Source organism: Castanea sativa, chromosome 4, assembly GCF_040712315.1.
Source record: "Castanea sativa cultivar Marrone di Chiusa Pesio chromosome 4, ASM4071231v1".
Classification (NCBI taxonomy): Eukaryota; Viridiplantae; Streptophyta; class Magnoliopsida; order Fagales; family Fagaceae; genus Castanea; species Castanea sativa.
In genome coordinates, this window is record NC_134016.1 from 30,361,874 (window position 1) to 30,433,962 (window position 72,089).

Consider the following 72,089-nt stretch of genomic DNA (forward strand, 5'->3'; position numbering starts at 1 on the left):
AGGAGATGTGAGAGTTATAGGATGTACCTCGAAGGTGATAGTCCCCATCAAGCAATTATGATTGTGTGTGAGTTAAATTGATTTTTCTCATATCTCAAATCGTTATTACATGAGACACTTATGCAATCTTGCAATGTTTTCACACACAACATGCGAAATTCTTTGCTACTTTTGATACATGTGTAGGTACAATGTGATTTGGCCATCACAAGGAATACATGTGTTAATGTATGCTCACTAAACTATCTTGACTTGTTTTGAAATATAAAATTCGTTAAACTTGTTGTGTGTGTGTGTGTGTGTGTGTGTTTTGGATCATGAATTCTTTGCATTTATCTTGTTGAGAGATGAGCTTAACATGTTGTTTAGATCTTTGGTTGAGTAGCTTGCTTGATTGCATTCATTTCTGTGTGTTTTTCCTCTCTTTGGAAAGCTGTTTTTATCAAGCTCGATAGCTTCTCGACAGATCTTGACAGATAGCTATTTATTGAGACCCTTGGACTTCTTTTCTTAACAGATCTTAATGCTTTTTCGATCCATCAAAGCTTTCTGGAATTTGTCTCGAAAGTTTTTATCTGGCCGATAACTTCTCGATAGCTGTTCGATCCATCATGGTATTTTTGCCGTCGACAGATTCTCGACAGCACCTCGACAGATTTATCTGTCGAGAATTAGTGCTCGACAGCTCAATCCATCGAGATGTATTTTCTTTGAATAGCTTCAATGTGTAAATCAGATTCCTTTCTCTCATTCTCTCTCGACAGATTTGTGTCTTTTCACCTCCCAAACACCTTCTTCTCTCTCAAAACCTCCAACCCACTCGGATTTCGGCCTAAACCTTGTGTTTTCCCTCTGGTATGCTTCTCTAATCCTTCATTCTTCAAGCATTTCACGCATTTAGACCTAGGTTTTGGGTTTCTTGAAATTTTTGGGGCTTTTGAAAATTGATGAGTATATTGTGAAATTTTTGGGTTGGGTGTTATGTTTTTGATGTAATATGATCATGTATTGCGTCCCATTTGCATTTTCACAATGTTTTGTGCATTTAGATGTGTGTTTATATGTTAAAAACTTATGTGCTGTTAGGTTTGGATTGGGTTGAAGCCATGATGCAATTATTTTTGCACGTCACATGCTCATGCACATTTCATGCATACGTACCTTTTCTTTTCTATCTTTTGGTACTCTTTGTGATGGTGCTTTTCTATTTCTCTCTATCTCTCTCTCTCTCGAATAGTCGATGCATGGCACCCAAGCGCAAAACCACTTTGTCTTGGAACCCTTTTCATTCCGGGGCATCTTGTTCTGACCCTACTCCTTTTCACATTCCGTTCCATGATTAAAAGGCCCGTCAGGACTTCTTAGAGAATTTCTCCAAACATGATGCTCATTCAGAACGCCGCGTGATTCTATCAGATTTTTCTGATACTACTCTACCCACTATCATTCACAGTCAGGGATGAGAATCTCTCTGTGAGATACCCATGAGATGTCTCACCGTGATCATACAAGAGTTCTACTCCAATATGCACGGTTTCAATACCTCTATACCTCGATTTGTTACACATGTTTGAGGTACACGTATCATAGTCACTCCAGAGCTTATCTCTGAGATACTATAGGTTCCGAGGGTATCGCATCTTGATTATCCCTCATGTGCACGTCTGAGGACTGTGTCCAAAGACGAACTTCTGTCTCTCTTTTATGAGACACCTTCTTCATAGGGTGATTTCCAAAACACCTCATGCTTAGGCTTTGCAATAGGTTCGAGGTTCCTGAATATGGTGATGACATTTTTCTCCATCCCTTGTCTCACTATAACTCTGTTGCCAAGCCTCGTGCTCCATTTTTGCTTTCCCTCATTGAGGACCTTACTATAGACTTTCCCTCTTATTTCATTCTCTCCCTTATATATGTCTATAAGGATATGGTGACTCGTGATAAGCTTATCTTTCCTTCTGCTATCACGAGGATCATTCACCATTCCTCTGTCTCTTATCCTGAGTATACTCATTTCACTATCATGGGTGCCATCAGCGCGGCGTTTGTTCGATGGAGCGAGGCCTAACTTCGACTAAAGCAGCCACGACCCGAGATGCCAACTCCTCTTGCCCATTCTGCTCCATCCTTCTTTTTCTTTTGCAGGTGGTGTGACGCTAGAGGCCGTCATGGCGCAGCTTGAGTGCATGGATGCTAGCCTTGATACACTCACTACTAAGTTGTATCAGGTGAACACCCATGTTAGTCATATCGCACGACGACAGGCTCGCATGGGTGGCTTCACCGCGTCTCCATCTCCCTCTCCATCTCCACAGGCTTCAGAGGACAAGGACGATGATGATGGTTCCGGTGACGATGATGACGATGAGGACGAGGATGCTAGCTCTTCCGGTGATGAGGAGATGACCGCTTCACAGTGACTTGCCCTTTGTCATTCGTGACAAAAAGGAGGAGTAGTTTTGGGTTAAGAGTAGTCATGTACTTAGGGGGAGAGTTAACATAGGACTTTGTGATAGGGGAAATGTTTATACTTTTGAGAGATGTAGTGAGGATTTATGTACTTTTCTTTTCCTTCTTTTTAGATACATTATCCTTTTTGTATACCGGTCTTGTGATCATTTAGTAATAGTAAACATTGTACTTATTTATCTCATATATATGATGATGTTGTTATAATTTTCACCTATCAATCCATATGTTGTTTCTTTTCTCTCTTTATACACATGTTTCTTATGTATGCAATCTTTTATTTCTGTTTCACACTAAGATGCCTTGATGAGTTTTGTTTAAAGTGTTTCAGAAAGATAGGTTATCAAAATCTATCATGCCATGAACTCTTTTCTTGCAAAGTTTTCTAAGAGTTTATGTTAGGATTAGATTTTATTGTATTCAACAAGTGATTATGATTTTAGTGATTTATGACTTCTCTCATACTTCATTTATTTGTTGTGGTTTTGTCATGGATTGCCAAAGGGGGAAATTGTTAGGACATATATGGAACTTGTTAGAACATATGTCATGTAAAATTGGCTACTCCTTTGACAAAACGCACTTTACTTGTATTTGGGTAGATCTAGGATATGTTTAATACTTTAAGGAACAAGAGTTCAAGTCTTGTATTGAAGCCATGCAAGTCTGTCCAAGAAACTAAGTGAAGAAGTGCTGTTTATTAAGGCTCGACAAATAGCCCGAGAAAAGCTGTATCTATTGAGAATTATGAAATTCAGATTTCCAGATCTGTTTTTCACGTATATCCAAGTTATTTGTGTAGGTTTTCTTTTCTCACAACCCTAGACATATATAAGGATTATTTTAAGGGCCATCTAAGGTGATGCAACTTGATGCAAAGTGATTATTCACTCAAATTGTGACCGGAGACAATTTACCCTAGTTCATCTTTCTCTTGTAGAAGCTGTTGCGTCTTTGCGCCAAGGGTTTTGTAACCAAGGAGCTTCTTGACCTTCATCGTCTAGATGAACTAAAGAACTTTGCAGCCAACATCTTTCTCAAGTTGGTGTGTTAGTCACATACTGGGATCCATGCATTTTAGTCACTTTCTAGGATCCGTGCATCAATTGGTTAGTCACGTACTTAGAGCCGTGCATTGAAAGGAGAGATTGTCACTACATTACAAGTCCAATTGTGTATTAGGGTAAGGGTTCAACTGTAAGTTGGTATTAGGTAATGAGATTCTTTTTCTTGTAACTGCTTGTTTTGATAATGGTGGATTCTCGGGAATGGTGAGCTTAAATTCACCCGATGGGGTTTTGCCTCTGTGGTTTTTCCCATTCGTAAACAAATCACCCATGTCAAATTTAATTTCCGCTGCATTTAGTTATTTGGTAAATCGTTTGTGCTACCACGCTTATTATATGTAATTGAACCTAATTAATTCACTTGAATAATTAACAATACATTCTTGGCCTTTCAGTCTGGAAGGGTCTATCAAGGGAAAAAAACACGCAATATCAAAGACACTACTAACGATCAAGGCCTCACAGTTCTAAAAGCATAAGGTGTTTCAAGATTGTAATTGGCCATTTTATTTGACTATTTTAGTTTTTTTTTTTTTAATTTGACATTGGAACAACTATGGAACAAAGAACATAAATATATTAAATTGCAATAATTTAGTGTCAATATGCATTGTTGGCTTTTGAGTGGAGTTGTGGTGTGTCTTTATGTTAGAACTCATTTTTCTCTCTCTTGTGTGTGTGTGTTTGTTTCTCCAAAAAAAAGAATCAGTAATTGTCACACATTGCTCAAGAGAGTGTGTTGTGTGTAGTATAACTTGTCTCATCTGCCCTTAAAAGTTACCATGACTTTTAAGTGAAATTGTGGTGCACATTTGTGTTAGAACCCCTTACCATCTCCCTTGTGTGTGTGTGTGTGTGTGTGTGTGTGTGTGTGTTTGTTTCTATAAAAAAAAAAAAAAAAGGTAACCGTCCCACATTCCGTAAGAAAGTGTGTTGTGTGTAGCATAACTTGCCTCACCCTCCATTAAAAGTTACCATGGCTTTTTAGTAGAGTTGCATACATGAGATTAAACTTGGTTAACTTTGATTGGTACTTGAATGATTAATTAAAAATTGACATAAAGCTTAATTCTCATTATTTTTAATGGTAGATAATTGTGGACAAGTGAACATGGGATAATCCTAAGAGATAATGTAGAATTGTTTTTTATTTAGTAAAATATTTATTTGTCTCCATAGTTTTAAAAATTAATTCTAATTAGGGTGAACCTAATCAATAAAAATTAAGATTGTACAAAGGTCATTATGACTAGAATTACACTCCACCATGTTAGACTTGGTGCAGTGTAACATTGCTAACCACTAAGATTAAGGTGGCATTTGATACAGGAAATCTATGTTATTTCCAGCATTTAGATTTCTGAGAATGTGATGCCTATCAATCTAGATGTTCAAAAATGCAACTATTTCTTTATTTGGTTTGATTTGGAATCTAATAAAAATTTTGAGAATATGAGATGCTTATATTTGGATTATTTTCTGAAATCTTATCATAATTATTTATTTTTCCTAAAATACCATTTGATTCGTAAATGAAACATTCTTTTAAATTTTTTTTTTTATATCTTCCTTCAAATAAATTACGAGAAACCAAAAAAAACTATAAGTCATGGAAAATTCATTAGAACTTTAGTAAAACATTTTTAAAATCACATATATAATAAAATATATATTTTTAAATTGTCAATTTTTAATAATATTTTTTTATATTTTATTTCTATTGGTTAAAAGGTAGAGAGAATGGATAAAATTGTCAGTTTATACAAAATGTAACTTTATATAAACATACGAATATAGATACCAACATTTTTAAAAGAGAGTCCACATTCCTAATAAAGGCATTGAGTGAGAATCTAGATACCTTAATATCTGTTTTTTATATGTGATTTGCAACCAAATGTGGGAATTTTTTTATAAAAAAAAAGTATAAAAAATTATAAAAAAAAAAAATCAGTGCTATTGTGAAATTGTTTTACATTGAAGACATCTCTTGAAGACATAATTTGAGCATTAATATTTAAGAGATATAATTTCAAAGTAAAAATGTTTTGAAACTACAATTTTTAGGAAGGCATTTACCAAATATTTTAACAATTTACCAACTCTGTTTTAAATAAAAATATTGTGCAGAATTTGTCAGCACAAAATAAATTTGAATCCAAAACAAGGAAAATTTAGATTTTATTCAAGGTAACTTGAGTTGATTTGGTGCTACAATTTTTCCAACTCTTCATTTGGAACAACGAAACCAAGTGCAAAGTAAATTTGAATAAGTAAATTTTTTTTAAAGATTATATCGTAATTCTCCTACAAATTTAAATAAGTAGGCGATAAGTTGGCATGGCAAACAAGATCTTGGCTCTTTGCATTGATAGCCCAAACTTCTCACTCATGTCCAAGTCATTAGGCAACATGCCATTAGGGAGTGCCCAATGAAAGCAATGCAATAATTGAGCTAGAACATATTTAACGGTTGTAAGGCCTAGATGCATTCTAGGGCACCCTCTGTGACGAGACCCAAATGGGATAAGCTGGAAGTCACATCCTTTGAGGTCTATATTACTATTTATGAACCTTTCTGTGCAAAATTATTCCACATTATCAGACTACACATAAGGATCTTGTCCATTAGCCCAAAAATTTATTATTATTCGTGATTTCTTGGAGACGTAATATCTGATAGGCCAAAAACGTATTGACCCCTTGTGATGAATTAAGTTGATTAATTAGCTAAGTTTATTAATTAATCAAATTAACATGCAAACGCGTGGTAGCACAAACAAATCACCAATAAACTAAAGTGTAGCAGAAAATAAATTGGCACCACTCTCGAGAATCCACTATTATCACAACAAGCGGTTACAAGTAAAGGAATCTCAGTATCTTATACCAACCTACAGTTGAACCCTTACCCAAATACCCAATTGGACTTGTTCTGTAGTGAAAATCTCTCATTTTCAATGCACGGCTCCTAGTACGTGACTAACTAATTGCACGGATCCCAGTACGCGACTTCAATCACCAACTTGTGAAAGATGTTGTCTACAAAGTTCTTCAGTTCATCCTCACAATGAAGAATAAGAAGATGCTTAGTTACAAAACCCTATGGTGAAAAGACACAGCAACTTTTTCACAAAAAGATGAACTAGGGCAAATTTTGTCTCTGGTCACAAATTGCTTGAACAGACTTTGCTCAATGCTTGTGCAACTTGTGCTTACTTTGACAGCCCTTAAAATAATCCTTTTATATGTCTAGGGTTATGATAAAAGAATGCCCAAAGACATATCCACGGATTGGAATAAAAAAAATCTGAAAATTTGTTTTCCTTAAACCTCGATAGATAGAGGTGTCAAGGTGCTGTCGAGCCACGAGGCTGGAACAGCTTCTTAAAGCTCGATAGATGCAGCTGTCGAGCTTTAATGATAAGCACTTCTCAACTTGTTTCTTGGACAGACTTGCATGGCTTTAACACTTGATCTTGAAGTATTAAAAACATCCTAGATCTACCCAATTACAAGTAAAGTGTGTTTTGTCAAATGATTAGCCAATTATATAAAAGAATGACATATGTTCTTATCAAGTGAACCACATATGTCCTAATAATCTCCCCCTTTGGCAATCCATGACAAAACCACAACAAACAAACGAACATATGAGAGAAGTCATAAATCACTCAACTCATACTCACTTGTTGAATACAATAAAATCTATCCTAACATAAATTCTTGAAAAACTTTGCAAGAAGAGAGTTCATGACAAGTAGACTTTGATAACCTATATTTCTGAAACACTTAAACAAAACTCATCAAGGCATCTTAGTGTGAAACAAAAATAAAAGATTGCACACAATTATAAGAATCATGCGTATAAAGAGAGAAAAGAAACAACACTTGTAGAGATAGGTGAATAAAACATACATCATCATATATATACCATTTGATAAACATCATGTATGTAAAAATGGTCACAAGACCTAGATACAAGAACAATGTATCTCCAACAAGAAAGAAAAGAAAAGATACATGTAATCCTTACTACATCCCTCAAAAACAAACTAACTCTCACCCTAACAAAAAATCTCGTATGTCCTAACTCTCCCCCTAAGAATGACTACTCTCATATCCAAAACTACTCCCCCTTTTTGTCAAGGGTAAGAGTGTCAAGTAGACATCTTGTCAGAACTAGAAGAGCTAGCATCTCCATCCACATCATCATCATCGTCGCTGGAACCATCATCAAGTGTCTCAGATGCCTCGGGAGAGGGAGACTCCACAAAACCACCAAGGCGAGCCTGCCGTCTAGTAATACGGCCAACACGGGTGTTCACCTGATACAACTTCGTAGAAAGTGTATCTAGGCCAGCATCCATGTGCTGAAGCTGCACCATGATTGCATCCAAAGTCACACCTCCCGCTGAAGAAGAAGGAGCGGAGGTAAAAGGAGCCTAAGGAGTGGGAGGAGCTGTCGAACCGGACCGCCTCGAATGAAAATGCGACTCGCTCTGTTTAACGGTAGCACAGTCAATGACACACATAAAGGAGAAGTGGTCAAAAGAGGGAAAAGGAATAGAAAAATGGCGTAAGATCCGCATGATAGTAGAAGGAAAGATGAGCTTATCACGGGTAGCCGTATCCCTATAAACATCTATGATAGAAATGATGAAGTGTGAGGAAAAATCTATAGAAAGATCCTTAAGAAGGGACAACAGAAAACGAGAATGAGACTCTGTAATGGAGTTGTAGTGAGAGAGAGAATACAAAACAAAAGTCATCACCGTGTTCAAGAATCTAGGACCTGTAGCAAAAGGTCGACATGATGTGAACTGACACTCACCCCAATCAGCTGGGCGTTCACAATAAGCAGAGATCATCTTGTCTTTGGACACAATCCGTAGACGCTCACAACCGGGGTAGTCAGGATGCGCAACCCTCGGAACACGGAGCACATCAGAAACCAACTCCGGAGTGACTACTATGTGCGTACCTCTAACACGAGTATGAAAGAGAGGTACTGAAGTATCAGTTCCATGGATGTTGGAGTAGAATTCCTGAATTAGCATGAAAGGACATATGACCGGGACGTCACACAGTGACTCCCATTCCCGTCTGTGAATGACATTAGGAAGGTCAATGTCAACAAAATCCGACAAAACAACTTGGCGTTCTGAATGAACACCTCGTTTAGAGAAGTTCTCTGAAAAGTCCTTTTAGGCTTTCTCATCACAGAATCGAACAGAGGAGGGAGTAGGATCAGAAGACGAAGAGGCCCTAGAACGCAGAGGGTTCTGGGAATGGAGCAGACTTACGTTTTGGTGCCATGGTCGCACTAACATAAACTAGAGAGAGGGGGAAGAAAGAAACACTCATAAAAGTTCCAACACAGTTCAAATAGCAAGTATATTGAAAGGAAAGAACATATGCATGAAAAATGCATGAACATGTGACATGCCATATAAAAGACATCATAGGCTCAGCCTAATCCAATCCTTCCAGCACACAATCAATTTGCACATATCTAAATGCATGATAATACAGTTATTATGCTTATGAGATGCAATGTATGAGATTTGAAACTCATCTAGGCAAAAACCCATCCCAAATTTTCACAAAAACTCAACACTTTTTGAAAAACCCCAAATTTTTTCCAAAACTCAAAAACCTAGGTTTCAAAACATGAAATGCATGTAGAATGAAAGATAAGAAGCTTACCAAGGGAAGAAAAACTTGAAAAAGCTTGAAGAAACCTTGAGGAGAGTATCTGAGTGAGAGAAAGTGAAAAAGGGAGGTGAAGAGACAAAGCTATCGAGGAGAAATTGAGAGAAATGAAGTCCGGATTGCATAGAACCTATTTATAACCTCAGTAAATCTCGACAGATATAGGTGTCGAGCTAGGTGTCGAGAACACAGGTGTCGAAAGATACAGCTGTCGAGGAGGTGTTGAGGAACAAAATATCAAACACACGAAAGAAGCTCGATTGATCCACAAGGTGTTGAAAAGCTATTGAGAGGTCAGGAGGTTTCTCGATTGATCCAAAAGCTATTGAGAAGCTATCAAAAGGTCAGAAGGTTTCTCGATCGATCCACCAGCTATCGAGAGGTGTCAAGATTGCGATAAGATTCATTTGAAGAGCTCGACAGATAAGCCAGGTATCGAGAGGTGTCGAGAAGGTGTTGAGATGGTTTAAAATAGTTTTTCAAGAAGAGAAAAACACAGATATGAATGCAATCAAACATGCAACATAGCCAAAGATCCAACCAACATTTTAACCTCTCAAAATTATCTCTCAAACAACAAAGAGTTAAGCATATAGCTCCCAAAAAACACACACATACACACACACTAAACAAGTCTAACCAATTTTATATTTCAAAAACAAGTTAAGACAGTTTAGTGAGTATACATCAACACATGTAAACCTTGTGATGGCCAAATCACATTGTATCTGCACATGTATCAAGAGTAGCAAAGAATATTGCATGTTGTGTGTGAAAAACATCGCAAGATTACATAAGTGTCTCAATGTTATAACGATTTGAGATATGAGAAAATCACTTTAACTCACACACAATCATAACTGTTTGATGGGGACTATCACCTTTGAGGTACATCCTATAACTCTCACATCTCCTAGAAAACACGTTTGCAATCATATGTAAAGAATTTTGTTCTTTTTGCTTTTATTTTCTTTGCATATTTTCCTTTTAATAAGCAAACCATGCATAGGTATACAAAGGAGAGAAAAGAAATACCCAATTATGTTAAGCTTTTTTGACATTGCACTTTTGCTATGCTAAAGCATACATATGTCATTGACATTGCACTTTTGCTATGCCGAAGCATACATATGTCATATCATGATTGGCAAGTAACAGTGGTGAGATGGTTATTTATGCCTTTCTCTTAGGATTTTCTAGTCCTTCCCGTCAAAAAGAGTGATACAAGTGTTAAGTACAAGAGATTACTTAACCTTACTCATCACAAACAAAGAGCCACAAAGCTCACTTGCTTAGTTGTGCATAAATATGCTCATCTAAGCTACAATAGATACAAAGTTTAGAAAACGTTGTTTCAATGGCCATTCTAAGGTTCACAGGAACCAATGTATACATACACACACTGTTTTTATATTTTTCTGAATTTTTCAAAAAAAAATTTTAATTTTTGAAATAAAAAAAATAACTAAAACTGAAAAAATGATAACCAAAAACATGCAAGACAAAACAAAGCAATGCATAAAACTAGACTGACTCAAAACTTTAAAGCAAAACACACAAGTAATGCAAAACCAAAAAAAAAAAAACGGAGAGAGAGAAAAAGTGATTAAATCACTTGGAACCCTTTTCCTTCCACACCTTGGAAGAACCTTTCCTTTTTGCTAACCCTTGAACCGGCAGTGAGGGGGAAGAATTGATACCGTTCAATTTTGAAAGGAACATGAGGGCTTTGAGAAGATCTCCGAAAGGAGAAAACGAAGGCAGAAACTGATTCTGGTTTCTCGACGCCAACATGCTGTTGCTATTTTGAGTGGCTAACCACTTATAGCAATTTGGTCAAGTATGACCAGCTGCTTCACAGTGATGACAGAGATGCTGCGTCTTTTGTTTAGGCCTTTGAGAGTTAGCCTTCTTAGCCTTAGGGTTTTTAACTTCCTTCTTATCCTGCTTAGGAGATGCTCCTAAGATAGATTTTCCCTTGTCTATGTTCTCACTAGCTAATTCAGTTTTAACATTAGTGTTCTTAATTTCAACATTATTGCTAGGAGGAACAAAAACAGTAGCACTAGAAGAAGAAATATTAGAGGAAGAGAAATCATACCCTAAACCTATTCGATCTGAAGCAGATTTTTGAAAACTGAGCATCTCATCGAGCTTAGCATTTGAAGTCCTTTTCAACTGAGCTCTGACTTAGAATAGTTCTGCCTCAAGCTTCTTAGTCTTCTCAGTTAAGAATTAATTTTCAAACCTCAGTGCTCCAATAGTTTGATTTGCTTCATCAAACTTTGTGGAAAGCTCTTCACGTTCAAGCTCCACATCACTAAGCTTCTTGGTGGTCAACCTATAAAACTTCTCATGCTTTTCTGAGACCATGTATAACTTATCATAGGCTGTGTGAATGTCATCTTGATCATCCATCTTCTCAAACTTGGTTTCCACCAATTCCTTTTCTTCATCCACATCTTCAACAATCCCCTCATTAATTGTGGCAGTGAAGGCATTCAAGATTCTGTCATCCTTATTGTCGGAATCATTTTCAGGCTCGCTGTCGCTTAGCGTAACAGCAAGTGCCTTGCTTTTCCCAATCGTCTTGAGATATGTTGGGCACTCCTGTTTCATGTGTCCGAAACCTTGGCACCTAAAGCACTTAGGTCCAGTAGGAACAGTGTACTGACCGCCATCCCTAGCATCCTTCTTCCCTTTATCTTGACCCTTGAACTGAGAAGAACTAGATTGCCTACGGTCCTTGTTGAAGCCTTTCCTATTGGCATTTTTCATAAACTTCTTGAATTTCCTGGTGATGTAGGACTTCATCTTAGAATCTTCATCGTCTGAAGACTCTTCCGTCTCACTGCTCTTGGCCTTCAGTGCCATATTCTTGCTCTTGCTCATCTTTCCGATTCTAGACAAAACCAACTTATAGGTCTGTAGATTTTCAATTAGCTCTGTCAAAGGAATTTTATCAATATCCTTTGATTACTCAATCACATTGATCTTGGCATGGAATCTTTCGGGTGGAGATTTGAGCACTTTTCTCACAATCTTGGGTTCTAGGATAGTTTCTCCAAGATTAAAGGCAAAGTTCACTATGTCCTTGAGTTTAGCATAGAACTCATCAAACGACTCATCCTCCTCCATCTTTATCTCTTCAAAGCTCGTAGTGAGCCTCTGCAGTTTCGAATCCTTGACAGCCTTTGTTCACTCATAGGTTGTTTAGAGGATGGTCCATGCTTCCTTTGCAGTTTCAGTGGAGGATATCTTCTTGAATTCCTCATTTGTGACTGCACTGAACTACGCATTCAATGCCCTGCTGTTGAAGTTTGCCGCCTGGATCTTAGCCTTATCCCAATCGGTCTGCGCTTCCTTTGGCTTGGTCCAGCCAATTTCTATAGCTTGCCACACCTTCTCATCTAGAGATTGCAAAAAAGCTCTCATGCGTACTTTCCAGTATGCATAGTTAGTCCCATCAAATAAAGGAGGGATAATAAGAGATTGTCCTTTATCCATGACAAACAGGGGTCAATGGATCACACACAAAGATTAAACCCTAATCAGAGTGTGCCCACTCTGATACCCACTCTGATACCACTTGATAGGCTAAAAACGTATTTACCCCTTGTGATGAATTAAGTTGATTAATTAGCCAAGTTTATTAATTAATCAAATTAACATGCAAACACGTGGTAGCACAAACAAATCACCAATAAACTAAAGTGCAGCGGCAAATAAATTGACACGGTGATTTGTTTACGAATGGGGAAAACCTCCAAGGCAAAAACCCTACTGGTGATTTTAAGGTCACCACTCTCGAGAATCTACTATTATCACAACAAGCGGTTACAAGTAAAAGAATCCTAGTACCTTATACCAATCTACAGTTGAACCCTTACCCCAATACCAATTGGACTTGTTCTGTAGTGACAATCTCTCCTTTTTAATGCACAGCTCCCAGTACGTGACTAACCAATTGAACTAGGGCAAACTTTGTCTCCAGTCACAAATTGCTTGAACAGATTTTGCTCAATGCTTGTGCAACTTGTGCTTACTTTGATGACCATTAAAATAATCTTTTTATATATCTAGGGTTATGAGAAAAGAAGGCCTAAAGACATATCCATGGATTGGAATCAAAACAGATCTGAAAATTTGTTTTCCTTAAACCTCGATAGATAGAGGTGTCGAGGTGTTGTCGAGCAGCTGTCGAGCCATGGGACTAGAACAGCTTCTTAAAGCTCGATAGATGCAGTTGTCAAGCTAGCTGTTGAGCTTTAATGATAAGCACTTCTCGGCTTGTTTCTTGGACTGACTTGCATGGATTTAACACTTGATCTTCAAACCTTGTTTCTTGAAGTATTAAAAACATCATAGATCTACTCAATTACAAGTAAAGTGCGTTTTGTCAAAGAATTAGCCAATTACATAAAAGAATGACATATATTCTTATCAAGTGAATCACATATGTCCTAACCATATCCATTGATCTCAATGTCCTCCATAGATTCATTTGGGATAGGTAATGGTCCAATAGGATGCAGTCTTAAGCTTTCCTTCACCACCATATCCAATTATGGTAATTTTAACAAATCTGTCTCCTCCACCATTCTATTCATTCCAACTACACGTTCTTGTTAGGACATATGTGAATAAATGTTAGGAATATATGTCAACATTTTATGTATCGGCTAATCCTTTGACAAAACGCACTTTACTTGTATTTGGATAGATCTAGGATGTGTTTAATGCTTTAAGAAATAAGGTTTCAAGTTCAAGTATTAAAACCATGCAAATCTGTCCAAGAATCAAGTGAGAAAGTGCTGAATTTTAAAACTCGACAGCTAGTATCTATCGAGGTTTAAAAGCTGCTGAAGCCCGTGGCTTAACAGCTAGCTCGATAGATGGCTATCTATCAAGGTTTATGAAACTCAGTTTTTCAGGACTGTTTTCTATCCAATCCGTGAGTATGTCTTTGGGTTTTCTTTTCTCACACCCTAAACATATAAAATGATTATTTTAAGGGTCGTATTAGGTTGCGCAGCCAAGAGCACAATTGCACAAGAGCATAATTCCTCAAGTGTGACCAGAAAACCCAGTTTGCCTTAGTTCTTGAAGAATTTGTTGTGTTTGTACACCGTAGGGTTTTGTAACCAAGCAATTTCGTGATTTTCATCAGTTGATGAACAGAAGAACTTTGCAGTCAACATCCTTCTTAAGTTGGTGATCAAGTCACGTACTGAGATCCGCGCATCTTTTGGTTAGTCACGTACTGAGAGCCGTGCAATACAATGAGAGATTGTTACTACAGAACAAGTCCAATTGGGTATTGGGGTAACGGTTCAACTGTAGATTGGTATAAGGTACTGGGATTCCTTTACCTGTAACCTCTTGTTTTGATAATAGTGGATTCCAGGGAGTGGTGACCTTAAAGTCATCCGGTAGGGTTTTTGCCATGTAAGTTTTCCCCATTCGTAAAGAAATCACTGTATCATTTAATTTCCGCTGCATATTTAGTTATTTGGTGATTTGTTTGTGCTGCCACACTTATTGCATGTAATTGAACCTAATTAATTCATTTCGCTAATTAATTGGTTAATTCATCACAAGGAATTAATACATTTTTGGCCTATTAGTTCTAGCTCTTCTGTACATGTTTCATCACTCATGTATAACTCAAGAGTTAAGAAAAGGTCCATGCAACCGCAGCAGCTAAAGTATCATATGCACCTGAAATCATGTCTATTATGATAGCCTTGATATTTCACCAAACGCATAAAAATCACGTTTTGGATAAAATAAACATGTTTTTTGGACCCAAAACGCTAAACCAAATGGTTATTATATATGTGATTCGAAAAGATTTGTTCACGTGACGCATTCTATTTTGCTTTGCTTTATTAACTTTTGTGTGTGTGTGTGTATATATATATTGCAACCTGTGGATGATTATATCCTGTCCTGTTAGCCATTACATAGGCTAGGATGATAGCTTAGTGTTCTAGAAAGGATGCAACCACATATTTTAAAACAATAATAAAAGAAGTAGAAATATAAATAACAATGCTAGAACATAACAATTTACACAATTTTTGCACAATTCATTACTTGTTGAGTTGCAAGCGGTGGAGGTATGGATCCGCTTAAATGGTTAAACCTACTAGTTTTTTTTTCCGTTGCTCACTATTTATCACGTTAAATTGCATCAAAATTTGTGCAAATAATTGTGATCCTAGTATTTTTCAAATATAAAATACACAGAAAAACTTCATGTTTATCTTATGATATGGTAGCTTCAAAAATTAGAATAAACATTTTTTTTTTCTTTTTTTTTCTCTTAAGAATTATCACTTACTCCACAATAATGTTAATACCATACACATTGTCACAATTGTCTTACATGACAAATTGTAAGTGATGAAAAAAAAATTGTGAGTTTACATAATAGTAACAAACAACTAAGCACAATTTGCAACATAAAATAGTTATGACAATGTGAAAAATGTATGGTACTAGTAGTATTGTTTACTCCATTAATAAGTATGGCAAGTTAAAACTTCCAGATGGACCCAAATTTATGGAACCAGTTGTTGGCATATATATATCTGCTCTGTCAATTGCAAATAATGTAGTCTTGTGGAAGTGGAATAGGGTGGTAGAAGACAAGATTGGTTGATTACTTCTCCAAGTGTAAGGTATTAACATAAGAAAAAAAAAAGTAAAAGAATTGTTGAGAAAGGGACCAAAACAATAAAATACTAGAAAGAAGAAAACGGGAACTGTATTAATTTATTTTGGAGGTGAAACGGAAACTGTATTGGCCATGTGTTTTTCAAGGCGGCCATGTCCTTATGCAAGATTTTACCGAGAATTGAAATCTTAGATTTTATTAAGGGTTCATTTGGAAGGAGGAGTAAAACAGAGTTAGTTGAAAATAGGTTAATCTACTCTACTCTACTCTCCATCTCTTCTCCTCAATTCAAACAAACCATAAACATGTCTTATTTTTCATATACCACACACACACATACACACACATATATATGTATATATATCACCAAGGGTAAGTAGAATGGGTTCAAGATGTGGGGCCAACATATCTAATATTTCTAAATAAGTTAAAAAAGAAAAATAATAATAATAGACAGATATTATCCCCAAAAAGAATAGACCAATTGGATTGGTTTTGGCCATGGTCACTTCAACTGATCGTAAAGATTTAAAACTGATAAAGTTGAATAGATAGAAACATGAATACCTGTAGATCAAGTGCCCCAAGGTAAGGAACATAATCAGCTAGATTTAGAAAGCCCCCGACAAGGTCAGGGCCTCCTCAATAAGCACCTTCAAGTCGAATCTATTATCTTTACTTTGCCCAAATATCATTCTACATGTGGTTTCCTCAATAAGTTCGCAAACTTTCCCACTATGGTCCACAACCTCATGCGCTGCCGCGGCTTTTTTAAGTGACTGCACCATTGATCATAAGTTCATAACTCCTCTTTCATCATAGGTGCAAATGACTATTTTTGAACCACTAAGAAGTAGCAACGAACATAGTTTCCTAATGTTCCGCCAATATGGACCATACTCAGTGAAAGCTGTCATGCCCTTGGTACCATAAGACATGTATTCAGAGGCTTGGAGTTTAGGTCAGCTAGCAAAAATGGTGTCATGGGTCTTTAAAATAGCTCAGCAGATTGAGGAGATAAGATCACAATAGTTGGTACAAGACCAAGCCGCAAGACAGATGGGCCCATATTTTTTGGCTAAGTTTTGGAGGGCACGGTGTGGGAGACACCTAGCATGCGAAGGTTACCTATAATTGGTAAGGCACGAGGACCAGGCGGGAGTTCAGGCTCATTTTTGTGGTTCTTTGGCCATGATAGGATTTGTATGAATGTCCAGATGGATAGTAGTAGGAAAATGGCTAATGTCAATGGAGACATTTTGGAAATTGAGTCTGCGATATGAAGGTAGGTGATTGAAGAGGTCTTTGGAGATTATAATTTATGGGTCATGTTAAAAGGTGCCCTTAGGGCAATTGTTAATAAACTATGTTCGGAAAGTTTTAACACAATTTTTATAGGGAATATAAAAAGATGACAGAAAAATTAATTGATTTATCATTTTTCCATAAAATAGTTTCTAAAAATAGTTTCTAAATCAATTCCCTTAGGCATTCATTAATTCCCATAATTTATAAACTCTTGTGAGAGTGGAAAATGGCTAATTTGTCTTTTCATTAAAAATAAATAAATTATCCATCTGTCCCAATTTGTTTGTCTTGTTTCAAAAATCCAACTTTTTAAATAAATATTAGTTATTGTTTTATCTATTGTATAAAACAATATAAGTTTTCAAAATTGCCCTTAAATAAATTTATCAAAAAATAGGAATACTAAGACTCTGAAATGATTTTAGAAATAAAGTAGGGGCACAATAGGGACATTTTAATGAATTTTAATATTAGAAATAGGATAACATTTTGGGACATCTCAAAATGGAATAAAGGACAAATAAATTGGGACAGAGGGAGCAGTAGAATCAGAACTCTAGGGGGTGGCAATATAAACTCGCCTATAATGTAGGGCAAAAAATTCAACAAAAATACCATTAGATTGTCACCTCACTCAATCTCCCTAGTCGGCAGTCACCTTATTTAAAGTCATAGCTTATACAAAAACCAAATCTCATCTCTCCCTCCTAAGATGAAATTTAATAAAGCAAATGATCATATTACATATACCTAAAATATTTATTGAAAATAAAAAAAGTAATTGATTTTCAAAATATTTTATATTTTCCATAAAAGTGATATCAAAACATTTTTAAAATAGTCCATTAAAAAAATGTCCTAAGTACACCCGTCAGCCAAACTCTAATCTAAAATATGAAAAGTCACGTTTGTCCTTCTAGGCGGGCCCAACCAGTAGTCGAGTAAGGCAATCACCTAAGGTCCAAGCTCCCAATCCCCAAATTTTAAACAATAAATAAATATTAATTAAATTCAAAATATTAACTATTAAAAAATATATTTTTTATAAAATAAAAATGAATAAATAAAAGCTAATGCTAGAAATACTATAAATTTTGACATGCCACAAATCAAAAAAAAAAATAAAAATTTAATATTGAAACTCATCTATATATACCATAAAACCAAAGCATTTGACTTTTTATTAACTTCATGAAAGCAAGCCACATAAATTTTGAGGCTTTCACAATTTTCTAAGTCATTATTTTATTTGTTTATTTATTTTATTATTTAACTAAATTTGATTTAAAACCCCAAAAACCATGTGTGCATAGTTGTTAGTATTATACGATACGCAATACGTATGTGTATAACAAATTCCATACTGTAAGGGTGTATCATCTCATGAAATGTTTAAGGCATAGGTGCATATCATATAAATTATATCATATCGTTGAATAGTACAATATATAAACATGTGGGTTTAAAATTTGTTTCTCTATTAAAATTTGTGATTTTATTTGATTTAAAGAAGTTGTTAGACTTTTTCTAACACAAAAATTATTGGGATATATACTTAATTGAGTCCAATAAAATAACATGTCCATGAGTATTTATCCCCCCCTTCTTCCCTTTCTCTTACAAAATTTAGACTATACCCTTACACTACTTCACTTTCATATTTGCAAATTTATTTTTTATGCTATGAATAATGTCTTAAATGAAATTATAATTTTTTTTGTTATTATTGCTAGAAGTCTAAGAAGCTAGAATGCTAACAAAAAATATTAGAATAAAAAAAAAACAAAGAAAAATATAGTAAATGTTGATGATGATGAAGAAAATGTCAATGAAAAACAACTTTGCAAGATGATGAGCGTGATGATAACATTGACTTAAATGGAGTTGATTAGGCAAGATGATGAAAAAAAATTCTTATTTTGACTTGTATATCATGTATTATCACTTCTAAGTTTAATCAATTTAAATATGTATGTTATAAACATACGATTATTTAGATAGCTTTGTTAAATATTATTACATAAGTAATTATTAAATTGGAAATTAGTTGAACATATTTTGAATTTATAATGAGTATACCTTTTTTATATGTATATGTATAATGTTTTATAATTTTATTAAGTGTTTGTGTATCTCACGATACATGATACAATATGATACACGATACATAAAATTAAAAAATCGAGTTACGTTATGACAACTATGACTGCAGGTTCCAGTTAACTTAACTGGTAAAATCTCTGATGGTTAAATAAAATATTTAGGGTTCAATTCTCACCTACACCAAAAACCGATTGGTGTTTTGGTCTGATTATAAAGAACTATCATCAAAAGTATATGCCATAGATTGAAACTCTCTAAAATAAATAAAATTAAAAAATTTTATTTAAAAAAAAAAAACTATTCTTGCATGAGCCACACTACCAGCGGCTCCACTCTAAGATGAAAGTCATTGAATTAACATGAATTTTCCTCTGAAGCAGCACAATCGCTCAAAGATTTCTCTTGACACTAATAGCTCTCTTCACCCTTTTGGAGCAATGATATTGTGGCAAGAATCAAGAAGGTTAAGACACATAAAAGGGAAAGTTTTCCAGAATGTCAGATGGCTTAGCTAAGTTTTACAGTTTTCCATCTATTACACCTACCACTCGACATGTTTTAATCAGGTGTCCTTCACACAAACCCACTACAGACCCAAATCTTAAAAGATCGGATCTATTATTGATTGAGCTAGTTTAGACCAGTCTAATTTTGTCAGGTTCAAGTAGGCTTGGAAAATCCTAGTTGCAATGTCTCAAATCTTCCTCTCTCTTTTTTTTCATTCCACATAAAATAACCAAAGTTTAAGAGAGAGAGAGAGAGAGAGAGAGAGAGAGAGAGAGAGAGAGAGAGAGAGAGGACATATTATAATTAACACTAAAAGCAAACCAAAACTAAATGAGTAAAATTTTTCCAAAAGTTATATCATAATTCTCTTAAAAATTTAGTGTTCATTTGGTATAGACTCATAAGTTAGCTAATTGCTTATTTTTTTTCTATAATTTGTAGATCTCATGTGAGTCACCTACTTATTTTATTTAACTTTTACATTTTATCAAGATTACTTTCAGCAGTAAATAGGTTGTTCCCAAATGAAAACTTAATCAAGTAGGCGATAAATTGGCATGGCAGACAAGTGCTTGGTTCTCCGCATTGCTAGCCCAAACTTCTCACTCATGTCCAAGGTTGTCAACATCGGGATCTTACGTAGGATCGTGAGAGGCAGGTGGGATCATGGATTTTTGGATCGGATCGTAGATTGTAAGATCCTACATATTTTCATATTTAAAGCAAAAAACACATTGATAATGACTTTGTATGTTGAATAATCACTTAAATTATGAATTTATCTATAAAAAAACAAAGATTTGCATTATATGATGTAATTTGCATGTCTTATATCACTACGACTATACTTACGAAACAAATATATTTACGTTTTGACCCAATGTATCTAAAAAGTTCAATAAATATTTAATTAACAACCAAATACCAAAATATTTATCAACAATATGGAAATATTTTCCAAGTTCTAAGTTCCAAGATTAATACCCAAAATAAGTTATCAAATAGAAACTAACTAACTACAATATGAAACCCAAATGCAAGATTAATATTAAGGTGAAGTGAACATTTAATTATTCTCATTATAGGGTTTTTATGACCACCGTCCTAATCATCATCAGCCATTTTATCATCTATGTAGACATTGTATATTTGTATACTAGAGCTGCAAAAAAAGATCCAACTTCACACTTAACTATTCAAGTTATACCGCTCAACAACAATTACAGAGTGTGCTCAAAAAAATCAATCAATCAATATACAAATACAAGCATACTAATAAAATTATATATAAGAAAAACATTTTAGTAATATTATAACACAAATTAGCATATTAATCAAACAAATTTAACAACATTATAGCTTAAAATGTAGCAAAGCCAATATACATTCTTCATTTAGAAATGATGAAGCATTCCTTCATTTTTGTTACAAGTGAACTAAAAACTAGAAAAAATTTGCTTATGTTAACATAATTTTATAAAAAATGAAAAATAAAAAGCCATTCCATCACAACATAGAAGAATAAAAACCCTTAAAGTTTCATCAAAACCAAAAATTTATCCCTTAAAAAAAAAAAAAAAACCAAAAACTGATGTTTTGGTAGGATCGGTAGAATCAGTAGGATCCCATACGATCCTACACGATCCTACATACGATCCTACCATTTTTATGATCCTAACGCGATTTTAAACATTTTGGTGAGGTGGGATCGTAAAATCTGCGATCTTACGATCCAAACCGTGATTTTGACAACCATGCTCATGTCCAACTCATTAGGCAAAATGCCGGGGGAGGGGGGAGAACCGAGTGAAAACAATGCAATAATTTTGCTAGAACATATTTAACAGTTGTAAGGCCCAATTGTATTCCGGGGCCCCCTTTGCGACCAGACCCAAATGGGATGAGCTGAAAATCACATCCTCTAGTGTCTATATTATTATTCATAAACCTTTCAGGGTAAAATTCTACCACATTATCTGACCACGCATCAAGATCTTGTCCTATAGCCCAAAAGTTTATTATTAGCCTTGATTTCTTTGATACGTAATATCCACCGATCTCAATGTCCTCCATTGATTCATGTGGGACTAGTAATGGTGCAACATGATGTAGTCTTAAGCTTTCCTTCACCACCATATCCAAGTATGTAGTCTTAAGCTTTCTCGTCCACCATTCTTTTCATTCCAACTACACCTTCTAGCTCTTCATGTACATGTTTCATTACCCATGGATGCCTCAAGAGTTTAGAAAAGTCCACTCAATTGCAGTAGATGAAGTGTCGTATGCACCCGAAATTATGTCTATTATGATTGCCTTGATGCTTGCCCAATTGATTATGTACACATGTTCATCATGTATGTTAAATATTAGTATTGATACACCATGTTGAATATGCTAGTATAGATGCAGAAGCAAAAACATAAAGTATAGAACACAATAACACACGAGGATTACGTGGTTCAGCCTAACGGCCTACATCCACAGAGAAGACCCTAAAGGGCTACATCAATAATATATTAGAGTGTAGTACAAATCCTGTGTTACAATGAACCATAACATGTGTATATATAGTAGACTAAACCCTAGACTAATAGACTTCTAGTACAAGTAGGAGACTTGGCTTGTACACAAAGTAGAATTAGGCTTGGGCTTATACTAATGGGCTAATATATCTCTAACACCCCCTCTCAAATTCAAGGTGGAAACTTGATGAAATCTTGAGATTTGATAAGGTTGAGAAGATCCCTTGAATGAAGTTTGGCTCTGTGACGGTGGTTTGAGAAAGGTAATGGTCTTGTAGTGTTGATGCGACTTCTATCGATGGCATGACTATACCGGAGAGATTTGACAGCAGCAGTGGGAAGCTAAAGAAGATGAACGCAGTGAAGAAACACTGAGGAAGACAAATATTTCTCTTAATACACCATAATGACAGAAAACCATGGCCATAGGAAGGTGGCTCTAATACCATGTCAAATATTAGCATTGATACATCATGTTGAATATGCTAGTATGCGGAAGCAAAAGCATAAAGTATAGAACACAATAACACACAAGAATTACGTGGTTCAGCCTAAAGGCCTACATCCACGGAGGAAACCCTAAAGGGCTACATCAATAATATATTAGAGTGTAGTACAAATCATGTGTTACAATGAACCATAACATGGGGGCCAAAATGGCCAAATACCACCATTTTCTGAAATTTGTAGCAAAAAAACATTGTTTCGGAATTAAATAGGGAAATACCACTTTTCTAGAACTCGAGTTTCAGAAACTCGAGTTCCTCATCAGTTCTGCCACCGTGGCACTGCTGAGCTAGAATTTGTACGATTAAAAACAATAATGTGGTACTCGAGCTTGGTAAACTCAAGTTTCATGCAACACAGTACTCAAGAATACCATGCTCGAGTGCCTATTATAAAAAAAAACATTATGTTTATGTTTATTTCTATGGTACTCAAGCTCACCAAGCTCGAGTACCTTGAAAGGAACTCGAGTTTAGTAAACTCGAGTTCCTTGTAATTTTTTTTTTTTAGATAATCGACAAATAAACATAAACATAACAATAAGTAGCTTTTTATGTTTTTATTTATTTAAATAGAAGCATTGTAAAATATAGAGATTTTAATTTCAAAATATGAATTAATTTCTACATTAATTAAAATTGTTCATTGTTTTCTGCATAAACTATTTCTAGCATTCTGCATAAAATTATTTTCTGTTAAGCATTATTTAAAAAATTGTTCACTCTCTTTTCTACGTAAATTAATCTCTGTTCACTATTTAAAAAATTGTTCACTGTTTTCTCATAAAACACCTAGTGAAATCGTGTTTTCTAAATTTAAACACCAAATCTAAATGCTTTTTCATGTTTGAATTTCACAATAATCGAATCTATTTTTTTGCATTGATAAAATCTATTTCTACATTAATAAAATTTGCTCTCTGCACATCATGTTTGCTGTATATTCGAATATGCTTACTACATTCATAAAATCTGTTTTGTGCATTAATTAAAACTGTTTATTGTTTTCTCATAAAAATTGTTCACTGTTTTCTACATAAACTATTTCTACGATTTTACATAAAATTATTTTCTGTCCAGCATTATTTAAAAAATTGTTCACTCTCTTTTCTGCGTAAATTATTTCCTATTCAGTATTTAAAAAATTGTTCACTGTTTTCTCATAAAACACCTAGTGAAATCGTGTTTTCTAAATTTAAACACCAAATCTGAATGCTTTTTCATGTTTGAATTTCACAATAATCGAATCTATTTTTCTACATTGATAAAATCTATTTCTACATTAATAAAATTTGCTCTCTGCACATCATGTTTACTGTATATTCGAATATGCTTACTGCATTCATAAAATTTTTTTTCTGCATTAATTAAAACTATTCATTATTTTCTCATAAAAATTGTTCACTATTTTCTGCATAAACTATTTCTATGAAGACAAAAGACAAGTTTCTAAGTTTCTAAGTTTCTAAGATTCTAAAATTTTAAGTTCCAAGTTTTAGAAAGCCTTTTGTAATAGCCTTCCCTCTCCCTCAAAAAAACTTTTGTACCCTCTCCCCCTCTTGTAATCTTGTAACCTTTCTCTTCAGATAGTTTTATTTTCAAGCTTGTATCAAAGACAACAGTTTGTTTTCAAGTTTATCAAAGACTGAAGTTTTTATTCAAGCAAGATTTTACTAGTTTCTGTTTTCATATTCCATACTCCATTTTAACCTTATTTTGAATATATCTATTTTGTTATTTACTCTCTTTATTATCTATTTTATCATTGTTTATGCTTCCATATTACTGCTGTGCTCTCTCTTGGGTAGTCATTGGTATTAGAGCATCCGGATCATAAAACACCTAATGAACAGTGAATAATTTATGCAGAAAAAATAGTGAACAATTTTTCAAATAATGCTGAACAGAAAATAATTTTATACAGAATGTTAAAATAGTTTATGCAGAAAATAGTGAACAATTTTTATGAGAAAACAGTGAACAATTTTAATTAATGTAGAAAACAGATTTTATGAATGTAGTAAGCAGATTTGAATATACAGTAAATATGATGTAGCACCAACTATGGCATGAGTACTTTTTTGAAGACAAGTCACTAGCCCTCTGCTGTAGCACCAACTGTAGTCATACGAACCACATGCGCCAATAGACGCCACTGTTTCACACGTGCTGCTCAACAGCTCGGCACGGTTTAATTTTCATGATTTTGTACATTTAACGAATCCAAACTTTTCAACAAATTCAGACTATCTGTACATCTAATTTACACAATTTTATTTTGTACTTTCAAGATTTTATACATTCAACGAATAAATTTTGTTTTTTACAAATTCGAACAATCTGTACATCTAATGTACACAATTTTCTCTTGAATTTTCACGATTTTGTACTTTCAACGAAATTTGATAGGCCAAAAACGTATTGACCCCTAGTAATTAATTAATTGATTAATTAGCCAGGTTTATTAATTAATCAAATTAACATGCAAAGCGCGTGGTAGCACAAACAAATCACCAATTAAACTAGGTGCAGAGAAAATTAATTGACACAGTGATTTGTTTTTGAATGGGGAAAACTAACATGGCAAAAACCCCCATCGGGTGATTTTAAGGTCACTACTCCCGAGAAAACAGTGAACAATTTTTATGAGAAAACAATGAACAGTAATAATTAATGCAGAAAACAAATTTTATGAATGCAATAAGCAGATTCGAATATACAGTAAACATGAGTGCAGAAAGAAAATTTTATTAATGTAGAAATAGATTTTATCAATGTAGAAAAACAAATTTGATTATTGTGAAATTTAAGTATGAGAAAGCATTCCAATTTGGCATTTAAATTTAGAAAACATGATTTCAGTAGGTGTTTTATAAGAAAACAGTGAACAATTTTTTAAATAGTGAACAGAAAATAATTTACGCAAAAAAGAGAGTGAACAATTTTTTAAATAATGCTAAACAGAAAATAATTTTATGCAAAATCATAGAAATAGTTTTTGCAGAAAACAGTGAAAAATTATTATGAGAAAACAATGAACAGTTTTAATTAATGCAGAAAACAGATTTTATGAATGTAGTAAGCAGATTCGAATATACAGTAAACATGATGTGCAGAGAGAAAATTTTATTAATGTAGAAATAGATTTTATCAATGCAGAAAAACAAATTCGATTATTGTGAAATTCAAAATGCTGAAAAAGCATTTAGATTTGGCGTTTAAATTTAGAAAATACGATTTCACTAGGTGTTTATGAGAAAATAGTGAACAGGAAAAAATTACGCAGAAAAGAGAGTGAACAATTTTTTAAATAATGCTAAACAGAAAATAATTTTATGCAAAATCATATAAATAGTTTATGTAGAAAACAATGAACAATTTTTATGAGAAAACAATGAACAGTTTTAATTAATGCAGAAAAAAGATTTTATGAATGTAGTAAGCAGATTCGAATATACAATAAACATGATGTGCAGAGAGCAAATTTTATTAATTTAGAAATAGATTTTATCAATGCAGAAAAATATATTCGATTATTGTGAAATTCAAACATGAAAAAGCATTCAAATTTGGCATTTAAATTTAGAAAACACGATTTCACTAGGTGTTTTATGAGAAAACAGAGAATAATTTACGCAGGAAAGAGAGTGAACAATTTTTTAAATAATGCTGAACAGAAAATAATTTTTTGCAGAATGCTAGAAATAGTTTATGCAGAATACAATGAACAATTTTAATTATTGTAGAAATTAATTCATATTTTGAAATTAAAATCTCTATATTTTACAATGTTTCTATTTAAATAAATAAAAACATAAAAAAGCTACTTATTGTTATGTTTATGTTTATGTTTATTTGTCAATTATCCCAAAAAAAAAGTTATATGGAACTCGAGTTTACTAAACTCGAGTTGCTTACAAGGTACTCGAGCTTGGTGAGCTCGAGTACCATAGAAATAGACATAAACATAAATATATTTAATCGCACAATTTTTTTTTAATCGCACAAGTTTTCCTCAGAGCCTGGTAAACTCGAGTACTGTATTGCATGGAATTCGAGTTTACCAAGCTCAAGTACCACTTTATTTTTTTTAATCGCACAAATTCCAGCTTAGCAGTGCCATGGTGGCGAAACTGATAAAGAACTCGAGCTTCTGAAACTTGAGTTCTTGAAAAGTGGTATTTCCCTATTTAGTTCCGAAACAGTGTTTTTTTGCTACAAATTTCTGAAAATGGTGGTATTTGGCCATTTTGGCCCCGTAACATGTGTATATATAGTAGACTAAACCCTAGATTAATAGACTTCTAATACAAGTAGGAGACTTAGCTTGCACATAAAGTAAAATTAGGCTTGAGCTTATACTAATGGGCTAATATATCTCTAACAATGTTGATTCATGGGTTGGTTCATCAAAGAAAGTAACACATGTATAAAATCACTGTGACGATTTTGTTGACCCCTAGAAATTTTTTCAAGCTCTTGGATGATATTCTCCAAGACTAAATCCAGATCCCTACTCACTTTCTTCATGCGCCGTGTCAATCCCTGAAAGCATTAAATGGCTAGAAAATCACTAAACCAACAATACCAGTTCTCAAAATGTAAATCATTGAGGATAACCTGTCTAAAGAGAGAGTGTAGTTAGGGTGTCACCAAAATAAACCTAACAAATTGTAGTAAATATCTACATGCATTGGAGGTGCTACATCAGCTACTCAATACAAATGGAAATCCGCTCCAACATGAGCTTCCTCCACATAATTCATGCAAAATGCAATCACACCATGCATGTCAAGAGCAAACTTAAGAAATGAAATCCATGTAGTGACCACTATGTTATTCAAAAAGGTTTTTTTACACGTGTTCAGTACATTTATGTTTTTATTAAACTTTCATCTATTATCATATCAGGATTTTAACTCTGCATACGCCATGGTTTTTTTTTTTTTAATACGAAGATCGTACACCAAGTTGGTAGCATAGTATTTTAGAAAGGTTAAAAAAGTGACAAAACACATTTTTTCAAAAAAAAAATAATAAAAGAAGTAATAATTTAGAATACGTGGAAAAATGACTGGTCATCTTACCATACAATAGGGGCATAAATTAGAAAGCTTTTGATCTTGATTTTTTTTTTCTTTTGTGTGTGTGTTCTTTCTTTACTCTTAAGAATAACCATATTTTATTATTCTTGAGAGTAAAGAAAGAACCGAAAAAAAAAAAAAAAAAAAAAAAAAAGAATTAATGCAAAATGCAATCATACCATGTATGTGTGTGTGACATTGAAGCCAAGACTCATGGATGAACCCAAATTTCACTGCAACAAAATGTATCTTTGGTGGCATAGCCCATAAAAAAAAATTAAAAAAAAAAAAAGAGATTAACATATAGGACACCTAGTTTTAGGCGATTAGCATATCTTAAAAAAAAAAAAAAAAAAATCTTAAAACACAAAAACTATTAAAAATAAAAATCCCAATTCTTTAGATTCTATCTCCCCCTCTCCTCTTTACATTCATTGCCAAATTAAGCTTGAATTTGTTCTCTCCGATGACTACTAACGACCAGCCACACTCTTAGGCAGTCCAACTGGCTCTTCAAACTATATCCACATGTGCATTTCAATGTGAAATTTTACCAGGAAAAGTAAATCCTTAGATAGAGGGATCTTAGATTCAAAGCTTAAAGCCTCAAAAAGCTCAAAGCTCAATAACAATAATAACTCTCAAATTTTTATCCAAACCGAAAAACCTTTTTCATCGAAAAGAACATGGGAAATCAATTTTCTGCTTCTGCAGCAAATGAAATTTACATTCCAAATCTAAACCCAAGTTCCAAAACTCAAGATTCGTGAAATACTTTGAGAAAACGAAAATTTGGGAGGCTAGAGTTATTGATTTGAAAATTTTGAAGTGTAAAGTTGAGAAAAATGGAAGAAGAAACAATATGGAAAGGGCATTACCTTTTAGGGTCGGGGGGGGGGGGGGAAGAGAGAGAGAGAGAGGTTAAACGAAGAGCTAATAGTGAAAGTTGGGGGCGAAGAGCTTCGTTGGACGAAGGCTTGAATAGTGTGGAGGATCGTTAGTAGTCAACAAAGAGAACAAATTCAAGCTTACTTCGGCGATGAATGTAATGAGGAGAGGAGGAGATAGACTCTGAAGAATTGGAGGTTTTGTTTTTAATAGTTTTTGTTTTTTAAGAGTGTTTTCTTTTTTAAAGATATGATAATTTAAACTTAAATCGTACATGTTAATCTATTTTTTTACTAGATGATGTGGACTATGCTACACTAGGATTTTATTTTAGCCATTTACCACGTTAGTAATTTTCATCCAAGAGATAAATGGCAGGGACTATGTTGACACGGTATTGAAAGGTTAGAGACCAAATTAACACAATTAAAAGTGTTTGGGGGCCTTTTTCGGTTGCTCGGCCACGTGTGGTCCTTTGGAGGGGTGACCTTGCCAGACCCGAGTTCGTTTGGAGAGTTGCGTTCGGAACTCAACATTGGGCCATGTGGTCCAACGGCTACCGGCGTACTTTTAAGCCTACAAATCCATTCAAGCTAAAGTCTAAGAATCACGATAATGGTTGAATAAATATGTAATATGTGTTTGATATAATAACTTTGATTAATAGTTGTAATAGTAGTTGGAATAAAGTAATATGTATTTAAATGTGAAGTAATCAAGTACTCAATGATGTATTTTTAAAGATATGGAAGCAAAATCACTTATCTTTGTATGGTTTGTAGCTCCAGCTGTACAGCTTCTGTGAGTTGATAATATTCCAGCAGAGTGACCCCAACGGTAGAAAGACAGTTTGCCATGATAACTTCAATATTGAAGGGGAAAAATGAGTGCAACTAGAGGGAGAGAGAGTATATCCAGCTGTGTGTAGGGGCTGGTTAAGCTTGCCCCTCTTATCATGCACTTAAATGAGTTTTCCCTTTGACAATGCTCTTTTAGTTGTTGTGAAGTTATGAATAGTGTTATCTTCCATGAGAAGGGCTTTTGTATGGAGTATTTGTGCCTTCTAAGAAAAAGGGCTTTATGTAAGATGGATTTATGTCTTCCATGAGAAGGGCTTTAATATGAGATCTTGGTGCCTTCTAGGAGGAGGGCTTTAGCATTAGAAGTTTATGCCTTCCATGAGAAGGGCTTTTAGAATGAGTGTTTGATATCTCTTGAGAAGTGTGGAAATGGTAAAAGATATAGATGTTTTGTGGGATGTAGTATTTGTAATATGTATGATATAGGGAAGTATGAGAGATATAGAGGTTAAAAATAGTAAAAATATGAGATTATAACTGCTGGGGAAGTTGTAGAGATTGCTTTCCAAGAGGAAATATTTTGTAAGAGAAGAGTATGGAGCTGTGTTTAGATATTAGGAGATAGGAGTAGTAAGATAGGTGTATTTTCTGAATATGGAGAGTGAGAGAATAACAGAGTAATGGTGTTGTAGTGTGTCTAGCAATGCTGTTGGGATTTTCTGCTGGGATCTTCTGCTAGAGGATGTTGAGATTGCTTTCCAAGAGGAAAGATTTTGTAAGAGAAGAGTATAGAGATGTGTTTAGGTATTTGGAGATAGAAGCAGTAAGATATGTGTATTTTCTGAATATAGAGAGTGAGAGAATGAGTATAAGAGAGTAATGATGTTGTGGTGTGTTTAGCAATGTTGCTGGGATTTACTGCTAGAATTTTCTACCGGAGGATGGATGAGGACTTATGAAGGCATTTATGAGCTAAGGGCTGAAGAGTTTAGTTCCTCATTTAGAAACTAAAAACTCAGAAGCTCAGAATTATTGAGAGCTTAAGAAGATCATTAGAGGAAGAGGGAATAGATAAGTTCATGAGAGAGTTGTTCTTCCCTATTGGTTGTCATGAGGTGTTGATGAAGGATTCTGTTTATAACTGAGTTTAAGGGAGTATAATCTTAGCCAAAATCTGTCCCAAACTGCAACAAATCTTCAGAAAATCCATCCTAGGATTTGGTCAAAAATGGTATGTTTAGGTTTAAGGTGTTCTTGTTGTTTTGGGTAAGAGCTACTGGGGAAAGAGTAGCAGAAAAAGAAAGTATTTTAGTAAGAAAAAGATAGTTACTTAGTTGGTTTTAGTTCTTAGCCAAATAAGGGAAAATTAGTAATGTTAAGGCTGTTAGGTCAACTGTCACAGTTGTTTTGAAAAAGTTTCCCTAGCTGTCATAAGTCAGCTATTGCTTGGGGTAGAAGCAGATCAGGTTAGATGTCAAGCTACTGGGATGGATATTTCATGGATTTGGCTGAAAAATGGTAAGATCTCTTTCAAGGGTATCTTGTTATTTTGGGTACAGCAGATGGCTGCTGGGATTTCAGCTTTAAATGGCTAGCGATATCAGTTTCAGCCAAGTCTTAAGTGCTGAATATACTATCGAAGTTCTGCTGGAAAAGCTTCCTTTTTGGGTGTTTGTATTTTTGGTCCAAGGTTCTATTACAACACATTTTTAGTAAATAATAGAATGATTAGTTGATATTTAATGAAGCTTTAGAGATGTAGTTAAGGTCTCATTGTGTTGTGACTTAATCTTGGTGAGTAAGAAGAGCATTTAATGCTCTGTTCTAGTAGCTAGCAGAGGAATATCTGGTCTAACTATGGTAGACAGCAGCTGGGTATTATAGATATCATGAGTATTCTATATATTTAGAGATTAAAGATAGCCAATCAGATTAGGCCATGTGTTTGAGTTGGATTTTAGCTGAAAGAAGTAATGTAGTTTATGTAGAATAATATAATTAAGTTTTTAAATTTGTATAGGAACATCTGGGGATTGAATGAATAGTTATTTGTTCAACATTTAGATGGCTGGAGATATTGAGTGTTTGTCATATGATGAATATTAAGTTTTAGGAAAAGAGCAACGGGGAGTCTTATCATTTTAAGTGCTATGTGATAAGAGATGTTTACCATATGTTACCCACTACACACAGACTCGTTAGAGTTCAGGGAGTTGGAGAAGACACACCAAGCAACATGTTTCTTTTATCAATTTTAAACCGTTGGAGCTTTACTAAACATACCTCTTGACACTCCAAACCACGACTTTCAAAGTTTCCCCAAAGAGACACATAACTTTGGATCATAAGTCGAAGATGAGATGGCGTACCTCGGGTTTTGTTGTTATTTTTATGTAAATATGGGCTCTTGTTGGAGAAGCCGCTTTCCATGAGTGTAAGAGAGGTAATATGGGCCGTGAGCTTTGATTCATTGCTTAAGCCCGATCCATATGTTGATGTTAATGATATCATGGGTTATGATCCCAATTGATGAAAAGGAAATGTGGACCATGAATTCGCCTCTTGAAATAAGGATCTCACGGCCATGTGAGCCCAATCTGTGTAGTTGAATGAAATATGAGCTTATTTTGGGCTTTAAATAGATTTACCCAAAAAATCAATAATATGTGGATGTGGTATGAGTTGCCAATGAAGTAGTGCCATATGGGGCGAAAAAAGAGTCCTCAACAAAAAGTGAAGGACTAAATTGAAATCTAGTGCAAAGGATAATGACCAAATATGTAGTTTACCCTAAAATAAATATAACACTAACCTATTTTGCTCTCCTCTTCTATATATGTTCTCTTTCTAATCCTCTTTGTCTCTCTCTCAGTATCTTTTTCTCAATCACACAAACTCAACCCAAAACAACCCCTCCACTGCCCACCACCATTTTATTTATCATTTCTCTCTCTTCCTCTTTGTTATTATCTCTTCCTCTGAAACAAACCAAACAGAACAACATTTGGCAAACCTACACCTAAACTAGTAAGCAACCAACCACCACTGAGCAACCCACCACCGTCGAGCAACCCAAATGCACCACTTACTTCCAAAACTACCGATTCAAAATAAACTCAAACCACCCCCCCTCCCAAAAAAAAAAGAAAAAAACTTGCCACCGTACTCAAACCTAAAAGCTAAACAACCAACCGTGGCCACCACCATCACCGCAAACAAAACCATAAACCCCCAGCAACTCAAAACTCAAACAAGAGAGACCTGGCAGTAGCTTATTCAAACAAACCCTAATAGCAACCTAACCCACCAATTCAGCAACCGCCGACCACCGAAAGGAATCCTAGAAACACCAATTCAGGCCCATCCACTAATTCTGCCACTGATTTAAACCACACCCACCAATTTAAACCCATAAAGTCGCCACCATCGCTACCAAATAGAGCATGAATTTGGTCCAGTCAAGAGAGAAGAGAAGCAACAGAGAGAGAAGAGAGAGAGATAAGTAGTTGGGAGAAGAGAGAGGACTGGTTTGAGAGGGGGAAAGTCTAAGTTTGTTGAGAGAGAGAGAGAGAAGTGATGAGCGATGGAGAAGAATGAAAGAGGAGAGACTGAGAGAGGATATATTTTATTTTTATTTGGGAAAAGAGAGAATAAAATATTATAAAAAATGTTTACATCTTGAGCTATAGTGGATTGTATATATAAGAACCCATTGTTCACTGTTGCTAAAATATTTTAGTAATGACAACTCAGTTAAACCAGGTTGCCTAGGAATTTATAGATATTATGTAATAAGGTGTATTATATAAAAAGTAACAATTACTTCAAGTATTGTCTTTTAAAAAGAAAAGGAAATATATATATATATATATATATATATTTCTACAAGTAATTTTTTTTTTCTTTACAAATATGTCATTCTTTTATTTTTTGTGTTTTGATTAATATTTTTTTTAAGGTGATCCATATTCTTCTAACTTCTATTATAGTATGTTATGTTTGCCTAATATACAACTAAACTATATAAGTTTTAAATTTATTATTCAAATTTCTCATCTCGTAACTCTTTAAGGAATAAACAGATTATCATGATAATCAAAACTCATCAAAAAATTAAAATGTTTTCTTATCCAAAATTAAAATGAGACCATAGGAATAAAATATAGACTTTATAATAACTTATTACTCAAACAATGGGTATACACATTCTAATTAGTAGTCATGTAGATTTTGCTTTGATATAAACTCAAATTCTTTCCAAAAGAAACCAAGTATTAATCCAAACCAAAATCCAACCAAAGTTATAAGAGGGAGTTGAGATGGGAAATTTATAAAGCACAACATAAAAACACTTATTAAAATTAAATAAAAAAAAAACCTTCAACCTAAATTAGAGTTATAAGAAAGAACAAAAATCCACCTAGAGAGAGAGAGAGAGAGAGAGAATACTCACAGTTTTTGTGTGGAAAAAAGACGAACTGAATGGAAGAAATTATATCAAATTTATACAAAATAAGATGGGGGAGAAGAAAGTCAAAATATAAGATTGAAAAAAGGATGAAGGAAGTTCAATGGTAAAGTAAAGAGTAATAGAAAGATAATGAGGTAAAGAGGAAAAAGAAAGGTTGGAGAAGTTAAGTATAACAGTAGATGTGAAATAATAGAGAGAAAAAGAGTTTTTTTTTTTTTTTTTGTGAGAATAAGGATAATAAAAGTTTAAAAAGAGAAAGAAGAAATTGAAAATAAGTAGCGAAATTTATAGCATACATTAATATATATATATATATATATATATATATATATATATATATATATATATATTAAAAAGGAAGGAAATAAAATGATGACATGGTTGACGATTTGGCTTAACAGGACTGTAGCAACAATATATAGAAGTGATATCATGCCCCACAAGTGAGTTGCCAAGTGTTCCGTAGGAGGGCAGTGTACCACAAGATCGAGTTGGAGCCTGAAGCCAAACCCCCTTATGCTTAGACTGGGCTTGGGTTTAGAAGATGCCCCCCCTTGTTAGGATGTGTGCCCTTAAATCCTATTGTATGATACTATCTATTTTATTATGTATGACTTAATGTTGTGTTTAATAAAGTTGTTTTATTATTATCTAAAAATAATGGTAACATGAATATTGGGACATTATCATATAGTCCATAAGATGCATTGTATGTGATTTATGTGATTTAGTCACAGAAGATGTAAATCACAAGTTCCTTGTAAACTCAAAATGTAGTTCGTAGTCGGTAATGAAAATTTGACATTTCATCTGCGAAGACTATAACATATCAACTAAGATGATTTATCTTGATCATGGAAATTGAGATTTTTAGTTGGTATGTTGATATGTTTTAAGAGTTAAAAAATATTGAACTGGACCGTATGAGATTTATTATTCTTCCAACGACTGTCATAGGAATAATAAACTCACGACTTATATTTGCATAAACCCTTAATCCTAAGAGAATAATGGACTTGATCATGAGGTGTAGGTTGCTTTGATATATCAGGAGTGAGATCTAGAGTAACGGTCAAAATCTCAGTATGTTGAGCAACCACATTTAGTGTTGATGGAACATATATTCTCAAAATAGAATTCATAGTCTCTTAACGGAAATACAAAATATTCCCTTGAGATAAGTTTAATGGGATTGTTATTCAGAGAGTTAGGCCTAACCACTTTAGTAAGGAGTTACTAAAGTGTGTGTGTGTGTGTATATATATATATATATATATATATATATATATATATATATTTATGGAATTGGATTTCATAAATATATATAATGAATAACTTTAAATGATTAAACCAGGTACTCAAGGAATTAAGATGTAGTAATCTACAAAGTGATAGCCTTCTTTTATGACTTTGTATTACTACGAATATTTTATGAAGGGGTTGCATGTACAATAAAGTCTTGGGATATAATTTATAGATAAGGCCTAGAGTGCAACTATATTTATATAGTGGTATTAAATATAGTTAATGGTAACTTTGGACTTGTCAAAAGTTGACAGAAAAGCCCAAGGCCCATTGGAGCTAGTGTCTTATTGGTCCCTTTCGGTCCCACTCCAAGCCATACACTCAAGCCCAATTGGAAAGACCCAAAAGGCCAGCCCAATTAGATAATCAGTTAGACACAAAGGAAGAAACATACAGAATTTTCGGTAGAGAATTAAGTGAGAACACTATTGCGAAGTGGTGCATGTTAGTGTTAGACACTTTGACATTTCTCCATTTTGAACTGATTGAGAGACCACACATCTTAGACGTTAGTGGAATTAGAGTAAAGATTGAAAGTGTTCCCAAGCGATTTTGATCTTCGATTTTGAAATTCACTGCTCCAAGGTACACTCTCTTGTTCTCAAATTCTGAAACTTACATAATGCATGTTAACTTTTATAAATGAAGTAAATCCGTTATTTTTTCGCTCCACACTGGCAAATTTCCTTCACCCCCATCTAGCATCTATTAGTTAAGAAGATTGGTTGAGCTCAGGAAAAAAGTTTAGGAACTCATTGAGGCCTATTTATATTCCAGCCTCCAATGCAGTTTTATCCTATTTTGCTAGGGAAAAGTGTAGGGAGCCCTTATTTTATTTATTCCAGAAGAAGTGGTAGCCTTGTGCATTGATTATCGAGCGCAAAACAAGGTAACCTAACCATCAAGAATAGGTATCCACTTTGATTGCAGACTTCTTTGCCCCAATCAATAAGCGTGAGATACTTCTCGAAGTTGGATCTACAGTCGGGCTACTACCAAGTGCATATCGTGGAAGGAGACAAGCCAAAGACGACCTGTGTGACAAGCAAGCAACCTTACTAATAAAGGGGTGTTTGATTTGGTTATGCCGTTTGGACTCACCAATGCTCCCGCCATGTTATGCACCCTCCATAATGAGCTATTCCATCCGTACATAGACAATTGGTGGTATACATTGATCGTGGGCTATAGCTATTCATTAAACAACCACGTTAGCCACCTCCGGATTGTTTTTAAAATATTAAAGGAAGAATCACCATATTATATATATATATATATATATATATATATATATATATATATATATATATTAACAATTACAACTCAAAGTTGGATTAATATTGTTGATTCACATGCACTTGAAATAGTGTTAATTGTGTTGATGTCTTTGTAGTTGGGAAAATTGAATGCTTTGATATAGCCGATATTATTGTTGACAGGTCTTTTGATAGTTCACAAGATAGTGAATATTCTGAATGCTTCAAATGCCCTTTAAAAATTGTAATTCTTTTGTTTCTTTGGTGTAGAGCTTCTATAAGGATCTAGCAACTCCAACATGTAAATGGTCTTAACACTCTCAGTACTATCAAGTTTGCAACTCAGTGGTTTACCAATTATTATTATTATTGAAAAGTTCAAATATGTTAACTTAAGTAAACATATATTGTTTCCTCAGAAGATGATATTGTATTATAATGAGTAATATTAAGAAAAATCCCACAAATCAACACGATGAAGTCCATCGAATATTTTCAAAAGGTTGGCCTCTCTTAGAAAAATTTCTAGCTCCATCACTGAATGTAGGTTATAACATCAAGTGAACCAAACACCTCATATTTGAGTACTAGCAACAAGAATGCATCATGAGGTTTCTCATGGGTTGAACGAGTGCTTTTCATTTGTTATTAGGACAGATACTTCTTATGGATCTTTTATATCCCCATGAACAAAGTGTGTTCATTAATTTTAAAAGATCAGGAGTAAAGGCAAGTGAGAAATGCTCCTTTGCCTAGTGTTGAATATGTTGCTTTGATAACCAAGTGAAGCACTCTAGAGTTTGGTGGATGAGTGCCAAAATTTGGTGTTGACATTATTTATAAATAAACATCCATAATCAGTTTTATAGATATTGCACACCAACGAGAGAAATTCACGAAATTTTCTAATTGTACTACTTGTAAAAAGGTACTTGTCGCTAAAAATCTTAACGAATTATTTTAGACATTTAGTAAAAGTCTCCAAGTTGTGAGCTATGACATTTTATTTTTAGGAGGACACAGTACATTTGAATCCAGTAAACAAGGTAAGCTAATATTTTATTTAAGGTAACATAAAATAACTTGGTGTTGCAATGTCTTCAACTCTTCTTATTGAACCTGTTCTTTTGACCTAAAAAAAAGAAAAAGATAGATGAAAACCTCCCGTTAAAACACATCAAGTATAATTAAGAAAACTTTTTTAAAGATTAAATGATAATTATCTCACAAGTTTAACCAATTAGGCGATAGGTTGGCATCGCGAGTAAGTGCTTGGCTCTTGGCATTGATAGCCCAAACTTCTCACTCATGTCCAAGTCATTAGGCAACATGCCATTAGGGAGCACCCAATCAAAACAATGCAGCAACTGAGCGAGAACATAAGTGACTGTTGTAAGCCCTAATTGTAATCCAGGGCAGCCTCTGCGACCGGATCCAAATGGGATAAGCTGGAAGTCACGTCCCTTGAGGTCTATATTACTATTTATGAACCTTTCAGGGTAAAATTCTTCCACATTATCTGACCATACATTAGGATCTCGTCCAATAGCCCAAGAATTTATTATTACTCGTGACTTCTTGGGTATGTAATATCCACTAATCTCAATGTCCTCCATGGATTCACGTGGAATTAGAAATGGTGCAACAGGATGTAGTCTGAAGCTTTCCTTAATCACCATACTCAAGTAAGTTAAATTTGCTAAATCTGTTTCCTCCACCATCCTATTCATTCCAATTACACGTTCTAGCTCATCCTGTACATGTTTCATTACCCGTGGATGCCTCAAGAGTTCAGAAATGGTCCATTCAATGCTAAAAGCTGAAGTGTCATATGTAGCCGTAATCATGTCTATAATGATTGCCTTGATAACTCTTCGATCAATTTTACATGAATTCTCATCATGGGGATTCATGGGTTGATTCATCAAAGAAAGTAACATGTCTATAAAGTCCTTTTCACAACTTTGTGCACCACTAGGAATTTGTTCATGCTCGTGGATAATGTTCTCCAATACTACATCAAGAGTCTTGCCAGTTTTCTTAATGCGCGATGTCAATCCCTGAGGGCAATGAATGGTTAGAAGACTAAGTAAACAATACCATTTCTCAAAACGTGAATCGTTGAGGCAAACGCCGCAAACATCTTTGTCTAAAGGATAGAAAGTGTTATAATGTCACCAATTTTGCTAAAAACAAACCTAACAAACTGATGTGGTAATTATTGATTTTAAACATTTTATTGATGAGATAATTATTAATTTCCGATTATCTTAAAATTTTTTAAATGTGGAGGATAAAAAGACAAGATGTAATTTAAAAGTGAATTTATTGAAATTTGCATCTAATAAAAAAGTAACTTGAGCCATGCATCCAATAATAAAATTCGCATCCAAAAGTAATTTATTGAAATTACTTTAAAATTACACATGGTGTTACTTGAGCCATCCTCTCTCTCTCCATATATATATATAGAGGAGAGATTTTTTCTTATAATTGAATGATACCAGAGGGTTAAAAATAATTTTATTTTTTGAGAACCCAAAAATAAAAAGGTTTTAAGTGGAAATAAAAAGTTCGTTTATTTATAGATTTTAATTAGATAAGCTTCTTAAGGTTAAAATTATATATAAAGTGTAAGTTGAAGTAATATTACACCACTTAATAATTTTTTATTAGATGAAAACTTTGATACATCTACCATTTGATTACATTTATTATACTTATACATTTCCTGCTAAAAAAATTCTAGATTATTAAGGATTAATAACTATGCCTTCTATCAAAGGATTAAATTTCATTTTTGTATGTTACATATACATACAATATGATTTTATAGATATATAACACTTATTGGTACAAAATACACCACTTAATAAATTTTTATAAAATTCATAATTTAAAAATCTCACTGTTAAATTACATGTTTCTTTATATTTTTATCATATATATCATGTCCATCAAAGATTATTTAGGGTAAAACAAAGATGTAACTAACATTTTTTTAAGTTGCTAAATATCTTTTTCATCACTTACAATCAGCCACATTAAAATTGTGACATAAAAATTATATCTTAAAATTTTTCTTCCATAACACTACTTACTAAGGTGGCATATAGAGTGCGCATGGGAGGGCCAAGGAACAAAATTCTCCTGCAATAACTATTGTCATAACTCAAACATGAACGAAAAATATGCTCATCTTTTAAAACGGTAGGGTCATAATAGATTTTTTATTTTTCCAAGAATAATCATTTACTCCATATGTTCATGCATGGCACAACAGCTAAAAACTTGTGGATGGGCCCAAAATTATTGAAGATGTTGGGATACATGCGTTGCAGAGAAAGTATTATGAGATACTATTAAGCTTGTTTTGGGCTGTGGTGGGCCATAATATATAATCTTTTTTATTTTATTTTGATTTCCGACATACTAATAACTTAGTTTATTGTAAAAGTATTATGGGATATATTGTTTTTTATTTTTATTTTTTATTTATGATAGAAATTTTATTCTAATTTAATCTAAGTATATGTGTTTGTTTTATAAAAAAAAGTTTGTGTGAAACTTCCACCCCATCTATAAGAATTTTGCACTTATAAAATAACTTACACTAAAAGTGTTCGATTGTTTATAAGATATATTATGATCATAGAAAATCTCACATGCTATTAATTGCAAATATTGTCTGCCAATGAGGAGTAGGATGTGGGAGAAGATTAGCTAATTAATCATCAATAAGGAACAAATAAAATAAGTAGTAGTAAGAGAAGCGCCGAGGGAGAGATTAAAACAAGAAAATACTAGAAGGAAGAAGGAAATTATAAATAGTAGTAAAAGATGTGTTAAAACCACATATCTTACGATTTATTAATTTAGTTAATTAAAACTCACAATTAAACAACTCATAGGGATTAAAAATTTGTATAAATATAATTCACTACTTAATTGTATGACTTTCATGGACTTTCCACTTTGAAATTTGGCTTTTACTGTGAAGTTTTAACCGCTACTGAGACACTTATTTGCCAACAACATTACTATGTGGACGAAGAAATAGGCATGAAATGTAAAAGAAAAATCGACTGTTTTTAGATTCTCCAAAAAAATATTAAAAAATAAATAAATAAAAAAAGTTAAATCAATGGCTAAGTTTATCAAAGGGTGAATAAAGTTGAAAAGATAAAAACATTGAAATATACCTGCAGATCAAATGCCCCAAGGTAAGGAACATAATCTGCTAGATTGAAAGCCCCCATCAAGTTCAAGGTCTCCGCAACAAGTGACTTCAAGTCAAATCTATCATAATGACTTCGACCAAATACCATTCTACGTGTTGATTCCTCAATGAGTTTGCCCACCTTCTCACTAAGGTCCACAACCTCATGTGCTACCGCAGCTTTTTTCAGTGACTGTACCATTGATCCTACCAGCTCCTTCCTCATAGGTCCAAATGACTCTATTTTTGAAGCACTCAGAAGCTGCGACGCAATGAGTTTCTTAAGGCTGCGCCAATATGGACCATACTCGGAGAAAGCAATACCTTTGGACATACCAATGATCATGGAGGCTTGGAATATAGGTCGGCTGGCAAAAACGGCGTCATGGGTCTTTAAAAATAGCTCAGCAGTTTGGGAAGATGAGACTACAATGGTTGGGACATGGCCAAGCCGCAATGACATGATGGGTCCGTATTTTTTGGCTAAGTTTTCGAGAGCACGATGTGGGAGGCTACCCAACATGTAAAAATTACCAATAATGGGTAAAGACCGAGGACCCGGTGGGAGTACTAGTTTACGTCCTTTTTTGGGCATCAATGTCCAGATGATGGATCCAAGGAGTAGCAGGAAAATGGCTAATGTTAGTGGAGACATTTTGGAGATTGAGTTGGCTGAGGAAGAAAGGCTGCTAGAATGTTGGAGATTGGAAGGTTTTTTTTTTGCTGAGTTGGAGATTGTAAGGGGTTGGGGATTATATATAAACTTTTGAGAGTGGAAAATACAAACTGTGATAAGATGATATCACTTTTTAGTTTCCATTCAAACTAATTTCGAAAGAAAACTCTTTAAATTGCGTTTTTTTTTTTTAGAATGTAAATTTTAAAAAATTATTTGTTAGATTGCATTTTTTTTATAATATTCTTTATTCTTATAAAATTTTAAAAAATTCAAATATTTATTGCTAAGTTTAAATTTTAAATATTAGTGATTTAAAATTATGCATGAAAAATAATTTTATTGATTGAATATTAATTAATATTTAATTTTAATAAAATTTGACAAATATATTAAAAATATATAATATAATAATTAAATTTTCAGAATTCACAATTAATAAAATAAATAAATAAAAAAGTACAAAAACAGTTTAAAGAGCACATTTTTAAAATAGTTTAGTGATAAATTTTGTCTCACATTTTTTTAACACAAGATTTTGAAATGAGATTGGAATGATAAACGTGTAAGGTTTAATCAATAATGGGAAGTTCCCACTAGTCGCACACCGACAACGTCAAGTAAAAACTGACTCGGACTGCCACTACGTCTTATCGCCAAAAGTATGTGGACCTCACCTGTTGGGAAGGATCGGATACTCCTCAGAAAATTTAAAAATAAATAGATGCAATCTGAACACGTGTCAATGTCGTGCACAAAAATCACAGGTGACTGGACATTAAAGATACGTCTATCCTTTGACGAATAGTATTGGCTTGAGTTTCTTTCCTGGTAAATTATTGGCTGAGTTTTGTAACTAACATATATAGGAGGATGTATGTAAGAACAATTGTCTGCAAACTTTTACGGTGGTGGCCAAAAATTGAGTTTTTTGTTATTATAGGCACTGTTGCAAGTTATTTAGGAGAATAAAGAGAGAGAATGAATTTCGACAATAGTGTTGCCAAAATTCTAACAAAAGTAGGAGAGAGAAAAAGTAAAAGTAAGAGAGAAATTTTGGAATTTCGGCAACACTGTTACCGAAATTCCTTCTACTCCAGGCCCTGCCCGAGTGAGTGAGTGATGCGTGCCCAAAGCAAAAAAAAAAAAAAAAAAAGTTTTGTGGCAATCTCATTGCTAAAAAATGGAGGGAAAAAGTTTATTAAAAAAAAAAAAAAAGAATTCTGGCAATGGTATTGCCGAAATAGGGGGAAAAGAGAAAAAAAAAAAATGGCAATGGTATTGCCGAAATAGTGGGGAAAAGAGAAAAAACTTACATTAACCCAAAACTTACAATCCTTAATTGTGGATGCTGAACCAAAACAGAAGAAAAACTAAACAATCAGAAGAGATGAAAAGTAGAAGTGTAAATTTGTGAGGAAATTTCAGCAAGGCACTTGCTTTTATTAGAAGAGGTGAAATAAAAAGACAAAAAATCACTTATCACGAGGAGGCCATAAAAAGTAAAAGGACAAGAATCTCTGAAGGAGGACATAAAAAGTAAAAAAAAATAAGAATCTATGAAGATGATTTTACATAAAAAGTAAAAAGAATAAGAATCTCTGAAGATGGTTGATTGACTCTCACAAGTACTTTTACAATATGAAATGAAAGAACGTGACATATACACAAACCAGGTCAAAAAAACTACTAAAAGATAAAAATATGTTTACTATATATTTTTTTTATTTGGACAATATTTTCACAACAAATTATAAGTGGCAAGTTGTTAGTAGTTATTATTGTTCGGGCAAAAAAATATCTTAGCGTTAGGTTCAAATTTGAACCAGCAATAATTAACCACCTATGATTTGTTGTAAAAATATTGTAAAAATAAAAATGTTGTGGATGTACTTTTTTTTCCTTCTATTTCCGCAAAACCACTGCAAAGAATCTCTGCAAAAATCTTAGTTATTTATTTATTTATTTACAGTACACATCAATCATTTTTTTTTTCTATAACTTTTTATCATGTACTTTTTAGAATTTATGTATTTTTTTTAGAATCTATGTACTTTTTTAGAATAAGAATAAAAAACTCAGTGTACGAATAAGAATCAAACACTCAGTGTACTTGAGTTTGTTTTAGATGGTTTTTCCTCTATTTCGGCAATTCCATTGCCACATTTGGTTTTCCTTTTTTTACTTTTTTTTTTTTCCATTATCAGCAATGGCATTGCCACAATTAATTTCCTCCTCTATTTTGGCAATACCATTGCCACAATTCTTTTTTTTTTCTTTTCTTTTTCCCCTTATTTCGGCAATACCATTGCTGAAATTTTTTTTTTTTTCTTTTTCCCCCCTATTTCGGCAATACCATTGCCAATTTTTTTTTTCTCTCTTTTTCCCCTATTTCAACAATACCATTGCCATTTTTTTTTCTCTTTTCCCCCCTATTTCGGCAATACCATTGCCAATTTTTTTTTTTCTCTTTTCCCCCTATTTCAGCAATACCATTGCCAATTTTTCCCTCTTTTTCCCCCCTATTTCGGAAATTCCATTGCCAAAATTCTTTTTCTTTTTTTTTTTCTCTTTTCCCTCCTATTTCGGCAATACCATTGCCAAAATTCTTTCTTTTTTTTTTAACTTTTTCCCTCCATTTTCGGCAATGGGATTGCCACAGAACTTTTTTTTTTTTTTTTTTGCTTCGGGCACTCACATTGGGCACGCACTCACTCACTCACTCGAGCAGGGGTTAGGGCAGAAGGAATTTCGATAACAATGTTGCCGAAATTCCAAAATTTCTCTCTCTTACTTTTTCTCTCTCCTACTTTTGTTAGAATTTCGACAACACTGTTGCCGAAATTCACTCTCTCTCCTCATTCCCCTAGATAACTTGGAACAGTGCCTATAACAACAAAAAAACTCTATTTTTTGCAATATTTAATCAAAGAACTCGGCCAATCAGTCGAGTAAAAGGAGGAAATAAAAAATCTATAAAAAAAAAAATTGCAATCATTGTACTCTATTTCAATCATTTTACACATGTACACTCTCTCTCCGTGGAAAAAATTAATTATTGCCAAAAAAAAAAAACGAATGCAATCTACAGATAACAGATCTACCCATCAACACAAGATATTTGTAATTCTTTGACATAAAGAAAAAAAAATTTTCATTATGAGGAAAGTAAAATGAAGAAATTTCGTAGTATTGCGCTACTTGGCATTATCATAGATCATGGATAATAAGTTCTTGTTCTTATATATGAATAATGTTATATACCAAAAAAAAAATTTGACAATTATTTTAGTAGCGGTTGAATTGATAAGTTTTCACATTTATCTAAGTTTAAACTTATTATTGATATTACTTCTTTTTATTTGTAACTAATAATTAGTCGCACGGGTAAGTATTGTTAGAAAATTTAGACCCCAATAAATAGAATTAACAAGTTTTAAATCCAAGTTGTTAATTAAATTTATTATGAGTAAAACTTGTTAAAACAAACAAATATAAATATCATGTCAATATCATGCACAGCAGAATAATAAATAAGACAAGATATAATGACCTAGGAAAACCAATAAAACAAACTAGTTTCATAGTAAAAAAACCTGGAGGGAAATCTTTCCGAAAAGCAATTCACTATAGTAAAGAGAAGTTTCAGATCTAGTACAAAAATTTTGTCCTTAGACTCTACAATCCCCGTAGATGAACTTACAGCAAAAACCTTTTACCGCGTTAGAACCTCTAAACTCTTCAATATATGAACACCACCCTTTTGCACGGATCCTAGTACGTGACTAATCAATGATGTAAGGATCCTAGTATGTGACTAACTCCAGCAATTTGAAGATGTTGTTAGCTGCAAAGTTCTTCATTTTATCAATAATGAAAATCAAGAAGTACTTGGTTACAAAACCCTAAGGCGCAAAAAACGCAGTAACTTTTTGCAAAGATAATAAGGCACTAGATCACATTTTGCATGTATTCTCCTTATGTGACGGCCTTTAAAATAAGTCTTATATATGTCTAGGGTTGTGAGAAAAGAAACCCTACACAAATATATAAGCATGGGCTAAAAATTAGATCTAGAAACTCTGATTTCGCAAGTCTCGATGGATTCAGCTTCTGTCGAGTTTCTATCGAACTTCAACATTAAATCTCGATAGAAAGGATTTTGTTGAGATATCTGTCGAACTTTAATGAAGAGCTCTTCTTCACTTGTTTCTTGGTCAAACATCAAATGGCTTTAACACTTGACGTGAACAACATGTTTCTTGAAGTCTTAAATCCATCCTAGATCTTTCCAATTACAAGTAAAGTGTATTTTCTCAAAGGATTAGCCAATTACATAAAATATGTCCCTAATAAATATCAATTTTTAACAAACAAAGCTCACAATCATTGCAATTAGGAGACTAGTAACCAACAAATACAGTCTGACATTTATCTAGCAAGCTAATGATTTTTGCTAAAATCTTTGGGAGTGGGAGGGGGAGGGGGGGGGGGGGATTAGGGCCGGCCCTAAACATTTTGGGGTCTTAGGCGAGAACTAAAATGGGGCATTTTTTTTTTTGTTTATGTATTAATTAAATTAATATTTATTTAATATTTTTATATTATAATATATTTCATTTAAAATATATTTTTCTTGCATTTTGAGATACAAATTGGCTAATTAAATTTTTATAATCAAGTTCTTTTAACATCTCATTTTCGATGATAGTATAGTTAATCCACTTAATCTTTCTTGAGACATGATTCTATTAATTTTAATTTTGAAAAACTTCTTTCTGCAGAAGCAATTGTAACAGGTATTGTTAGTAAAATTCTATAAGCAATGCATGTATTTGGAAATGAATCTAACCTTTTTATATAATTTAGTATGTCAATTGGAGTATATTCTTTTATTTGTAAAATTTCTTTTTAAACTTCTAACTCTGAAAATAAATCTAAACTATCAATATCATAATAAACATCATATTTGAGAAAAAGATTCAAGTTTAAGACAGTATTTTTGCAAACTATCATCATCTAGCTGAGAGAGAGGGCAGAGAGCAAGAGTGAGAGAGAGAAAAGGTACGAGTAAATTTTAAGGATTTGATATTTTTTTTATTTGTTTTGATTTGAGATTGTTTTGTAGATAATTTTTTAGACCGGATTTGCATATTATCTAGTTGATTCTTGATTTGTTTAGAAGTTAATGATGATTTTTTTTTTTTGGAAAAATTGATTTTATTTAGACCAAAGAATTTTTGGGGCACTAATGTTTATAAAGATATTCTAGATTTTTTGTTCTATGGTTACAAGAATATATCAGATTTTTTGGAGTTTCATCTAAAACTATATATATATATATATGGGCAAATTACAATTTACGCACTTGTGGTTTGATCAAAATTTAAGTTGTCTACTTGTGGTTTAGAATTTGGCACTTTGCCCATGTAAGGTTTGCTATGTAAGGAGTCCGTTACCCACCTATGGACTTTCTCCATTACAAACTTAAAAAACATAACAAAATTTTAAAAAATAAGATCAAAAGGTGGCTTTTTAAAAAATTAGAAACTTGCTCAAGAACTTTGGAACACAAAAATTATCCAACTGAGCTCTTGCTAACACTGTCCACAAACAATCATACATATCTAAAACCCACTAATCTTGCATACAAATTAGAACAGCAACACAACAAAATTAGCCAAACACAAAGAATAATCACTAATGAGAGATAATAGATGGAAAATTGGATGAAATTAGTGAAGAACAATGAAACCTAAAATATGAAACCCCAACCCCACCTCTCTGTTCCTTCCTCCTTCAATTTTTTCTATCAACAAAACAACAAACCCACTACAAAGTTCCTAGTACTGTCCATTTTTTCAGTCAACAAACCCACTTAAAAAATCCAAGCTTTTTACATCATCTGGTCAAACGAAAAGAAAAATAAGAAGTGAAAGTGAGTTCTAAATTTACTTAGCAGATAGCAGTAGCATTGTGAACTGAACTACATTTATGGATGGCTTGGCTTTTGGCTGGTTAATGGGTTCTTCGCAGCTAGTGAATGTGAAGAATATTGAACTATATATTTCTGGTTTGGTGATGGGTGAGGGGTCTTGTGAGTTGTAAATGTGATGGGTATTCGTATATCTTTTAACTCTCTATGTTCCTCTTTCCCAAAAACAGATGAAAGAAAGATGAAATATCTTTGAAGATTTGAGCTACAATGTTGTGAACCGAACAACATCAGATTTTTTTTATTTTTTATTTTTTATGTGCGTGTTTTGTACCATAAATTATTATTCAAAATTAGAACGCCCAAATAGAACCCAAAAAATTCTAACTCGATCTTCACATAGCACATCTTCAACAACTCAAACCTTCATGTGCAACCGTTAAACCTTCAAATGCCAGATCGATGAAATAGAAATCATAGATAGAAAGGGAAAGCTTGGGATGCACGGACGCGGCACCGGAGGTGCCGCACCCGCGTCTGACACTGCGGGACACGACGACGCGCAAGGGACGCCGCCGCTCACGCGTCGGTGCGGCGTCCGGCCGTGTCGGCCACGTGTACTCATCTTTTTCCAGCCGACTCGCGCTGACGCGGGGTAGACTCGGTGCGATTCGCGCTGACTCCGGCAGAATCGCGCCGAATCGGGCCGTATCGGCCAATACTGGCGAAACCGCCGAAATTTCCGGTTCAGCCCGAAACGGCCGATTTAGGCCGAAATTCAAAAAAAAAAAAAAAGGGTGCGAAACGCACCGTATGAACTTAAATCTAACCCTACTTCAGCCAAATCAGCCCACTTCATTCTCACTTCACCAAAGCAAAAAACTTCAGCCGTGCTCTCTCCTCTCTGCCTCTCTGCCTCTCTGCTGTCTCTGTGTTCTCTGCCTCTTAGCGGTGTGCTCTGCCCTCCATCTCTGCCTTCACTCTTTGGTCTTTGTCTTCAAGCTTTAGCCCTTCACTCTCTACCTTCACTCTCTCTGTCTCCCCTGTTGCAGTGCCGAAAATCCAAGTCTTCATTCTTTCAATTTCTCTCAAGCAGTCTCAACTCTCTCTCACGCATTCTCAACTCAGGTATTGATATTAATAAAGCTTTCACTTTCAATCTTAGTTTGATTTGTGATTTGTGAATTTGTGAACGTGATTTGTGAATCTTAGTTTGTGAATCTGTGAACTTGTGAATTTCTCAAAGTATTCTCAACTCAGATTCTTAGTTTTATTTAGTTAATAGTTATTATTTGTGAATTTGTGAACTTGGTTTGATTTATTATTAATTTATTTAGTTAATAGTTATTAACTTGTTATTTGTGATTCTGTGATTTCTGAACTTGGTTTGATTTATTCTAAATTTATTTAGTTAATAGTTATTATTTGTAGGTTAAATTGAATCTATTGAATTTGCAATGGACGAAGTTACTAGCACAGAAACTTCACCTTCGTCTAATCAAGAAGTGCCAAATGATGAATCTTCTCTTTGGCAGTATGTGACTAAAGTAGAAAAACCAGCTGGTGCATCTGTTAAATCAGGGGGAAACACATACTTTAAGTGCAATTATTGTGGTGTAGTTTATATGGGATCTTATTCTAGGGTTAAGGCTCATTTATTAAAAATTCCTAATAAAGGAATTAAACCGTGCCCTAAGGTGACACCGAGTCATAGGCTGGAAATGCAGCAAATGCATGATCAAGTTGAGAATGATAAGTTAGAGAGAGAACGGAGAAGTCAAATTCCCTTACCCCCACCTCCCCCAGGCCGTGGGCCTATACCTATTTCCCAATTTCGGAGACATGAAAGGAGTGATAGTACAAATCCGATTGATGGTAAGAGGAGGAAGGTGGCTATGAATAATACTTTGGAGAAAGCATACCAGAATAATGCTAGACATGAGTTGGATAGTACAATTGCTAGGATGTTTTACACCGCTGGGCTTCCGTTTAACTTTGCAAGGAACCCATATTATCGTAATTCTTATGCATATGCTGCTACTCATAGCATTCCGAGTTATGTTCCTCCTGGATATAATGCTTTGAGAACAACACTTTTGCAAAAAGAAAAAGCTCATGTTGAAGGACTTTTGAAACCAATTAAGGAATTTTGGCTTGAAAATGGTGTAAGTATAGTTTCTGATGGATGGTCTGATCCATAAAGGAGGCCTCTTATTAATATTATGGCTGTATCAGATGGGGGTCCAGTGTTTATAAAGGCAATTGATGGGTCAGGTAAGTTCAAAGACAAACATTATATTGCTGGGGTGTTGAAGGATGCTATAAACGAGATTGGACATGAAAAAGTTGTCCAAGTCATCATTGATAATGCTAGTGTGATGAAGGCTGCTGGATCTTTTATTGAAAGTGAGTATCCTAAAATATTTTGGACACCCTGCGTTGTCCACACTCTCAATCTAGTTTTGAAGAATATTTGTGCAGCAAAAAACACTGAAAAGAATGAAGTTACATATGAGGAATGTAGTTAGATTACACGTATTGGTGATGATGCATCCTTCATACGTGTTTTTATCATGAACCATTCAATGAGGTTGGCAATGTTTAATGAATTTTGTCCATTAAAACTGCTCCAAGTTGTTGTAATGCTAAAAAGGTTGAAGTTGATAAAAAGATGCCTTCAAGCCATGGCTATTAGTGACCAATGGGCTTCTTATAGGGAGGATGATGTTAGAAAAGCTCAAAAAGTGAAAGATCTGATTCTAAGTGATCTTTGGTGGGATAATATTGATTATATCCTTGAATTCACAGCACCTATTTATGATATGCTACGAATAGCCGACACAGATAAGCCTTGTCTTCATCTTATGTATGAGATGTGGGATTCAATGATAGAGAAGGTGAAAGCAGTAATATATCAGCACGAAGGCTTGGAAGATGATCAGCATTGCTCATTTTGGAGTGTGGTGTATGATATACTCATTGATCGATGGACTAAAAACTGTACACCACTACATTGCTTGGCTCATTCCTTAAATCCTAAGTAAGTACATTTATTTTCTATTTTCTTTAGTTCCCCCTTCTAGTAAAACACACCTTTCATTTATATTTGTTTTTTAATCTTTAACTCTAGGTATTACTCCATGGAATGGCTTTCGGAGAATCCAAAACGCATTGCTCCACATCGAGATTATGAAATTTCTATGGAAAGGAGCAAGTGTTTAGATCGATACTTTGAAGATGGGAATGAATTAAGTGTGGTGAAGTTTGAGTTTGCAGCATTTTCAGGAGGGAGGCTTCCTTCACCAGCTGCCTTGACAGATAGGTGGGTCTTACAACCTTTGGTTTGGTGGCAATACCATGGCACTGCATTTCCAACTCTTCAAACCCTTGCCCTTAAACTTCTTGGACAACCTTGTTCATCCTCATGTGCTAAGAGGAATTGGAGCACATACAAATTCATTCATTCCTTAAAAAGAAACAAAATGGCTCCTGCACGTGCTGATGATTTGGTATATGTGCATTCTAATCTTTGACTCTTGTCAAGGCGCAATGAGGAGTACATGCATACAGCAGCAAAGATGTGGGATATTGGAGGAGACTCTTGGAATGAGAGCGACATACATGGAGGAGCTGGAATTCTTGAGAGTGCAACCCTTACTCTTGATGAGTCAGAGTTGGAGGCCATAGTTATTGGGAATGTTAGCACTAGTGCTACTACTAGTGAAAGTGAAGTTCGAAGTGAAGTTTGAAGTGAATCTATTGATCTTGATGATGAAGATGTTGGTGTTTGATTGTCTTTTATTTAGTTTTAGTTTCAAACTTATGAGTTGTATTCTAATTTCTGAACATCATGGAATGTTTTAGTTTCAATCTTGTGGGTTGTATTTAATTTATGAACATCATGTTTTAGTTATTATCTACTATTGCTCTTAAATTTGGTATATGTTTATATAATGTGAAAAAGTATGCTTAGTAATATATTAAAAATAAAAATAAAAATATTTTTAATAATTTTTTAATCGCCGAGTCCCGCCGCACCCGCACCCATCTTTTTCAAAAATTGCTGAGTCCCGCACCCGCACCCGCACCCGCACCCGCACCCGCACCCGTGCTTCATAGGGGAAAGCTTGAGGTCATGGGCTTTGTTTAGAATAGAGAATACAAAAGTGCTTCAAAGTGAAATTGACAAGGAAGAATTGCCTATGGTGGTGGGTCCGGTGACAAACAGCGAGATAGAAATGTCCTATTGGTACAAATTGATATGAATATATGATAGAGAGAATAAAACATCATCTTACAAGTCTAAAATGCCAATTTATGTGTTCTATTGAAATTCTTGAGCAAGCTTCTAAATTTCAAAAAGCCACCTTTTGATCTTATTTTTTAAAATTTTGTTATTTTTTTTATGTTTGTAACGGAGAAAGTCATAAGTGGGTAATGGACTCTTAACAGAGCAGACCTCAGGTGGGCAAAGTGTTAAACTTTAAACTACAGGTAGGCAACTTAGATTTTGACTAAATCACAAGTAGATAAGTTGTAATTTGCCCTATATATATTTTACTACCTCTTTGTTCTCAAAATTTTGGGACCTCTTCCACTTGGGGGTCTTAAATAAATTGCCTAATTGGCCTAGTAGAAAGGCCTTCCCTTGGGCTTTTGTTGGAGATTCTTCAAAGTAGTAGGCATTAATGGGATTCTGAAAAGGTGGGTGAAAGAGAAGGATTTTTGAAGTTGTAACGTTGTTTGGTGATACTAATAAGTAGCCACGTCGTTTAATTTTAAGAGGACATTGTAAGATACATGATATAAGATATTATACTAAATTTTGTCCTGCATATTTTATGTAATAGAAACAAAATAACTTCAAAAAGTCAAAGTTTTTTTTTTTTTTTCACTTATTACTTAAATATGGAGCACATCCCCTTCACTCAATAGTCACTTTCTCTCAAGACTGTGGGTGTAGGTATTGTGGTTCGAAATAAGTGGGGTAACGTTGCTGCAGCGATGAGTAAGTTGGTCAATGCTCCGTTGGGTCCACTTGAGATAGAGGCAAAGGCTGTGGAGGAGGCTATCGAATTTGCTAGAGATACTGGTTTCCTTGACATTATTTTTGAAAGTGACTCTTTGTCTGTTATTCAGTCTTTTAATGGCCAAAAACCTTGTAACTGAATTGGTACTTCCCTATATACAAAGTGCTTGGGTGTTTAAAGGAAAAATATTCAAACAGTAAGATTAGCGGCATGTTATAATTATTTCTTAAAAAAAAAAAAAAAAAATCCCTTAATGGTAGTCTTACTCCTCCTCCTAGTATTGCCAATATTATCTCTGGTTCTTTTCAAGCCATTCGCTACTTCAGGCAGGTGCAGTACTTGTCTATGTCCCTCGCTCGGGTAATAAGGCAGCTCATCATGGCCTAGTCTAGTACGCTAGGAACATTTCCAATTCTGTTACTTGGATACTGGAATCCCATGTATTATTGAACGCTTTTTAGCGCTTGATATAACGTGTTTATCCTCGTCTGAATAAAGTTTTTCGTCTTCTTAAAAAAAAAAAAAGTAGTCACTTTCTCTCCATTGATTCCTCACTTATGTCGGCCTCACCTCTTGGGAGTGTTAGACAGACACTCTTCGATATATAAATAGATGTGACTGAACAAGTGTGTGACTGTAACTATCGCAACTTATTCACAAGTGACAAGACACACGTATTGTAGTGACTTCAGTTTCTTTTATTATTAACAGTGGTGCATAAGATCTCCCACATATCAACAAACCTATGGGTTCACCTACTATCCTTTTCATAATTTTTTTTTCATCCTCTAAAAGGTAGCAATGTATGAAGAAAAGGGGCATTGTATGAAGAAAAGGTATTATTGATTAAAGGACATTATTAACTCCAAAAAAGAATGAATTATTGGAAATGGGAAACTCCAAAGTATTTGTCCTAACACAAATGACCTTGCAAAGGTACATTTTCATTGATAATTCTCCATTATCTATAGACAAATATGCATAATAAGCTTTTTTAAAGATGTTTGCACACCAAAGAGAGAAACCTACAGCATTTTTCAAGTGTAATACTAGTAGAATCTTGACTTAATTGTACTCTACAGATGATTTGCCTATAACTCATTAACAAACTCATTTAAGTGAGGACAAATATCATCATAAGGAAAAAGATCTCTTTGTGTGTGCTGGACACACTGTGCACTCACAAGCTAAAGTTTTGAACTCACATAAATGCCTATAAAAGTGAAGGAATTCGTAATAGAAAAAAGGACACAAAAATAGAGAATTTTTAAACTGCTTGTCGATCCTATGAGGAGAATATTACCATGTTATTATAGCATCATTGATTAAAGTTTTTAAGCTAAAACGCTAACAAAGGCTAGCACAAAGCTTTTCCTTCTCTATTTTTTTTTCCAAGTACAGCTACTGAGACTAAAGGAAATATATTGATCTCGTGTAAGGAAAGGAGCAAATAGTGAGAGTAATATTTGAAAGTGAGTTTGAAGAATTTTGTTTTATAAAGTAAAAGTTCAAATTCTGGAATTTTTCAAGTGAAAATTCGAAAATCAGTATTTTTGATCGGTCGAAATTTTGGCTCGATCGATCAAAAATGGTAAAGAAAAAATCTTAAAGTTTCTGGATATCTCGATCACTATTCGACCGATCGAAAAGAGCACTTGATCTATCGAAAGTAATTTTCGACCAATCGAAAATCGTGAAATAGGATTTTCACAGTATTTTCTAATGACTATTCAGAGAGATTGAAAAGGTTTCAAGCCTTGTTAACCGTTTTATGAAACATTTTAACTCTCCATACGTGCCTTTTGATGAAATATAACCCTATGGGTATACATAGAAGCTTATAGTAAATTAGAGAGTGTGTAGGCCTTTTTTGCAAGTGTTGGGCTGGGCCGCCTGCTGCTACACTAGGCCCAAGATTTTCTTCTGGGTTGAGGAGTTGGGACCGGTCCTAGAACAAACCTTCTTGGTCCGACTTGTGCACAAACAATGCCCTTTGGTGATCAGGTCTTTACAGCAGGCAGAATTATCACGTTAGCTACAGCAGGCAAATATGATGAAGAAGAAAAGAAAATAATAGAGATTTAGGCAATATAGTCAGTGGGCCTCAATGAAGGGTGACCGTTTTACACTATAGTATCAGAATAACGAATGTTAGATGGAGAGTCAGGAGCGTATTAAAGAAACAAATGTTAGCCTGCCGCGATGGGCCATTTTATAGAGCTTGCGTCAGGAAAGGGAACCACTCCCTCAATGCGACTAATTTCTCTGAAGGGAAATTAGCTGCTTTGAAGGAACGGGCCTAAGTGACTTGGGTTGAATGAGATTTCTTCCCTTTTTTTTTTTTTTTGGTTAACATAGTGCATGAGTTGGAAGGGGAGAGGGAGATTAATCCATTTCGTGGATGCTAATCACTCCATTCACTTTATTTCTTTCTCGCTTCTGTTTGTTTTAATCCTTTCCTTTTCTTTCATTTTCTTTTTTACTCTCTTTCTTTTTGTCCTTTCTCTCCTTTCTCCTCTGTGTTTTCTTACTCCCCTATTTTCTATGATTCTTGCCACTATTTTACAGAGGTTCCCCCCCACGTTTTTTCCTCCCCCAGTCGTGCACTGTAGGGCTTCTTATATAGGGCCAGCCATGTTTGGTTTTTTACCATTTTAGCCCTTAACCGTTTTTGTCTGGCATGGGCTCCTTTGCTGACCGTCACTGACTGGTCAGTCACCTAGCCAGTGCCACCCTGCCTCAATCAGAGAAGGCTTTTTTGCTTTGCTCACTCCTTGCGGCATTCCTACCTGCCACGGAGTGAATACTCCCCTTCCCTTTACCCCTCACGGCATGCACCTGGTGGTTCCCACTCAACCTTGCCTCTTTTGGTTCGCATGCCTTCCCAGCAGAACATTGCTTCCAAAAGGGCTTGAGCAGGAAACACAAAAATGGGTTTTTCTCCCTCCCCACCGCCGGACCACACCCTTTTACCTCTGACCCATGACCTCACCATTTCCTGTATTGGCTGGGTACAGACTGGTGGTGCCTGGGCTTTGCGCGTGCCTTACCTCCATGCTCGTCCAAATCCTGCATGCTATTCATCTGTCTACCACAGTCTGAACGTCAAACTGCCCAGCTTGCTGCTCATTTTTATCTTCTTTTGGCGTGGGCTATTTCACCCGACTTTTCATTTATGACTTGCATCTTCTGAGGACTGGGCCATGCTTGTTCGTGAGCCGTTCCAAGCCTTTATTCCCAGCCCCTGTTACTTGCTTCCTGCCACACAATTCTGTCATGCCTGCCATGAGGCCTACTTGACCCCAAGCCTGCTGGGCCACTTTGGACCTTTTCTGTTCATTCTTTCTCCGAAGGCCCAATGATCTCACTAGGCCCTTTTGCTACTTGCGGGCTCCTATTGTCCCACCTACTTCCATTTAGGTGTCCTTGGCCCACTTACTCTCTCGGGCGTCCTCGGCCCTTTTTCAATTCTACGTCTCCCATGGGCTTTTACCAACTTCTTGGGCTTCCTCGGCCTAAGTATTTCTCACTTTTCCCTTGGGGCTCATGGGTTTTCCACAGTCCCTTACTTTCTTTACTTGCACTACTTTGGGCCTACCGTAGCAGCTATGCCCATTCTCACTTTTCCACATCCATACAGTCCATGGGTTCATGGTTACTTTCTTCCGGGCCTTTTTAAGCCCACTTACTTCCTCAGGATCCATTTATTTGCTTGTTAGACCCACTATTCGTTGTTCCTGCCACTCGCTTAATGGCACTTCCATAATACTTTCTTTAGCCCATGACTTTGGGCCTTCCTCTCTTCTGGGCTCGCAAAGAATAAGCGTCTACAAAGAGAAACACAAGAAATCTTGTGATTATTCTCCAGAATTGCTATCTGTAGAACCCAACATCTTGGCTATATCCTAGAGACAAATATGCAATAACCCTTTGTTGGGTTAAAATGAATTGAACTCTTGCAAATTAATTAATTACTCAAGTTAAATAATTAGTCAAACTACATGTAATAACGTGGTAGTACAAACAAATCACCAAATAACTAAATGTAGCAGAAATTAAATTTGACACAGGTAATTTGTTTATGAATGGGAAAAACCATCAAGGGAAAACCCCACCAGGTGAATTTAAAGTCACCACTCTCAAGAATCCATTATTATCAATCACAAGCGGTTACAAGTATAAGAAATCTTGCTAAACCCTATGGTGTTAGGAACCTAGAGGTTTCAAATCGGGATAGGTATGAATTGTAGGGGGATTGATGGGAATTGTAGAAAAATTGACTTAATTCGAGATAATCACCCTCCATAGGGAAAACAAGAGATTAAGAGAGAGAGAGAGATGCACTAATGCATAAGAAGTTGGTTTATTCTTTAATTGATATCTCATATTGGATTACAATCATGTATTTATAGGAGACTAGCTCTAATCTCATTGGCCCATATGGCCTCATCCTATTGGTTCTATTATTCCCCATGTGCATTAATAATTCCAACATATGCTAAATGTGATTAGCATGCTTGAAACTGTAACTAAGTAACTAACTAAATCTCAATACAACAATTATTATCCATATGCTTATAGCATTCCTAACATTTCCCTTCCCTTGAAAACACCTTGCCCATAAGGTGTTGTTGTGAAATAGCATCTTCATCAAAGGAGATCTTCCAATGGACCAATACCGTAGTGACATTTTGATCACCATATTCATGCATTTGTCTTTGACAAGCGGTCCTATGCACATGAAGGTTTCTTCTTCGTAGATCTTCAAACTTTGCTCAAATTCTTGAGCCTTCAATGGTTCTTCAATCTTCAAGGTCTCATTGGTTCTTTGAACCTTGAAATGTTCTTGTATGCTTAAGACCTCATTTGATTCTAGAACCATTAAAATTCTTGGCGCTTTTATCTTGGATTCTTGGATCACCAACAATTGGATTGCCAATTCTTGAATCATAGACTGATGAAAGGAAGCCTTCATTGGTGCATCAAGAATTGGTTCTTGGAAGATCATCATCACCTTCTTTGTTGATTCTTTCGACTGAACTTCGAGGGCAGCATGTACATGTATATCATCATCTACTTTGACACAAAAATCAACATCCCAACTTGCAACAACAGCAATAGATTCTTGGAACTTGATTTATTATTCGAGTTTCACTGAATCAAGAGATTGTAACTCCTCTTTCGTCATGTTCTCGATACCCTCTTGCAATCTTGAGAGCTTCCTTCATGGCCATGTTAGATTCATCCAAGGCCTTAACCTTCTCTAAAATGGCATTGTGAGATTTGTACAAAGCCTTGAAACTTTTTGAAACTTTATTCACCATTTTCATGATTTCTTGTCGGTCATATTCACCCGTATCAAGATTGATAGCTCTGATACCAAATGTTAGGAACCTAAAGGTTTCTAATTGGGATGGGTATGAAATGTAGGGGGATAGATGGAAATTGTAAGGAAATTGACTTAGTTTGACGTAGTCACCCTCCATAGAGAAAAAGAGAGATTAAGAGAGAGAGATGCACTAATGCATAAAAAGTTGGTTTATTCTTCAATTGATATCTCATATTGGATTACAATCATGTATTTATAGGAGACTAGCTCTAATCTCATTGGCCCACATGGCTTCATCCTATTGGTTCTATTATTCCCCATGTGCATTAATAATTCCAACATATGCTAAATGTGATTAGCATGCTTGGAATTATAACTAAGTAACTAACTAAATCTCAATACAACAATTATTATCCATATGCTTATAGCATTCCTAACATTTCTCTCCCCTTGAAAACACCTTGCCCACAAGGTGTTGTTGTGAAATAGCATCTTCATCAAAGGACATCTTCCAATGTACCAATACCGTAGTAACATTTTGATCACCATATTCATGCATTTCTCTTTGACAAGCGGTCCTGTACATGTGAAGGTTTCTTCTTTGTAGATCTTCAAACTTTGCTTAAATTCTTGAGCCTTCAATGGTTCTTCAATCTTCAAGGTCTCATTGGTTCTTTGAACCTTAAAATGTTCTTGTATCCTCAATACCTCATTTGATTCTAGAACCATTAAAATTCTTGGTGCTTGTATCTTGGATTCTTGGATCACCGACACTTGGATTGCCAACTCTTGAATCATAGACTCTTGAATGGAAGCCTCCATTGGTGCATCAAGAATTGGTTCTTGGAAGATCATCATCACCTTCTTTGTTGGTTCTTTCGACTGAACTTTAAGGGCAACATGTACATGTATATCATCATCCACTTTGACACAAAAATCAACATCCCTACTTGCAACGACAGTAGTAGATTCTTGGAACTTGATTTATTATTCGAGTTTCACTGAATCAAGAGATTGTAACTCCTCTTCCGTCATGTTCTCGATACCCTCTTGCAATCTTGAGAGCTCTTCCTTCATGGTCATGTTAGATTCATCCAAGGCCTTGACCTTCTCTAAAATGGCATTGTGAGATTTGTACAAAGCCTTGAAACTCTTTGAAACTTTATTCACCATTTTCATGATTTCTTGTCGGTCATATTCACCCGTATCAAGATTGACAGCTCTGATACCAAATGTTAGGAACCTAAAGGTTTCTAATTGGGATGGGTATGAAATGTAGGGGGATTGATGGAAATTGTAAGGAAATTGACTTAGTTTGACGTAGTCACCCTCCATAGAGAAAAAGAGAGATTAAGAGAGAGAGATGCACTAATGCATAAAAAGTTGGTTTATTCTTCAATTGATATCTCATATTGGATTACAATCATGTATTTATAGGAGACTAGCTCTAATCTCATTGGCCCACATGGCTTCATCCTATTGGTTCTATTATTCCCCATGTGCATTAATAATTCCAACATATGCTAAATGTAATTAGCATGCTTGGAATTGTAACTAAGTAACTAACTAAATTTCAATACAACAATTATTATCCATATGCTTATAGCATTCCTAACATTTCCCTCCCCTTGAAAACGCCTTGCCCATAAGGTGTTGTTGTGAAATAGCATCTTCATCAAAGGACATCTTCCAATGTACCAATACCGTAGTAACATTTTGATCACCATATTCATGCATTTCTCTTTGACAAGCGGTCCTGTGCACATAAAGGTTTCTTCTTCGTATATCTCCAAACTTTGCTCAAATTCTTGAGCCTTCAATGGTTCTTCAATCTTCAAGGTCTCATTGATTCTTTGAACCTATAAATGTTCTTGTATCCTCAAGACCTCATTTGATTCTAGAACCATTAAAATTCTTGGTGCTTGTATCTTGGATTCTTGGATCACCGACACTTGGATTGCCAATTCTTGAATCATAGACTCTTGAATGGAAGCCTCCATTGGTGCATCAAGAATTGGTTCTTGGAAGATCATCATCACCTTCTTTGTTGGTTCTTTCGAATGAACTTCAAGGGTAGCATGTACATGTATATATTCATCCACTTTGATACAAAAATCAACATCCCTACTTGCAACAATAGCAGTAGATTCTTGGAACTTGATTTATTATTCGAGTTTCACTGAATCTAGAGATTGTAACTCCTCTTCCGTCATGTTCTCAATACCCTCTTGCAATCTTGAGAGCTCTTCCTTCATGGTCATGTTAGATTCATCCAAGGCCTTGACCTTCTCTAAAATGGCATTGTGAGATTTGTACAAAGCCTTGAAACTCTTTGAAACTTTATTCACCATTTTCATGATTTCTTGTCGGTCATATTCACCCGTATCAAGATTGACGGCTCTGATACCAAATGTTAAGAACCTAGAGGTTTCTAATTGGGATGGGTATGAATTGTAGAGGGATTGATAAAAATTGTAAGGAAATTGACTTAGTTCAACGCAGTCACCCTCCATAGAGAAAAAGAGAGATTAAGAGAGAGAGAAATGCACTAATGCATAAGAAGTTGTTTTATTCTTCCATTGATATCTCATATTGGATTACAATCATGTATTTATAGGAGACTAGCTCTAATCTCATTGGCCCACATGACCTCATCCTATTGGTTCTATTATTCCTCATGTGCATTAAGAATTCCAACATATGCTAAATTTGATTAGCATGCTTGGAATTGTAACTAAGACTGTGTTTGTTTTGGCTTTAAACCATTTCAGGAAATCATTTTACACCTCACCGTGTGTTTGGTTGCACATGAAAAATAGAATTTTCTGGAAAACCATTTCCGTGGACCGTAAAAATAATGGGTTTGACCCGGAAATGGTTTGAAGTGAAAATTTTCACTTCAAACTATTTCCGGACTCAGACGCATAAAGAGAGAGAGAGAGAGAGAGAGAGAGAGAGAGAGAGAGAAATAAGAGAGCGTAGATAGAGTTAAGGAGATCACGCCCCAACCCCCGATGCGTCGGTGAGATCGCAGCCCAGCACCGGCGCCGCCTTCTCGATCGCGCAGCCTTCTCGATCGCGCAGCCTTCGCGATCGCGCCGCCATCGCGATCGCATGATCGCGATCTCGCTTCTCTCTCTTCGCAATCTCGCCTCTCTCTCCTCGCAATCGCACCTCTCTCTCTTCGCAATTTTGCCTCTCTCTCTCTTCGCGATCGCGATCGCGCAGCTTTGCGATCTCGCGATCGCGCCGCCGTCGCAATCGCGATCTCGCCTCTCTCTCTCTTCCTTCTTCTCTCCCAAATTTTATGATTTTCTTTTTTGGGTTTTGTTTCTGTTGTGTTTCCCTGAGAAATGATGTTAATATTTGTTTGGAAGCTGAGAAAATATGAGAAAATGTGAGCAACAAGTAAAAAATATATTTTCTATAATATTTTCAAGATTAAAACCAAACACCTGAAAATATTTTCCAAATTATTTTTTAAAATACCACCAAACACTTAAAAATATTTTCCTTTCCCGAAAATATTTTCACCTGAAATTATTTTACACAAGGAAAATATTTTACACCCAACCAAACGCAGCCTAAGTAACTAACTAAATCTCAATACAAAAATTACTATCCATATGCTTATAGCATTCCTAACATATGGCCTATCCCGAAATATCAACCTACAATTGAACCCTTAACCCAATACCCAATTGGACTTGTATTGTAACGGCAATCTCTCCATCCAATGCACGAATCCCAGTACGTGACTAACTCCTTTGCACGAATCCTAGTACGTGACTAACTCCTTTGCACGAATCCTAGTACGTGACTCACTCACCAACTTGAGGAAGATTGTTGACTGCAAAGTTCTTTAGTTCATCAACAATAAAGATTAGAAAACTCCTTGGTCACAAAATCCTTACCGCAAAGATACAGTAGCTTCTCTAGAGAGAATGATAAATTAGGTCACAATATGCTTATATTCTGTTTGCGTACACTTTGCATATGTTGTGCATAATCCTGTGGATAATGCGACGGCTTTTAAAATAAGCCTTATATATGTTTAGGGTTTTGAAAAAAGAAACCCTACACAAATATATTACAATATGCGTGTAATCAGATCTGAAAAAGTCTGATTTCGTAATTCTCGATAGATACAGCTTGTGTCGAGCTTCAACATTAAACCTCGATAGAAAGCATTATGTCGAGCTTTAATGACCAGAACTTCCTTCGCTTGTTTCTTAGTCAGACTTGCATGGCTTCAATACTCAACTTGACCACTTATTTCTTGAAGTACTAAACTCATCCTAAATCTACCCAATTATGAGTAAAGTGCGTTTTGTCAAAAGATTAGCCAATTACATAAATATGTCACTAACAATCTCCCATTTTGACAATCCGTGACAAAATCACAACAAACTCAACTCATAAATCACTTGTTGAAATACACCAAAAATCTAACCCTAACATAGGCTCTTGAAAAACTTTGCAAGGAGAGAGTTCATGGCATGATAGACTTTCACAACCTATCTTTCTAAAACACTTAAACAAAAACTCATCAAGGCATCATATGAGAAACAGAAATAAAGATTGCATACATAAAAAAAAAACATGTGTATAAAGAAAGAAAATAAACAACACAGGAAGAGATAGGTGAAGAAAAACATACATCATCATATATATGAAGATAAAGTAAAATGTATGTCATAAATGGTCACAAGACTAGTATACAAGAGGCTAATGTAAAGATAAGAGAAGAAAATACATGTAAGCCTCACTACATCCCTCAAAAACTATAAACACTCCGCTTATAAAAAAATGTCCTATACTAACTCCCCATTTAAATACAAGACTACTCTTTCAAACCAAAACTACTCCCCTTTTTTGTCATGAATGACAAAGGATAAGTCACTGAGAGGTCGTCATCACTAGAAGAGCTAGCAGCATCCTCATCATCACCATCCAAGGCCTCTAGAGAAGGAGAGGGAAAAAGGACAAAGCCAGCCATGTGAGTCTGTTGGAGGGCAATGTGACCAACTCTGGTGTTCATCTGACACATCTCATCGGTGAGATAGTCAAGACGATTGCCAAAGTCAGCCTCTATCCGTTGAAGCTGCACCATGATGGCCTCTAAGGTCACTCCACCAGCTGGGAAGGTAGAAGGAGCCGAAGAAGAAGGAACAACAGAAGCTGTAGGATTTGTCGTCTCCACACATGGCCGCTTCGAACGAAGTTAGGCCTCACTTCGCCGAACAAAACAGGTGCTAATGGCACCCATAGTGGTGAAGTAAGGAGAGGAAGGAATATTAATGGAGAAGTGCTGAAGGATCCATGTGATAGCCGAAGGAAAAATGAGCTTATCATGGGTGGCAGTGTCCAGATACACTTCTAGAATGGATGTGATGAACTGAGAGGGAAAATCTATAGAGAGATCCTCCAAAAGAGTAAGAAGGAAACGAGCATGAGGCTCAGTGATGGAGTTATAGTGAGACAATCGAGTAAGAGTAAATGTCATCACCATATTAAGGAACCTCAAGCCTTTGGTAGAGGCTGAGCATGGGGAGTTTAGCTCACCACCCCATGTGGAAGGTGTCTCACAAAAGTGAAAAAGAAGCTCGTTTCTAGACACTTTCCGGAGACGCTCACAGCCAGGGTAGTCAAGATGCGCTACCCTGGGTATATGTACTACTTTAGATATAAGATTTGAAGTAACTACGATATGTGTAACTCGAATGTAAGTAGCAAACCAAGGCACAGAGGTATCGATGCCGTGCATATTGGAGTAAAACTTCTATATAAACCCGACAGAACACCACAAAGGACTCTCACAGAGAGAAGCCCAACCCCGAGTTCGAATGACAGTGGGGAGAGGAGTGTTAGAAAAGTTCAACAAGATAACCTGGCATTCCAGATGAACATCACGTTATTGGAAGTTCTCCAAAAAGTCCTTCTGGGCCTTTTCATCATGAAACCGAATGTGAGCAGGAGGATCAGAAGAAGACCCAGAACCACGAAGAGGGTTTTGAGCCGAAGTAGATTTGCAAGGCTTAGGTGCCATAACACAGTCTATGAGAGAGAGAGAAAGAGAGAGAGAGAGAGAGAGAGAGAGAGAAATAAGAACACATCACAACTAGAAACAAAAGAAAAGAGATAACATATGCATAAACATTTGACATGCAAAAAATAATAGCATCATGGGCAAAACCCAATCCAACCTAACAACACTCACAAATTTAATCAAGCACACAATCCTAAAATGCATGAAACATAGTTATAATGCATAGAGAATGCAATGCATGAACATATAGCAACAAAAACACAAAGCCTAACCCAAAATTTTCAAGAAAAACTCAAAACCCAAAATTTTTTGAAAAACCCTACAACCTAGGTCTAAAATGCATGAATGAATGTAGAAAGAGGGATTAAGAAGACTTACCAAGTGATTCTAGCTTGCAATAGGCCAAAAAGTTGATGGGTAAAGGGATTTTAGAGAGCAAAAGGGTTTTGGGTCGAGAGAGAACTGTTTTATGTCGAAGTGAGAAGTGAGAAACGAAGTCTGAATCACGTCGGACTTGTATATATAGAAATCATAGCTTGATGGATTGAAGATGCTGGCGAGATCTGTCAAGCACTAAATCTTGACAGAAATGATTCTATTGAGGTGCTATCGAGGATCTGTCAACGGAAAAACACTTCGATGGATCAAGAATCTATCGAGAATCTATCGGTCAAATAGAATGCTCAGAAATATCGGCTCGATGGATTGAGATGCTGTTGAGATTCCGTCAAGAAGAAACCCAGAAATCTCGACGGATCGAAGATCTATCGAGGCTGAAGAAAGAAAGCTTGATAGAAGAGGAATCTATCGAGGATCTATCAAGCTTGAGGAAAAAGAGTTTTTCGAGGAGGAAAAATACATAAAGATGAATTCAACAAGCACGCTACTCAAACAAAGATCTGAGCAACATATTAAGCTCTCAAAACATCTCTCGACATATAAGCATAGCATCCATAGATCCAAAAACACACCCACACACTAAATAAGTCTAACCAATTTTATATTTCAAAAACAAGTTAAGATAGTTTAGTGAGCATATATTAACACATGTACTCCTTGTAATAGCCAAATCACATTGTATCTGCACATGTATCAAGAGTAGCAAAGAATTTTTGAGTGTCGTGTGAAAATATAACAAGTGTGCACAAGTTTCTCATACTATGACGATTTAAGATTTGAGAGAATAAAAAACACTCACAAACAATCATAACTGTTTGATGTGGATTATCACCTTCGAGGTACATCATATAACTCTCGTATCTCTTAGAAACACGTTTGCAACCATATTTAAAAGCATTTTGATTCCTTTGACTTTTATATTCTTTGCATGCTTTCTTTTTGAACATATCATGCACGAGTATATAAAGAGAGAGAAGAAATACTCAATTATGTAAGCAAAAACATCATCGATTTGCTATGCTGAAGCATACAGATGTTATACATGATTGGCGGGCTTTAGTGGTGAGATGGTTATTTATGCCGTTCTCTTAGGATTTTCTAGTCCTTCTCATCAAAAAGAGTGATATGAGTATTAAATGTAAAAGAGACAAACTTAATCGTACTCATCACAAACACGAGCCATAAAGCTTACTTGCTTAGCTATGCATTAGAGTGCTCATCTAAGCTACAAGAGATACAAAGTTTAGAAACTTTGTTTCAATGGCCATCCAAGGTACACAAGTACCAATATACACAAACACACAATATTTTTGTATTTTTTTATTTTATGAAAAACAAATAAAACAAAACTAAAAACAAACAAATAAAAACATGTTAAACAAACAAAGAATAAAGTTAGACTGACTCAAAAGCTAGAAAGAAAAAAAAAACAAGTTATGCATAAACATAAAGGGAGAGAGAGAAAAAGTGACTAAATCACTTTGAGCCTTTTTCCTTCCATACCTTGGAAGAACCTTTCCTTCGTGCGAACCTTTGATCCTGAAAAGAGGGGGAAGAATTGAAACCGTTCAAGTTCGAAAGGAACATGAAGGCTTTGAGAATATCTCCAAGAGGACCCAAATATGGTGGAAACTAACCTTGACCACTAGATGATAACACACTATTGCTCTGTTGAGTAGCTAACCACTTTAGCAATTTGGACGAGTGTGTCCTGAAGCTCCACAATGATGACAGAAATGAGGCTTCTTTGGTTGAGACTTCTTATTTTTAGCCTTATTGTCTTTCTTAGCCCTAGGGTTTCTAGTCTCTTTCTTCTCTATCTTAGGGGGTGCTTCTAAAATAGATTTTCCCTTGTCTATGTTCTCACTAGCTATTTCAGTTTTAGATTCATTGTTCTCAAAATTAACATTATTAGCAGGTGAGACAAAAACAGTTCTACTAGAAGAGGCAATATGAGAAGAGTTAGAGAGTTCATACCCTAAGCTGGTTCTATCAGAAGCTGATTTCTGGAGGTTCAGCATTTCATCCATCTTTGCACTAGAAGTCCTCTTCAATTGAGCTCGAACTTGGAACAATTCTGCATTAAGCTCAAAACGTAGTGCTCCAATGACTTGGTTGGCTTCATCAACCTTGGTAGAGAGCTCCTCTTGTTCCAGCTCCACTTCATTAAGCTTTTTAGTGGATAACCTATACAATTTCTCATGCTTTTTAGACACCTTGTATAATTTTGCATAGGTTGTATGGATGTCATCTTGATCATTCATCTTTTCAAACTTGGATTCCACCAAGTCCTCTTCTCCATCCACTTCTTCTATGATCCCCTCAGTAGGACCCATTGTGGCAGTGAAAGCATCCAAGATTCCCTCGTCATCACTGTCATCTGACTCAATCTCAGGCTCGGTATCACTCAAGGTAGCAACAAGGGCCTTGCTTTTCCCAGTCGACTTGAGATATGTTGGATATTCTTGTTTCATGTTTCCAAGACCTTGACATCTGAAGAACTTTGGTCTGGAGGGAATAGTATATTGACTGTCATCCCTAGCATCCTTCTTTCCTCTATCTTAACTTTTGAATTGAGAGGAACTTGATTGCTTACAATCCTTGACAAAACCTTTCACATTGGTGTTCTTCATGAACTTCCTGAACTGCTTAGTGATGTAAGAATTCATCTTGGAATTTTTATCATCTAAAGACTCATCAGTCTCATTGCTTTTGGCCTTTAGTGCCATGCTCTTACTTCTGGTTCCTTTCCAAGTCTAGTCAAACCTAATTCATAGGTTTGTAGGTTGCCAATCAACTCCATCAAAGGAATGGTGTCAATGTCTTTTGACTTTTCAATAGTCGTTATCTTGGCATGAAACCTCTCAGGCAAAGACCTTAGCACCTTTCTAACAACCATAGGTTCGAAAATGGTTTCCCTAAAATTAAAGGCTGAGTTGACTATGTCCTTGAATTTGGCATAGAACTCATCAAATGACTCATCCTCCTCTATTTTTATCTCCACAAAGCTAGTCATGAGCCTTTGGAGCTTTGAATCCTTGACAGCCTTAGTCCCTTCATAGGTTGTTTGGAGGATGGTCCATGCTTCCTTTGCAGTTTTAGTTGAGGATATTTTCTTAAACTCCTCATGCGTGACTGCACTGAATATGGTGTTCAATGCTTTGCTGTTGAAGTTTGCCACTTTGATCTTTACGTCATCCCAATCAGTCGACGTTTCCTTTGGCTTAGTCCAGCCAATCTCCGCAGCTTACCGCACTTTCTCATCTAAGGACTGCAAGAAAATTCTCATGCGTACTTTCCGGTATACATAGTTAGTGCCATCAAATAAATAAGGTATAATAAGAGACTGTCCTCTATCCATGACAAACAAGGGTCAATGGATTACATAGCAAAGATTAAAACCTAATCAGAGTGTGCTCGCTCTGATACCACTTTTTAGGTTAAAATGAATTGACCACTTGCAAATTAATTAATTACCGAAGTTAATTAATTAGTCAAATTACATGCAATGTTGTAGCACAAAAAAATCTCCAATAACTAAAAGCAGCAGAAAATAAATTTGACACAGGTGATTTGTTTACGAATGGGGAAAACTACCAACGCAAAACCCCACTGAGTAAATTTAAGGTCACCACTCCCGAAAATCCACTATTATCAATCACAAGCGGTTACAAGTATAATGAATCTTACCAAACCCTATGGCCTATCCTGAAATACCAACCTACGGTTGAACCCTTACCCCAATACCCAATTGGATTTGTATTGTAGCGGCAATCTCTATGTTCAATGCACGAATCCTAGTATGTGACTAACCAATGACGCACAGATCCCAGTACGTGACTAACTCCTTTGCATGAATCCTAGTATGTGACTCACTCACCAACTTGAGGAAAATTGTTAGCTGCAAAGTTCTTTAGTTCATCAATAATGAAGATCAGGAAGCTCCTTGGTCACAAAAATTTTGGCGTAAAAACGTAGTAGCTTCTCTAGAGAGAATGATGAACTAGGTCACAATATGCTTTTATTCTGTCTGCATACACTTTGCATATGTTGTGCATAATCCTGTGCATAATGCAACGACCTTTAAAATAAGCCTTGTATATGTCTAGGGTTATGAGAAAAGAAACCCTACACATATATTACAATATGCGTGTAATCAGATCTGAAAATTCTAACTTCGTAATTCTCGACAAATACAGCTTGTGTAGAGCTTCAACATTAAATTGCGATAGAACGGATTAGCCAATTACATAAATATGTCCCTAACACCCTTTAGCAACAAAAGTGTGGGGGGGCAAATAAATAAGAATCTTTTAAAAAATAATAATGCGTTTCTCAAAAACCTCTCAATAAAAATTTTTCTTAAAAAAAATGTGCTTTTCTAAACTAATAAAATATGACGTTGTAATTTTCTTCATACATTTTAATTTTGAGCCTTTCCTTAGAATAGTTATAGTTAAGGATTTGTGTCCATGGCTCATTTCTCTTGAGTTTTTGAACACCTTATAAGCTTACATTGTCCCTAACATTTTCTTTGGCACTAATAAGCTTTCTTTGTCACTTTTTTGCATGATGAATATGAGAAAAATGTGGATGATAACAAATTCTTATTCTTCCAACTCCCTCTCTCTTTGTTGAGTCAGTAGCTTGCCTACTTATGAAAGCTAGTACTCGCATGTTGTGTATATATTAAATATTCTATTACATGTTTTGAATGTTCTCTCTCATGTTACTTATGTGTATACCTCACATGTCTTGATTGTAAATATTCTTTGGAGTTAATGATAGGCCAAAATTGTATTGACCCCTTGTGATAAATTAATTGATTAATTACCCAAGTTTATTAAATAATCAATTTAGCATGCAATGTACATGGTAGCACAAACAAATCACCAACTAAAATATAATGCAGCGGAAAATAAAAGTTGACATGGTGATTTGTTTACGAATAGGGAAAATCTCCAAGGCAAAAACCCCACCGAGGGATTTTAAGGTCACCACTCCTGAGAATTCATTATTATCACAACAAGCGGTTATAAGTAAAGGAATCCCAGTACCTTATACCAACCTACAGTTGAACCATTACCCCAATACACAATTGGACTTGTTTTGTAGTCACAATCTCTCCTTTTCAATGCACGACTCCTAGTATGTGACTAACCAATCGATGCGTGGATCCCAGTACACAGCTTATTGCTTTGCACAAATTCCAGTACGTAACTCACTCACCAACTTGAGGCAGAAGAATGTTGGCTGCAAAGTTCTTCACTTCATCAACAATGAAGATCAAGAGCACTTGGTTATAAAACCCTAAGGTGCAAAGACGTAGTAGCTTCTACAGAGAGAATAAGGCACCAGTCACCTTTTTCATGTGTTTTCCTTGTATTCTCTTATGTGACGGCCTTAAAAATAAGCCTTATATATGTTTAGGGTTATGAGAAAAGAAAGCCCAAACATACATTCATGGATTGGATGAAAATCATCTTTAAAAAACTGAACTTTATAAATCTCGACAAATACCCTATCTATCAAGTAGCTATCGAGCCTCGGGCTGAAACAGCTCTTTTAAACCTCGATAGATACTAGCTGTCGAGCTTTGAAATCCTGCACTTCAATACTTGAATCTTGGACAGATTTGCATGGCTTCAATACTTGGACTTGAACCTTTGTTCCTTGAAGTATTAAACACATCTTAGATCCACCCAATTATAAGTAAAGTGCGTTTTGTCAAATGATTAGCCAATTACGTAAAATGTTGACATATGTTTCTAACATGAATTACATATATGCTAACAATCTCCCTATTTGGCAATCCGGGACAAAACCACAACAAACAAATGAACATATGAGAGAAGTCATAAATCACTCAACTCATACTCATTTGTTAAGTACAGTAAAATCTATCCTAACACAAACTCTTGAAAAATTTTGCAAGAAGAGAGTTCATGGCAAGTGAGACTTTGACAACTTGTATTTCTGAAACACTTTAAACAAAACTCATCAAGACATCTTAATGTGAAACAAAAATAAAAGATTGCATACAAGATATAAGAAGCATGTGCATAAAGAGAGAAAAGAAACAACATATGTAAAGATAGGTGAAAAAAACTGTAACAACAATCTCAAATGTATATATATCAACAAATACAAGGTTTGCTTTCACAACATGATCACAAGATCTAAGGTACATAAACAATGTATCTAAAATAGAATGAAAAGAAAAAGATACATAAGTCCTCATTACATCCCTCAAAAAACATAAGCACTCCCCCTAACAAAAATCTCCTATACTAGCCCTCCCCCTATGAGTATGACTACTCGAATATCCAAAACTACTCTCCCTTTTTGTCACGAGTGACAAAGGGTAAGTATATCAAGTAGACATCTCATCAGCACTAGAAGAGCTAGCACCATCATCCTCAGCATCAGTAGCATCAGCATCAGCATCATCAACATCAGCATCAGCATCATCATCCTCATCCTTAGAAGCCTCTAGAGTAGGAGGAGGAGAAGCAACGAAGCCACCCATTACAGCTTGTAGTCGTGCAATATGACCAACACAGGTGTTCACCTAACACAACTCATCACTGAAAATGTCAAGGCAAGCATCCATGCGCACAAGCTATGTCATGGTATCCTCGAGAGTCACAACGCCCATAATAGAAGAGGGAGCTTATGTCGATGGAGTTGTAGAAGCTGGAAGAATCGACGTCCTAGGTCGCCTCTAACATAGCTGCGCCTTGCTCTGTTTAACGGTAGCAGCATCTATGGCACACATGACATGAAAGTGGTCGGAAACGGGAAGGGAGACTGATTCTATGTCTACTCTGATACCACTTGATAGGCCAAAATTGTATTGACCCTTTGTGATGAATTAATTGATTAATTACCCAAGTATATTAATTAATCAATTTAACATGCAATGTACGTGGCAACACAAACAAATCACCAACTAAAATATAATGTAGCAAAAAATAAAAGTTGACACGGTGATTTATTTACGAATGGAGAAAACCTCCGAGGCAAAAACTCCACCGAGTGATTTTAAGGTCACCACTCCCAAGAATCCACTATTATCACAACAAGTGGTTACAAGTAAAGAAATCCTAGTACCTTATACCAACCTACAGTTGAACCCTTACCCCAATACATAATTGGACTTGTTCTGTAGTGAAAATCTCTTATTTTCAATGCACGGCTCCCAGTACGTGACTAACCAATCGATGCACGGATTCTAGTACATGGCTCACTCCGTTGCATGAATCTCAGTACATGACTCGCTCATCACTTAAGGAAGAAGAATGTTGACTGCAAAATTCTTCACTTCATCAACAATAAAGATCAAGAAGCACTTGGTTACAAAACCTTAAGGCGCAAAGACGCAGTAGCTTCTACAGAGAGAATAAGGCACCGGTCACCTTTTTCATGTGTTCTCCTTATATTCTCTTATGTGACGGCCTTTAAAATAAGCCTTATATATGTTTAGAATTGTGAGAAAAGAAAGCCTAAACATGCATTCATGAATTGGATAAAAATCAGTTCTAAAAAACTGAACTTCATAAATCTCTATAGATACCCTATCTATCGAGCAGCTGTCGAGCCTCAGGCTGAAACAGCTCTTTTAAACCTCGATAGATACTAATTGTTGAACTAGCTGTCGAGCTTTAAAATCCTGCACTTCAATACTTGAATCTTGGACAAATTTGTATGGCTTCAATACTTGGACTTGAACCTTTATTCCTTGAAGTATTAAACACATCCTAGATCTA

General features: G+C 35.1%; 1 protein-coding gene and 2 pseudogenes across 1 annotated transcript; all 3 read right to left on the reverse strand.

Moving 5' to 3' along the window:
* Nucleotides 1-5,851: 5,851 nt before the first annotated feature.
* LOC142632697 (cytochrome P450 CYP736A12-like) lies at nt 5,852-15,003 on the reverse strand (annotated as a pseudogene).
* Nucleotides 15,004-16,461: 1,458 nt separating this feature from the next.
* LOC142632698 (cytochrome P450 CYP736A12-like) lies at nt 16,462-17,203 on the reverse strand (annotated as a pseudogene).
* A 20,387-nt stretch (nt 17,204-37,590) lies between these two features.
* Nucleotides 37,591-41,638, reverse strand: LOC142631009 (cytochrome P450 CYP736A12-like). Its single transcript, XM_075805068.1, has 3 exons — nt 40,886-41,638; nt 37,912-38,743; nt 37,591-37,815 (listed from the first exon to the last, which is right to left on the reverse strand). The coding sequence occupies exons 1-2, from the start codon at nt 41,555-41,557 to the stop codon at nt 37,916-37,918; spliced, it is 1,500 nt and encodes a 499-aa protein (XP_075661183.1). The 5' UTR covers nt 41,558-41,638; the 3' UTR covers nt 37,591-37,815; nt 37,912-37,915.
* Nucleotides 41,639-72,089: the final 30,451 nt, after the last annotated feature.

What these genes read in the sequence shown, in the direction of transcription:
- LOC142631009 (XM_075805068.1), bottom strand. Translation starts at nt 41,557, where the DNA reads ATGTCTCCACTAACATTAGCCATTTTCCTGCTACTCCTTGGATCCATC. An exon ending in TTGGGGCATTTGATCTGCAG is followed by an intron (nt 38,744 to 40,885) that starts GTATATTTCAAT and finishes CATTGCCCTCAG; the next exon opens with GGATTGACATCGCGCATTAA.